Consider the following 55,743-nt stretch of genomic DNA (forward strand, 5'->3'; position numbering starts at 1 on the left):
AAAGCGTCATATGTGGGAAGTTTTTCTTTAATTCTTTAATTTATACAAAAAACTGCTGCTGAAGCACACCGAACGCTCACCGAATCTTATGGTGAATGTGATTCATCGATTTCAAAGTGCGAGAGATGGTACGGTTCAGAAGAGGTGTTTTTAAAACGGAAGACAATGAATTGGAGGCATTGCTCCATGAAGATTGTTGTCAAAATCAACAACAGCTTGCAATATCATTGGGAGCTACTCAATCAGCGATTTCAAAACGTTTTGCAAGCAGTGCCATACGAATTGAAACCGAGAGACCTTGAAAGACCATTTTGCATGTCTGAAATGCTGATTGAACGCTATAAAAGAAAATCATTTTGGATGAAAAATGGATGCATTACGATAAACCAGCCGTAAGACAAATATCCATGGCTCTAAGGTAATGCTCTGTATTTGGTGGGAGCAAACCTATTATGAGCTGCTGAAATTTGTGATACTCTTCACTTCAGAACAGAGTATCCGAAATTGGCTTAATTCGTTCTTGCCCTCAAAATATGGGCAGTTCTTTTGGCACGAAATCCATAAGATGGTCAAAAAAAAAAGGTCATAGCTAACTATGGCCAATACTTTGAATAAATTTATATTGTACAAATGCATTAAAATAAAATCCTTAAAATTTGAAAAAATATTGCATTTTTAAGTTATACGCCCAATATGTTATATAAATTTATGCTCCAGATTATCTATAAATATATTTTTCCCAATTAGATAAGCTAATCCTTTGACTATGTGTTAAGATTTCATGATATTTTCAAATCCTGTCTGGCTCCCAAATACCTCACTCTAAACACTCATAAAACTAAGATTTTTTCGACATGATTTTTCTATAATCGGTCCCACTGTACAAATTCTTACTTAATCCAATAAGAAATATAAATTTCCAACCAAATTCGCTCTACTTAACAAAACAAACAAAAAAACTTAAATAAATGAGAATAATTTTAAGTCAAGGATATTTACATGAAATGCATATTCAAATACACACTTACTTAGTTACAGAAACTTACATATATACATACATACATCCATGTAATCAGATTTCATTTACTCTCAAAAACAAAAAGCGTCTGTGCTCAACTAACAAGAAAATTAATATTTTATTGTTTTCACACACAAACAAGTAAAAAAACCAAAATTATAAAAAAATATATAAAAATATGTTAATAAAATCAAATAAAATAATTGCAAAACACAAACATGGCATGGCATACTAATAAAAAGGATACGGATACGAACACATACACCCTCTCTCCGCCTCATACCCACTCACTCATATCGTGAAACAAATGCCAGTCGCTGAAAAAAGGAACAAAATAAAGTTGTCAAATGCTGTGTATTAAAAAAATATTTTAAATGAAACTGAGAAAATGTGATAACGGAAATAATAGAAAACAATGAATGCATTACCAACTCATGGACTCCCTGAGTGGGGATAAAGACGACTCGATTTTTTTTATTTGTTTTTGTTTGTTTGCTTTTTTAAGGTTCATCATGCCACACAATTGTGTATAAGAATTATCACGTGCCACACACACACACAGACACACACTCTTGCATGGAACAGCCATAGTTGGAGATGGGCACCAACAACAAAAAAACCTGGGCAGGAGAAATAGACCAACCACCGCCAAGCAACCCTTATTCAATGGATATACGTGGCTGTGTGTATGCAGGAGATTCCACAACGACAAATGCGCAGCCTTCTAATGCAACACACGCATCAAATGGCAACAAATAAAACAGCAGAGAAAATAAAAAGAAATGAACAAAAAACACAGACACAGAAAATCTCAGCCAGGACAATCAATGCACAAGTTCAGTTCGATTTTTGAACGTAACGCGTGTACATGTAGCGCAAGGACGAAACAGGAATAAACGAAATATTACAGAAAACAATATATGAAAAACGAAACGGAAACGGAAATAAAAGTGTTGCAATTCATTAAGACAAATTTAAATTGAAAATTTTAACTGTGATTTTCTTTTCGCTTTGAGTAAAAATTTAATTCAATACAAAAATAAAAAAATCGATTTTAAACAACAAAAGTTCATGTGTCCATTATGTTATTGAGTCGTAATTCATCGGTTACTTCCCATGAAGATACTGCAAGTGCTTTTGCCCCTACAAATAATACCAATCTTAACAACGATCCCTCACACGATCACATCATGTCTTATGACCATCATCACCACCATCATCATCACCATCATCTGGCCTTACGTAGAGAAAACAATTTTAAATGTGATAAATGCAAAAAAATTAAAAAAAATCTTTCAAAAAAATTAAACAATGATCGGGTGAATCTAAATGTTAATAGTGATGATGAAGAGCATAGTGATGATATTGATCATAATGATGATCATGATGATGAGGATGATGGTGTTGCCCATGATCGTCCCAATGATAATGTTGTTCGTGCTCACGATGACATTGATGATGAGGAAGATGATGCCGATATTGGCATTGATGATGACATGGACGATGACATTGATAATGATGATGTGGATTTAGTGCGCGACGACGATGATGATGACATGGATATGGATAGTGCTTCTTCACGTCTGCCGAAAGTTGATAGTGTCACGGCTACTCCGACGACGACACTGTTAAAGGATAACAATACAAAACCCATATTAAAATTTAGTGTTTCTGCGATATTGGGTGACACCCGTGAGGGTGTAAGAGTTCGTAATGGTGAGATATTTTTAAATGTTTTTAATCATTCCGTCGGTGATGAAAGTTTTAAATCAATAAGTTTAAAAGGTTTAAGGATTATTAGTTTTAGATTTCTCAAGTTAGAATTTAAGTAAAAAATCAACATCTATACTCTAAAACTGTTGTCAAACCTCAGATTATAATCAATTTCTAAAAAAACAAAAACATTTTTACTTTTAATCAGGGACTGTAAATACCGGATATCCAGTAAATTTAAACTCAAAAACTCTCCATGTTAGAGTCAACGGAGACCAATAGATTCGTATTAAAGTGCTCTTTCAGAATATTAATATTAAATATCCTCAACTCCACAGTTAACACTTATTTTTCAACGAAAAAATTAAATTTCGATTGAAACTCTTAAAAATAGAGTTTTAATTAGCCGTCATAAAATAAAACTCATTTCTTTTATTTCCTTCTTTTTTCAGTACATTTCTTATTCAGTCTATCTGATATAATGTGTGTAGTAATTTATTTGGTTATGAAAAAAAAAACAACAACAATCAATAACAAATTAAAATCCCACTTGTTTTTATTTTAATGACGATTTATTCAATTCCAATCCAAGGTGCTTTACGAATTGTAATGATCTGACCAGCGGAAAGCTTTAGGTGTCAATTTGCATAAAATGAGTTTTATTTAATGACGGCAAATTAAAACCCTCTTTTTAAGAGTTTCAACAGAAATTTTAGTTTTTCGTTGAAAAATAACTATTTTATATGGATTTTTATTTTTAAAGTCACAAAACAACTGCTATAAAATATATTTTTTGATATCACTTATAACCGTTACCGTCCCTACTTTTAATTAAAAATATTAAAATAAATTTGCAATATCTCATAAACATAGGAAGTACGGATATCCGGCCTATAGCCCCGGAATTTTACTTCTTCGAACGGTCCTTCAATATTTTATTACAATAAAAAAGTATCATATGTAAACACATACAAGCATCTGTTTAGGATATAATTTTCTCATTTGCATATTTATGTTCTTAAAATTCATTACATCACATGTATTCCGGAATCACTGGCTGATCAAGTTCTCGTTGTTATTTGTAGTCGAATTTCAACAATCGACGACAAACCCATCTCCTAAAAAAATGTTTATTAAAATCCTCCAGAATATATAGTTACCTTTTTTTCTGTTCTCCATAAGGCTGCCCCTGTTTCTTTCATAATAAAAAGTTTTTATACAAAAAATTAGATCAATTCGAACATATTAAGGCGTCGCTATTATTTCTGACTTTTTCCAATTTTTATTCAGTGTATTATTTTAAAGATTTGTTCCATCTAAAATAGTTTTTCCTTCCTGTCGTAGTCATTTCACAGTCCAAAAAATAAAGATATGTTAAAAGTAAGAAAAGGATTCAACTTGAAACATTCAAATGGCTACATATGTATATTGCAAACCTATTGGAAGTATTAAGATGCGTTGGTTCAGGATAAATCGGGAAAAATTGCTTTGTTTAAGAAACATAAAATACTGTCCCAAGTTCCAATAAATAATTCTAGTTCTTAATTCTAGTTAATAATAGTTCTTATGAATATTAAAATGTTTAAATGTTCCGATTGCTCGTTCTGTTTTTAGATACTTAAGAAGTCGAAGAAATTTATAATAGTTAACAAAATAAATGATTTTATTGTTTCCGTCACTCATTTTCAGTCACTAACAAAAACTCTTTCCTAAAAACTAAAACCGGCAAAAGTTTCCTATAAATCTTGATCTTTGGTTAATCAAAAATCTAACTTTATAGATTCATTTTATTGGCTTATTGGGCAGTTTCATGATACTCGTGTTTCGTCCTTTGAAAAATATCAATGATTCGTTTGCGAAAAGCTGTCGACAGCCATTGTTAAATTACTGAAATATGTTATTCAACCCATCAGTTATAGACCAACGTTTGAAAAACCAATCCTTGCTGTGTTTCGAAATCTTATAGTTATCATTTGCACCTCATAGTTTTCCCATGATCGTTGGTTAATCAAAATAAAACTTTATAGATTACTTTTATTGGCTTTATTGGATTGCTTCATGATATTCAGTCCTTTGAACAATATAAACGATTTGTCTGCTGAAAGCTGACGAAAACCATTGTAATGTTACGGAAATGTGTCATTCAAACCATCGGTTATAGACCAACGTTTGATAAAGCAATCCTTGTTGCCTATAGTTGTCGTTCATATAAAGGTTGCTCAATTGCCCATTTATCGGCTATCAGAAATCAGAAATCCTCACTCGTGCTCCAGTAATCTTTCCAAATTGGTGATGTTAAAAAAGGACCATTAGGGTCATTAGGGTATTTCACAAGACAATTATTTTTTATCCATAGGGATTCCTCATGCTTAGCTTCATGAATTTAACTATTACCAATACGTTCATAATCTTCAATTCCTCTATATTCTGAAAGAAATAAAAGCCGAATCATTTTAGCCGATTTCGAAATAGTGCAGGGCATTGACAATGAAGAGAATGGAAAACTTCTCTTTCTCACCACATCAACTACAAATATCATCTTCACACAGTCGAATCTTCCTTTGTATATTTATAAGATCATTAGGTCCTGTAATAATACCTACATACATCCTGAATTCAGATTTATTCATGCATAATGTTCTCTTCAATGACATTTTGTCCAAAGATTCCCACAAGGATTTCGTTTGTATACATCGCTGAGAATTATATCACAGTATGTCTATATCAAGTCAGAAGTTTCATTACCTCCAACCTGGTACAAAGCAAAGTTTCACTACATCGTTGGCTAAACTAGATCTAATAATTCTATTACCAAGTGTCTTTATAGCAGCCCGACTATATATTAATATGGTGATATCGCTTGAATATATCGGTCTCTTGGCTATCAGTCTTGCTGATATGATTTTCGTTCTTTAATTCATTAAATACTTCAATAGCTTCAGTATTATGATTCAAAGACTCCCAATTATTTCTGGGCGGAAGGCTTGTAGCGTTTTCCTTATTTCAATGGACTTAAGCCATCATATAATCTGTTTTTGTGTTCTCTAAGCGTTATTTGCACATCAAAGTTAAGTGTCCGAAACTTCTAATATTGAGTTGATCATTGCGTCTTAGTCTAATCTGAGTCCTAAGAGTATATATATCATTTAATCTATAGAAGCAAAGTGTCAGTTTCCAGTATTTTATACATTTTAACGGTGGTTGTAGTCTTTGGACATTCCTGTAGTACTCAGAGCCTATTCACTCGTTTCCCAAACACCTTCCTCAACCATTTGTAGGGGAAAAATAAATTAAAATTTATTTTACATTTTTCCCTTTTCCTTTTTTATATAAAACTTTTCAGTTTTAGACGGGGAATTTTCCTTTTTTCACCAGCCTTGATCCGCGTCTGCTTTAAGAATACGAGTCCATTTAAGTTTTCAATCCAAAATCACACCTAGAAACTTCGCATCCTTTGAAAGCTTTAGGAATAATCCTAAAAGTTTAGGGACTTAGAAGTTCTGAATTCTTCTCCTTGTGAATAAAATCTCTATTTGCTGTAGATTAACATCAACATTTCTGAGTGCTCCTTCAATTGCTTCAGACTTTATGCGGTTAAAATCACCTTCTGTATCCAACATTAAACATGCCAGAGCATGATGTAAAGATGTATAGATCAGAAAGTGCTATCTTCAGCGATTTACCTTTAGGATTTTGGAGAGAATATCGTTTGGTTGCATTCTGTTTCTTAAATGGTCATCAAGTATTATCTCTATAGCCTTAAGAAAACGGAGAAAAGGCTAATCCGTTTATAGTCATTTGCTCCACTTGTTGAATTTTTCCAACCTACGGTGTAAAAACTAATCTGACCCTGTGACCCTGGTAGATAATAAAACCCAATTTAAGACATTATGTTTCCTTTATTACCCAGGATCACTCGTCAGAATCTCATTCATTTAAAAGTTTCATTCTCAATTTCGTTCTCACTCATTATTTGTTTATTCGTGAATAATAAAACATAATCAATAGCCGAAATTAGTGCCGTGAAACTCAAAATGGTTTATAATACTTTTTTTCGATGAAATTCAGAACTCCCAGTGAAAAATTAACGTACTTTTCAAACCAAAAATTGTTTTTTTTTTAAATGTATTCTAAAATCACTTCTTAGATGCTGCAGTGTAATCGAATACATAATCAATGATTTTCTTTAAACGTTCGCTTTGGGTTTCTTGTTTTATAATTGTTCGTTTATTTTATTAGGCTACTGAATCGAAGTAGCGTTTTTTTTCGAAGTGATCGATAAAAGCTTTTCGTGTTCAGTTCTTCATAGGTGTTTCTCAAAATGTTTAAAATTTGTTCTGGGCATTATTAAGCCATTCTTGGGACAGTAACGAAATCATTTCAACAAAATATGACAATTATTATTGTTAAATATTATAAATAACTAGTTGACCGCCCGGCTTCGCCCGCTAGCATTTACTAATGTTAGTTCTTCAAGTTTCTCCAACCCACATACACCTGCTTGTTCTTATTTATTTGCAATAAAATATCTTAATTTGTACTGCATACTTTAGGGAGCTTTTTTATTACATTTGACTTTACTCAAAAAAAATGTCCGAGTTTTGCACGCAATTTTTGAATTTTTTTCTTTACAAACCATCTCCTGAAAATTTCGAATCGAATAAAAAAAATCAGCCAAATCGCGTGATGCTATTACATACATGGACCATTTCATTTTCATATATATAGATATAAAAATCTAAAGAACCATTTAAAAAATACCTATTTATTTCACCATTCAAATAGCAACAATAACTGTAACTAAAACGTTTCAATAAATATTTAAATTTTATTAACCGTTAAATCAGGTCAAATTATTGCGCAACGGCTTAAACACCTAAAATAAATATTGAAATTATTTTCTTTATTAAAAATAAAATATGCCAATCAAAAGAGGATTTCGCCCATTTAGGGTTCATTAAAATTCCACGAACAATAGAAAAAGACAATGTTAAAAAAAATGAGAAAAATGATAATTGTAACAATAAATGCTACAGTCTTCAATATGATACAAATCTTCCTTTAATCGCACTTTAGTTTTGGTAGCAGGATCAGTCAATGATTTAGTTCATTCCCATTCAACTGATTTGTATTGTACTCTTACTGGCTCATTGTTGTTTTAATGTTTTTTTATTGAGGATTTAAGCCTTCGGGCTGGAAGGCTGTAAAAACACAACACATTTTTTATAGTTTCTAATCATGTTTAAATTATTGCATGTGCATCAAAAAAACAAAAATCGAAATCAAAACACAAAATGCGAAATGAAAAGAATAGAACAAAACGAAATAAAATAAAATTAACCAAAGTAAATGTGAATAACTAGTTTTTTTTGTAACGTGGCAATACTTCATAGAGGATTAATTTGCTGCCATATAAATAGAATAGAACCGAAAATATGATCACAACAATCGTGCGGAAATTGTAAGGACTTTTATAAGGATGACGAGGAAACGAGTGAGTGTGTGTCTTTTTATGATCTCACATTTTGTGTTACAAGTATACGAGGGCACGCACACACAAAAGAAGGCGTTACAAATTACTATCTATCAGTCATTGTATATGTATTTCGTCCTTAATATTGTTTTTACTGTTTGTTGCCGTTCCCGTTTTTTGTTCTTTTACAGGAAGTTTTTATTTTTTATTCAATTGTTTTCTGGTAGGTTGGTTTTCAGCTATTAGATTAATTGTTATTTTAGGGTATTTAATAATCCCATTTTTGGGTAATTTTATGCCTAATTTTTTATTAAATTTTTGCTTATTTTTTGTATTTTTGCAATGTAAGGCCACGTGCTATTTTTTAGTGTCTGGTTTTTTTTTATTGTTTGGATGTTTAAGGTGTAACCAAAATCATATAAATCATGGATCTGGTCATTGTTGGTAATAATCATTTTTTTATTTGCTGTGTAATCATTATTTAATAGAGCCCAACTGTGATTGGAAAAAGTTCTTATGAAGAAAAATATCGGCAAAATATAGTTTTGATAAAGTTTGAAAAAGTACATGATTCCATTTCATACCAGAATTCATTGAAATTATCCCACTTCTATGGATTCTAACCAAAATTACTAAAGCCCTTTTTTGGTACCATTTGAAGGAAAAAAAGTTAAATTAAGTCCCTTATCCTAGTCGAAAGTTTGTCACAAAGATATGACTTAAACGATGCCAATCTACATTCATTTGCTCAAGAAAAATTATTTTGTAAAATAGTACCAAACTCTTTTTCCGACTGATGGAACCAACCAATTTTAAAGTTTATCAAAATTGGCTAAATATGTGGAATGAAATTAATTTTCCTGTTTTCTGCCTTTTTCCTCTAAAGACACAACAATAGTATTACAATAAATATCTTTATCGTACTAGTGGAAGCTCATAATGAAATTTGTATATGTTTGAATAAGTTAGCAAGATATAGTAAAATGTCTGCTGTTTTAATTTGTTTATCTACATTAGAATAGAAGATGTAGGGTAAACAAATTTATTATTTATTCGAATTTCAAAATTTATTTGGTGGAAGGAAATCCTACAGTCCAAATTGGATGTATATATCTTGATTTGTTTGATTAAGTATAATAATACAAACGAGTTTTTCGAAATTAATAAAATGAAGATGTTTCTACTGTTCTTTAGAAAATATTTATATCGAACATATAGACAAAATTGGAATAACCAAAATCAAAAAAATAATTTTTTCTTAAACATTGCTTTCATAATCTCTTTACAAATTTAATGTTAATAAATAAAAAGGTCTACAATGATTTTGGTGACACTAAAACCGATTTTAAGTATATTTGATACCCCGCTCCTGAATGTAAATTTTTTCGAAATTCCTTCATGCACATCGGTTTTCTTAATCTACTCTATAAACCAAAAATTTTGGTATATAACACTTAAATATTAATGAACGGAATGTGGCCTCTCAAATAGTTTTTTCGTTGTTTTAGGAAAAAAATAAAAAATCTTGCTTTTGTAATTTTCCACTAACTCAAGCTGTTCTAACGGATTTTGACCTAATTACATGCATTAGAAAGCTAATTAAATTTCTTAAATGTTTCTTAAATCAACATTGCCATTTTGTTCGATGGTTTTCTATTTATAACATTACAAATTCAGATTTTCAAATACGAAATTATAATTTTTTTTTTAATTTTTGCTAACCTTTTCGTAACTTAATGTTGGTTTTTTTATTTTTTCAAATTTGCTAAAATCTGAATTTGTAATGCTATGAATAAAAACCCATCGAACCATCGTTGAGCTAAAAGATTTCTTCTTTGAGTCTAGATGCTAGCAGCACAGTGAAGACGTCATCCGAAAAACTTCCACCATCTCTGTGTCGGAAAAACCTTATAAATGTCGATTCATAGCAGATGCTACGTCGCGACGTAGTGATTTTTGGAAGCGGGGCTTATATGGGAGCAGTGACTAATTATGCACCGATCGCTATATATATTAAGGTTATTTTTGTTGAATTTTGTGTAGCTACCAACATTTTTAAGAGATTTATGTCCGTTAAAGTGATTTTTGGAAGCGGGCCTTATATGGGAGCTATGACTAATTATGGACCGATCGCCATGAAATTAGGTGATATGACTTCCGTATACATAGATCTTATTGGGAAAGGAATTTTGTGTAGATAAAGTTTAATTTCGGGAGGACATTTGTATGGAGACTAGCTGAAATAATGGACCGATTTCAGCCAGTTTAAATATGCTTCGTCCATTCGATTGGCAACAAATTCGGTTGCTATCACGAATCTATTTTCTCTGTGTATGTTTATTCATCAATATGGTGTATGAATTACACAAATTTTAATAATTTAAAAAAAAAACTCAATAATAACTTCCCTGAAGAAAACCTAGGGACAAGTGTCTCCAAGTCACCAGCTTTGTCGACTATTTTGGTGACTTTTTAGCCGCAATATCAACGAAGCGTCTACATTTTTATAGTTGTATTTGATGAGGCAATAAAAGAAAAACATGAATTTGATGACGACTGTTATGAATTCGTTCAGTTTCATTATCGACATCTGCTTCAGAAAAGTACCAAAAGTATAGACTAGAATTATTAGTGAGTCTCTGGTTCCAATGCCTACATATGGTCTCAAAAGAAGTAACTGGTCAATTGTACTATCGTCAGTAGTAACTTTCAATGACACGCACATGTTAAATGTCTATAGTAAGTATTGTATAGTATAAGTATAGTACTGATGACAGTGTCAATAGTAAGTCAGTACAATTTCACTATTGACATTTCCTGCAGGGTTCTAATAAATCAGTTTAATATTAAAATAATTCAGGTACAGCCGTAACCTCTTTTTTGCCATTCGATATGCATTTAAAATACTTAATTTTAATTATATCAAAATATTATATTGCAGTATTATAAAGTTGTTTGATCATTCGCACATAATATGGAACCGCTATTGTTACTGTAGAACAGTTATTGTTAGCATAGTGCGCAAACATTATAAAAATTTAGATTATAATTCAAACCGTTAGAATAAGTAAATATTCAGTGATTGTTAAAAAAAAGTTTACAATTCTTTCGTTTTTTCTCGTTGTTTTTTTTAGTTTTTGAACAAATGAAAACTTAATTCAATTACGAAATAATTAAAACGATTTGAAAATCTGATAAATATATGAATTGAAACTGTTTAGAAAATAGTTATTTCTGTGAAGTTGGTAACATCTAAAACTTTTGTTGGCTCCCTACAACTGGGGCCCTCCTATTGTTTGCCATACGAACTATAACATCATTATAACTAAAGAGGCGTTAATTTGTTAATTGTTTCTGTCTAATCGAATTAAAATCACAACTTAGAGGCAACAAAAAACACTTTGCAAAATGAACACAAAATTCTCAACACTCAAATGCATATGTATTCAACATAGGAAATTGTAGACAAACAAAAGAAAATTTTCAAATCAACTTAATCCACACACAGGAATCTACATCCTTATGTTGTACATTGTACTTGGATATGTGTAGAAAATTATACAAATTAATTCCATTCGTCTGCATATGAGTGTAAAATGTGGTTTTTGGGGAGCGTGTGTGTGTTTCTAAGGATATGGATGGAGTAGGGGTGGGTGTTAAGATGAAATAAAATGAAAAATTGTTGTGAAAACTTTTCTTTTTCGGTTGTTTTAATTAGAAAATCATGAAATGTTTGTTATTCAAGTTTAGTTTCCATACAATATGTTAACTTACCTTAAATTAAACACACACAATAATATGTATTTAAATCTGCTTAAAAATATCTATACACACATTCATATGTATAGTATAAATATATCCTTAGATGCATATCCTTATAGTGGATATGTTTGAATGTTTAATTAAAGTGTTTTAGTGTGTGTCAGTCAGTTAGTAAGTTTTTTTTTTTGTTGTTTTCTTTTTACAAAAGTTTTTGTTTTTGCTTAAATAAACAGAAGGTGCTTATATCCGCCGGAAGCTAAGCATCTAACATCAAAGCATTAAAATAATTAAAATTTGCTGCTAATACATATTTATTTATGTATGTCTGCCAGAGTATGTATGTGTGTGGGAGTATATTTTTATAAGGATGTGTGAATGTGTGTTTTTCAACTTTAAAATTTCCCATTTATGCTGTCAAGTGTTATTGTTTGTTTGTTGGTTTGAATTGTTTTAAAAATTTTCATAATTATGCATATGATTGTGAATCTTTGACACTTCAAAGTGTTGAATATTCCACTTTGTTTGTGTTCACTCATTAAAAGTAAAACAAAATGGTGAAAATGAACGAATGAATCAAAAATGTCTGCTTTTGAAGAAAGATGTTATTTTATGAGTATTAGGATGGCTCCTATAAAAATGAGCTCAAATGTATTTTTGGTTGGTTTTAGGATATGTTTTCTAGAAATTTTAGTTCTTGCGCTAGCTGTTATAAAACTGGTTCGAAAGACGAAATGGATCAAGATGTTTCTCATATTTGATTCAAAGGACTAATAAAATAGTTTCTCATCAAGATAAAAGATCTTTAAGTACGTGACTTTTTGAATTTCCCGCCTCTTAAATGAAAAGGCAACACTGCTCCTATCAGTTGACTTCTGTCAAAATTTGATCAAGCTGCGTTATTTAGATTGTGAGCAAAATACCGCGAGACTTAAGGAGAAAATGGAAAAATGTGAATTTTATTAGCATTATTTTCTGCGGAAAGATCCATAACTAGAACCAAGACAAAGCTTGATAAATTCTATGGGCACTAGGGTTGTTTTATCTCATAGGGTAAAAAAAAATGTCTTAATTTTTTTGTGGGCACCCCTCTAAAATGTTTCTTTTTGTCAGATTTTAGGATTGCCAAAGTTTGAACACAATTGAAAGATGTTAGCCCGTACCACTGGGTCCTCAAAGTTATGAAATCTCGATTTTTTTGGCAGTTTGGCGATTTCGGCGACCTATATCTCTGGAACGGCTAAAGCTATTTGACCGTGCCATACATCAAATTAAAGGCCATAGTGCATATAATATTTTATATTCTACACAATAGCGAAGAGTCATGCTCATCACAGATTACAACCAATTACTTACAAAGGACGAGCAACAAAAACAAGTGGCCAAACTGCCAAAAAATCGAGATTTTCAAAACTTTGAGGCCGCAGTGGCACTTAGAGCGCAAGTTTGAGCACGATTGAAAGATTTTAACTTTCAATCGTGCTCAAACTTTGGCAATCTTAAAATCTAACAAAATTAAACATTAATTTTTTAAAACCACCCTAATGGGCACTCTGCACCATCAATTTCAATGGTAAAAAGTGTTTTACTGAATTTCGCTGTGGACGTGCAAGCACGGAACGTTCTGTACGCCCAGTTGAGGTCTCTACAATCGAAACAATTGAAAGAATTCATGATATGGTGTTGGCCGATCGGATATTGAAAGTGCCAGAGTTTGTGAAAGCCATAGGCATCTCACATGACTCAGTGGTTTTAATTTTGAATGATCAATTGGGTATGAGAAAGCTTTCCACAAGATGGGTGCCACGTTTGCTCACACTCGATTGGGTTTGTGCAATCGTGTGACAATTTCACATATCTGGCACTCTTCCATTCTGTTTTCTGTGAGGCAAAACTTCTCAACCACTTCATTCCAAATACTGTTTATATGTAGGGTAAGTAAGGCAGAATGTTGTCATGATGGAATATTACAGTTTCCTGTCTGGCCTATGCTCACCATCCTGTGATGGTTTGGCCAGATTTCAGCATCTCATAATACATAGGACCCTTTAGATCACTCAAAATACAGAGCATTATCTTAGCGCCATGGATATTTGTTTTTTTTGTCGATTCGGCTGGCTTCACGTATGATATCTTCCGCTTCGGGTTATCGTTATGGATAAATTTGTCTTCGCAAGTAATGAGTCGCTGCGAAAATGATTTTCTTTTATAGCTTTCAAACATCATTTCGGACATGCAAAATCGCCTTTCAAGGTCTCTGGGCTTCAAATCGTGTGGTACTCCATTTCCCTGCTTTTGGATGAATCCTGCTGCTCGCAAACGTTTTGAAATTGCTGTTGTTGAGTTTGACAACAGATCGTGGAGTAATGTCTCCAATTCTTGGTCTTCAAATTGTTTTGGCTGTCCTGGGCGATCTTTTTCTTGGTCCAGAAGTATAAAAAATAAAGTAGAGTGTGGGTCTTCTTTATCTTTGAGCCATCAGTGAAAATCTCAAAAGGACATTCATACTGATCCATACGATGTTGTAAAGTATCAATTAACTCGGAAATGCTCCTGTTAGAAGAAAGTTCTAGGGGTACAGTAGTCGATATTAGCCGGTACTTCCCCCAGATTATCTACTAGCCGATTTGATGGATGTATAGCATTAAGTTTTTGGTGGAGTTATATTTGATATTGCACCATCTTGGCCTTTTGATTTTTGTTAGATTGCTCCGTTTTCCAGGTGGAAATTTACGACATCAGTCCCGAGAACAATTCGTGATTTTAATCTTGAGACGTCGGTCATTGATATTTATGTGCACAATTTAGCATCAATCAAGGCTCTTAACAACAACGTATTAAGCTCTTCTCAGTTCAATTTATAACTGGTCCAACATAGACAACACCTTATAGAGTTCTGAACATGAGGGCGGCGAAACTAAGTGGCTAACGAATACCACATGTATATTATTCCAAATGATATGGCCCTCTTTGCCACGGATAAGAAATATAACTCTCTTGGCTCTTGGTGGAAACTCGATTAAAATTTTTGTTGAAAGGATCGGTATAGAGAATATAACTATGTAAATTCCACGATCTACAAGATCACAAATAAAGATGTGGACTGTGTTAAAAATGTGTCCCTAACGGATCTAGGAAAATTTTCACAAAGTCGTCGGAATTAAGGAGAGCGATTTTCATTTCCCAAACATAAATTACTTGAATTATACTTGAATATTTTTAGAGTTTAGTGTAGCTCCTTTCTTGCATATTAACTATTTGAAGTCATCTGATAATGAAAAATACAATTAAGTAATCAATTTACAGTCAGGTGCTTAACAGATACTCCGCCGGTCTCTGTTCTTATCCCAGTTGTTCATTTGAGATGAGAACTCAATTAGTTAAGAGCTAAATTTTGAAACTTCTTTAAATGTTTGCATACTTAATGAATTCCTTAACGTAGTTCTTCACTTTTTATAATATTTACTAACGTATACGTTATATATAAGCCAGTTCTTGCTAAAAAACAATTTTGGCTTCCTCTGGCTACTCTAGGATTTCAAGCGAGAAAATTATTATAAGCGGAGCTTCAGAAAGCTCTGAAAAGTATCAAAAAAGCTTAGGAAAATATAGGTCTGTTTCACGATATCGAAAGAAAATGATTCGAACAAATTTTTATGAAAACTATTCGAAAAAATTTTAAATACTGAGTGTTTTTCATAAAAATTTGTTCTACTTATTTTTCTTTCGACATCGTGAAACAGGCCTATATTTTCCTAAGCTCTTTTGATACTTTTCAGAGCTTTCTGAAGCTTATAAGGGGAGCTTCATAATTTTTTCACTTGAAATCCTAAAGTAGCCAAAGGAAGCCGAGGTTATTTTTTAGCAAGATCAGGCCATATATATTTAGAATATAATTTTTAACATTTTTATTAAAAATTTGATAATTATTACTACCTACATATGAATTTATTATTGTTTGATTTTCTAGAATTTATGCAACCACAACATATCTGGCCTTATTTACAACAAAACTTCATACACCATCCACACTTTCCGCATCCAGCATTTCTAACGCAACATCACAATGGCAATAGTTGTCAACCGCAAACCACATCATCGTCGTCACCTGGCAGTACGATTAGTGATAGCGACAATCACTCTACCTGCACCACAAACAGCATCAGCACAAATACGAGTTGTAACAATAATGGCAACCATTCCAGCAGCAACAATAGCAACAGCAATTTACATGCAAATAACAACAATGACAAGGATAACAATGAAGAGGATAACAATCGAAGACATACAATGCCAACGGGTCAAGAAAAAGCAACAACGCCTTTGCAACATCCTGGCAGTGGAGGTGGTGGCGGCGGCATTGGAGGCGGAGGTGCTCATCTACACGCACAACAACCACAACATCCGCAAGCTGTTATTGCCAAACCCCTGCCCAGTCGACCCACACCATTCCTGCCTCACAGTCTCCAACATCCACATTTGCATTCACTGTTGGCACACTGTAGAAATCCCTACATGAGTGGTAAGTCTGTCTGTCTGTCAGTCTGGCACAACAGTATAACTTCTAACCATTAAATACGATTAGTAGTGATTTTCTACTAAATTTCACTTTAAAAGGAAATGCAGGCATGTATTAATTGTTGTCAACACCAATTAAAACATAAAACGTTGTGCATGTGCAGGATATTGCATTCAACAACATGCAGTTTTACATGTGTGGATGCAACAATTAAATGCAACTGTAATTATGGCTAAAATGCATTTCAAACACACTCTCGTATTTACTACGTTTCTCTACTATGTATTGCCTCTAAATTGAAATTTTCCCACGTTTTATTATTATTATTTTTTTGAACAGTTGGTGCACAAGTGTTTCCCCTGCCTCCCGGCCAAGGCTTCCCTTGGGCACATTCAACACGTGGTAAACCACGTAGGGGTATGATGCGTCGTGCTGTGTTTTCTGGTAAGTGCAAAAATACAATTTTCTTATTTAATTTATGTTGTGGTTTTACTTAGGTTTTAGTAGAGTCCTTATGATTATCGAAACGAATTTGGCAGGAGAAAAATTGATTTATTTATGGTTTTGTGTTTATAGACTCACAGCGCAAGGGTTTGGAGAAACGTTTTCAACAGCAAAAATATATTAGTAAACCGGATCGTAAGAAGTTGGCAGAACGTTTGGGTCTTAAAGATTCTCAGGTAAGATTTGAAAATGTAATTTTTGTATTTTTAAGCCAAAAATATTTATGAACAATTACAAAATAAGACAATGGCGTAAATTACCTTAATGTTAAGCGATTATGGTGGCAAATTTGTGAAAATAAATATAATTCAAATTAGAGCTATTGTCACGTTTGTCATCCTTGAGGATATGTCCTCAAAGTTGAGGATTTTGAAAGGCTTAGGGGAGAACAAATTTCGTTTGGGAACAAGGGATTTTATTGCTAATATTTTCAAATATTTTGGGGATTTTAAGTTGCAATTTTTGTATTTTATGTCTTGTTCTTAAGATGGAAAATATAGATTTCGAATAAAATTTAGTACTTTGCATTGCAGCTGTATGTCTATGACAAATATATTAAATCCAAATGTCGCAAATAAATTTCCTCATTGTCGAATTTTATGTGTAGATCGGAATAAAAACAATTTAATTTAATTTTCGGTGCATTTTCGGTGCAAAGTACACATATATTCATTTGTGTTCTCTTTTATATTTTACACTACACCATATGCATTTTAAACACTCTCTTTCTGGCCACCTCTGCTGTAGACCATACGACTGCACCAAGAAGCGATACTTCGACAAATCGATAGATTTCCGGTTCTGAGAGAAAAGTCCTCATCTTTGCTAGTGTATCCTCGAAATTGTCACCGCTAGTAGATCCCGTAGTTGAAACTATGTTCATCAGAGCAATTGACATAAACAGCAAGGACGGAAGAACTTGATGTGTGCTGTCGTAGAGTCTTGTTAGAATCATAAGTCTATACCGTGGAAGCAGTACTCCTTCAAATCCACAAATTTACGTTTCAGAGAGTTAAGCTTGCATCTTTGCTAATGTATCCACGAAATGATAACCTAGTACACATTGGTGATCAATTACATAGTGGAGTCCAAGTGAAAATTTTTCGCTATTAAGAGATGTCTGGCATTGAGGACCAATTCAAACGGATATCATATAGACTCCTTTAGAGTCGAATATCAACAATGTATATCCAATAAAACTTTAACAAATTTACGGCCTTCTTGATGTCAGAAATCTCAATTTCTAAAACAATCCACTGATGCGGAAGTCCTGTCCATGCAATATACAATGAACCCCCTACACTATCGTTTGTGCAATCAGTGAAGACCACAAAAGGACATTCATGGGTATATTGTTCCATCCTATGATGTCCAGTCTCAATCAATACGGGAAAGCCCTTGTAGAGAAAAGGGTCTGGGGTTGCATTAATTGATATCAGGCTATCTAGGATTTCAGCCTGTAAAACTCTACATATGTCTAAAAGACACATCAGTTCCTGTTCGTGCAATATAAAAGTACTGACCCACACTACCCTTTGTCTGTGAGCCATTAGTAAAGTTCTCAAAGCGATTTTCATGAGTATATTATTAAATCCTATTTCATGCAGTTGCAGTCAACACGATAAAGCCTCTGTAGGAGAAAGGTCTGAGGTTGCACCTGTAATCATAAGAACAGAAGTTTGAAATATTCTCTCAAACGATTCACAAATGGCGACTTTCGGAAGAGCACTTCACCAAACATGGTATCAATAAATTTCGAAGAAGCTTCTAGTGTTCTTGAGAGTAATTCTCCAAGTCTGCTGTATCACTTTAGACACTCCATATTGAGTGTTCATATTTTATAGTTTCGAAATCAGAACTACACTCGGATATTTTGCACTGTCGGACAGAGTAAGTTCCAATCCATTGAAGCAAGGCATTGGAAATATAGGCACCTTAAATCGTCTTGTAAATAGTATAAGGTCGGATTGGCTATAGTATACAATGAGTACATTCAACTTTCTCCACAAAAATTATGAAAAGCTGCAATTTACCATTGAGATGGATTTCTAAAAATGAATCATAAATCATATTCGATACCGCCTCTATAATTATATAAATGTCAATTTGGACCATAGTTTCACCCAGGAATTTAATTTCACTGGATTTCCTTATGTCATAGAAGACATACTTGACAAGTTTTTGTCTAAGATGGACCAATGAAAACTTATAAAGAAAATCCCGAAAATTCTCGACAAACATTTCCTGAAAATTTCCCAAAAAATATTCTCGGGAATGTATAGGGCAATCTGAGGAAAGCAAGAGGTCAAGTTCATCAGTAAATATTCCTGAGCCATTGCCCGTATGCGTCTTTGTACCGTCAGTGAGGTTTCCAAAAGGTTTTAAAAAGTACAATGCACAGTGGGGCAGAATTGAGATATTGACTTTTAATTTTTTTTGTAAGACCAAAAATTAACTTATCTAAACAAAAAAGTTCGGAATAAATGTGGATTAAAATTTTTATACAAATTTTAGTTTTAAAAACTAAATAAATATGTAATAACATCTGTATTTATTAACAAAACTCAATAAAATTTTTAACATCTTTTAAATTTGTTATTATAAATAACAATGTTTAAAAAAAACTTGTCAAAAGGTCAAAGAGAATCCCACAATTCCTAAAAATTGGAGCGAAAATCCTAAAAATGGTATTTTTCAAATTTTACCCATAGGGTCCACATTTCCTTCGGGGCTGGTAAAATACTTGGGAGATAAATAGAAAACACATCGAGTTTTCCAAATTTGCTTTCCGTATTCTGATTCCTGCTTTGGGTTTTTAAAACATGTGGCCCAAATTTGATAAAAAATAGGTCAAATTCCGAAGAGCATAGGTGCAACATATTCGAAAAATTTAACATTTTATTTATATTAAAATGTTCTCCGTAAAGATACCTTACAGAGAAATATAAAATTGTTATATATTCTTAAAGAAGGTTTATTTTTAATAAGAAAAGAGTTAATACAACTTTTCGCCCAAAAAACAGCAAAAATCAACAATTTTTTGAATATTTAAATTGAAAATCGTTTATTTTTGGATCCATAATTGATATTGTTCCGAAATCTTTTGTAAAAAAAAAATCGAGTCCAATCGGTCCAAAAGTACGATCAATATTTTTAAAAAAGCGGACCAATATACTACAAAATATTTAAATTTCAATTTTGAAATGACTATTACTCGGAAATTATAGGAGATAAATAGCACACGCAAGCATGTTCAAGACCTACCCAAGCGCTTTCCAAAAATATAAAAATCTTTGAAATCGGATGGGAACAAAAAAAATGCACGAGTTTAAAAATTTTACATGTCGAAGGTACCCTACTTTGAGCCCCCATAGCGCCACCACTGGATCATTTGTAGGGCCCATTTTAATAACTTAAACTCGAATACTCCTTGGCTACGCTCATTTTATCCCCATCATGCTAGCCGTTTATAAATGCAAGATTTATTTCCAAAAATTTTTGATTATGCCCACTATGCAATGGGCAAATGACTTCCACGGCTTTGATGATACGCCCTAGTTTATTGAAATTTTCCATAAACAGAAATATGGTTCAATGATGCTTCCAGTCCAAATCCACCCCAAATACGGTAACTTTACGATTAACAAAGCCATCAAGGGGAAAACGTGCTTCATCGCTTAGGACGATTTTGCTAAAAACTGTGACCTTCCACTATTTATTAAGAATTGTATTGCAAATTCAGATTTTCAGTTATTTAATTTCAGATTCTGGTTCAATCAAGGCTTGCTAAAGTTTATTATAAAATATTAAAAAATTGTTACACGAAGTTTTTTTTATGAATTGGAAACTGTGATGTAAAAAAAAACAGAATCCTCATAATTGAATTGTTTAGCTCCCATTTATTTCTAACCTTTTTGATGAACTTCCTAACATATTTACAAACTTTTAGAGATTCTGCAAATGACACAAAATATGATGATAAATAAATAATCTTGTTAAAAAATCTGCTATATTTGAACAAAAAAACAGAAAAAATTATTAAAAAATTTGTTCGTTTTATAAAGAAAAACAACAAAGTTCATTTAAACTCAACCTTTGTTAAGGATTTCTTTTTTGCCAGCAACAAAAGAAAACATACAAAAAACGTAAAAAATATAAAACAACTCCGCCCATTGTGCTAAAATAATAAAATGAATGCCACCAGCAGAAAATAACAATGACACACACAATACGAGCTGTTACTACACAACCACAATTCTACAATATAAATAATACAGAAAAAGGACTTAAAAAACTTAAAATACCGACGGTAACACCACTAAACCGATATTTATACTCAACTCAGACAAAAACAACTCTTATGAGTATAAAGATAAAGGAACACACTCATTGTTTAAGCCATATGAAATCATAAAAACAGCTTTTTTTTAAGAATAAACAACTTGAGATTATAAAGGAAATGGCACAAAAAAAATATGAGAGGAATATTTTGCTTAATAAAAAGGAAAATAAAAGGACTCTTAATGTTAACACCCCAGACATAAATGCGCAGTCTCGATACAACAAAACATTTACTTCTAGCAGTATTTGTACAATATATAAATACCAATACTAAGTAAATTTTATATAAATCATAGGGAGGCCTTTATTTTCCACTTTTTGGATTACAGAAGGCAACAAAATCGAAAATACTACACAATTTTGATGTATTGTGGTTCCAGTAGTACAAATATGGTACAAATTTTAAATTCTATGGAGAGTTTTTTTTAATTTTTAAGTAAAATTATAAATTTTTTTTGACGTTTCTCCACATAATTAATGATAACTCAAAAAGGGTTGGTCCAATATTATTAACATAAATTTAGAAATGTTCAGATTTACATAACCTTTAATCCTGTTATTAATTGCGTTTTAATCGGCTCAGTACTTTCGGAGTTATAATAACAAATTGAAGAAAACATATATAAAATATATGAAAATAGCAAATTTTTTTATTTTAAAAAAATCATGAAAAATCGAAAACGACAAATATTTTCAAGTTTATTACTTTATCGCAAAGCCACATGTAATAGGAACAAAATTAGATATTTGCAATAAGAATCGACTGATTCTTTTCGCATTTATTCACAATTAAATGAATATGCTCATTTTCACAAAATTTTAGTTTTTTTGTTTGATAAGCATAAAATTGAGTAGTTATGTTCTTTTATTGATTAATTGAATTATGAAAACATTTTCCTCATGCTATGTACAAATTTTCATATATATATTACGTTTCAATCGGCTTAGTAGTTTCGGAGTTATAATAACAAATTGAAGCAAAAAATATATTTTTTAAGTAAAAAAAAACAAATTTTTTTGTTTTAAAAAATCTTGAAAAAATCGAAAATGGCAGATTTTGTTCAGATTTATTGCTTTATCGCAAAGCCACATGTAATAGGATCAAAATGAGATATCAATCATAAAAATCGATGGATTCGTTTCACAATTAAGTGAATTTGATCATTTTTATAAAATTTTAGTTTTTTGTTTGATATACATAAAATTTTAAATTTTTAAATTTTTTTTAAACGAAATTTAAACAAAATTAGCAAATTTTTGTAGATCTTAATGAAAACTAAATACCGATTTAAAATGCAAACAGTTGTAGCTTTTATGGGACCATTTGAAGTTAGGGGATTTCGAGGAAATTTGGTTTTTGTACACAAATTTTTAATTATTTTTTAAAAGTGTAATATTTAAAATCAAATTCTTTCTTTGGGTCGCTTATTTACGAGTTTGTAATATTAGCTTTTTAAAACATTATTAATCCTTTAATATAAAGAGTCAAAATTGTCAAATTTTTAGCTTTCAATTGAAAGATTTGAACAATATATATTTATTTAAGGTATTGTCAATTGTTAGCTATGATCTTTTCCCATCTTTCTGGAAACATATGGATTCCCAGCTAAAGGAACTGCTCATATTTTGAGGCCAAGCCAATTTCGGATACTCTGTTCTGAAGTGTAACGTATTCCTGAAAGAGCGTTCAGCATCGACCAAACAAATAGTAATCGAAAATACAGGCCACCCTAATATATACAGTATGTAAATATTAATGTAGAATACATTGTTATTTGAGTTTGTATGTGAGTGTTTATTTTATGTGGTTTTATATAATTTTCTTTTTTAACTAAATAAACTCAAAATAACAACATACTTTGCATATTTTATTACATTATTTAGATTAGACATACATAAATTGTATTTGAAATTAAATATACAAATTATACATTACCTTAACCGCAGACATTGTATGTTTAATAGGATATGGGAGAATAAAAGGATATTTCCATATATTCTACTCTTACTTAAGTGGAAAAGTTGTAATGGATTCATGCTAATGTTAGAGAAATAAAAATTGAAATATAAAACAATTTTATATTTCGAATAAAAATTATTCGAATAATCGTGGAAAAAATATAATTTTTAATCGAATGAAGGAAATATTTGGATTTATAGATGGCATATCTTAATTATTGAACATTATAGTGTAAAAAACAAAGTTTTTTTTTGCTTCGAAAATGTCAAATTTTGTACCAACAAAGCGTCATATGCAGGAAGTTTTGCTTTACTTCTTTAATGCATATGGTGAATGTGTTCCATCGGTTTGAACGCAAGAAAGCTGGGTTGTTCGGTTTAGAAGTGGTGATTTTGATACGGAAGACAGAGATCGCCCAGGCCAGCCTAAAAGTTTGAAGACCAAGAATTGAAGGCACTACTCCGTGAAGATTGTTTTCAAACTCAACCAGAAAATCATTGGGAGCTACTCAATCAACAATTTCAAAACGTTTGCAAGCAGCAGAATTCATACAAAAACAGGGAAATTGGGTACCATACGAATTGAAGCTGAGAGACTTTGAAAGACGATTTTGAAATGATCGAAATGATTTGCTTGTCCGAAATGATCGACACTAAAGCCAAAATGTTGCTAAGGTAATGCATTGTATCTGCTGGGACCAAAAGGGTTCTATCTATTATGAGCTGCTGAAATCAAGCCATTACATCAAATGGAACCTGTACCGAATGCTATAATACAACATTATAGAGAGTAAAATTTAAGCTAATTTGTGGTTAGCTGAAACTTGTGAATAATTGAATAACTGAAGAGGTTTTAACAAGGAACAAATAGTAAACTTTCCAATCTCTTGTGACTGATCATGTGTTAGTTTTATGTTAACTCAAACCCCGATAGAGACGATTGATAGAACAAAATTTTTGATTACAACATCTAACATTTTGTTGTCACAATTAGAAAATTTTTTTATTACGAATAAATCATTCGATTGGCCTCAAATGCGGTTGACACAACGTTTCTGTTTTCTCTGCAATACTATACTTGACATGGCACTATCTCTTACAATACATGTCGGGTCAAACTTGAGAGAGCGAATAAATTGTACTATATTTTATTTTTTTTATTTTTATATGGTCAAAATATCAGCTGGCCTGCAATTTGTACTATATATTACGACATAATGAATGATCAATTTTGCTCCAACATCTAATGACGGTTCTTCAATATAAATTGAGGTTTCGTACATTTTCTGTTAAGATTTTGGTAACCATCAGAGTTTCTAATACCTGTACAATTCATTGTAAAACTCAGTTTCGTTATTGGTGATAAAAATTTTATTAAAATCTTATATAGAAACTAAAGTACTTTATAATGGTTATATCTACTATATTAGAGATCAAAAATCAATATTTTGTCTTGTTTTTTATCAATAAATGCTTTAATACTTTTTTTTAAATTTCATTGCCGCTTGAAATAATTTAATAACGACAGAATGCATTTATGACGACAGAATATCATTAGCCACAGACATTTATAATTGTTAATGAAATAAAATGCAAAAAATTAAATGATTTTAAAACAAAAATTTGTTCTATCGTACAATGGAAAAGCAAAAAAACAGACGACAATGAATTTGAAATTGCAAATTTCTGTAACGAATTAACAGAAGTCAAAATGTAATCGATCACAACTCAATTATTTAACAAACTACAAAGAACTAGAATAATAGAAAAATTACACACAAAACTATGATAATTTTAGCAACATCATTATCATATGAGAACACAGAAGGAGAAGGAATCACTCCTGAAAAAACAGTTGGCATCAACACACACAAACAAATTTAACAATTATCCTTAAACACAGGCAATGTGTGTGATAGTTAGTGGATGTGTATGAATGAATGATTAAATACAATTGTCCTTTTGTTGTCTGTCTTCCTGTATGATGTGATGTCACATGTTACGCCAAATTAGTGCATTTTTTTTTGTGTATTTTCCTTTAGCAGTTGAAATCTAAACCATAATTACGCTCTTTTTTTTGGATTTTTTTTTGTGTAACATTAAAGTGTTACTAATTAGTTTTTGACAGCAATCGATCAAATTTTTATTTCTCTTCTTATGCAGGGCTTGTTTTTTTATTCTACGTATGTAAGTAAATTTTTGACTAATGAAGTTATAATGTGGTGTAAAATTTTTATACAATACATGTAAGACATGCATTTTTATGAAAAAATATGGGTTTATATTGAAAACATTAAGATTTTAACACATGTGCTCCTCTTGAATGAATGTATTTAAATGTATTCTACATAAAAGTAGGATATTCTATATGTATTCAGAAAAATTAATTAAAGCATCACTTTTTCTTCACTTCAAAGTAGCAGCATATTAAGCTCTTCTTTGATAGTTATTTTGTAACCAAAAATGCTTGACAATTATTCGATTATTCGAACGAATGCTATTCGAATAATTTAATAAAATATATTCTAAACCTTAAAAAGATGTATAATTTGTTTTCTAACAATAAATAAAATAAATTTTTTCGACTTTTATTAATCGACAATTATTATTGATCGAATAATGCGGAAGTTTGTCAAATTTTTAGCATTTATTTTGAAACATTTGTACTACATAAATTTATTGAAAGTATTGGCCATTTGTTAGCTATGACATGGCAACATACGGGTTCTGAGCCAAAAAAACTACTCATCTTTTGAGGCCAAGAACGAAAAGTCAATATCGGATACTCTGTTCCAAAGTGAAGCGTATCCCAGAGATAGCGTTCTGCATCGATCGAAAGAAATAGTAGTCGGACGGGCAAGGTCTGGACTATAAAGCGGATTAGGCAAAACTTCCCAACCACTTCATTCTAAATAATTTTTAACAAGTATTTCAACATTTGGCCTAGCGTTGTCATGAAGGAATATTAGGTTTTCATGTCTGGCTGTATGTTCTAGTAGCTTTTCGGCCAATGCTCGCTTCAAACGAATCAATTACGTTGTTTACATGGAACCTTATGTGATGGCATGGCCAAATTTCAGCAGCTCATATTAGATAGGACCCTTTTGCTCTCATCAATTACAGAGCATTACCTTAGCGCCATTGATATTTCGCTTTGTTGTCGATTCGGCTGGTTGGTCGGGCTTCACATACGATCTCTTATGTTTCGGGTTATCGTAATGCATCCAGTTTTCATCGCAAGTCAAGCATCATTTCGGACATGGAAAATCGTCATTCAAGGTCTCTCGGCTTCCATTCATATGGTACCCAATTTTCGTGCTTTTGGATGAATCCTGCTGCTCTCTGCTGCGTTTTGAAATTGCTGCTTGAGTAGCTTCCAATGATTTTGCAGGCTCTTTTTAAATTGTACAGCAATCTTCATGGAGTAATACCTACAATTCTTAGTCTTCAAACTCTTTTAGCTGGCCTGGGCGATCTTTGTCTTCCGTTTCAAAATCACCACTTGTGAACCAAACAAACCATCGATCGCACGTTGAAACCGATGGGACACATTCACCATAAGCTTCAGTGAGCAATCGGTTCAATGGCACTTTTTTTTAAATTAAAGAAGTAAAGCAAAACCTCCCACTTATGACGCTTTGTTGGCACAAAATTTTACATTTTCGAAAAAAAAAACTTTCTGCTTTACACAGTCATGTTCAATAACCAAGTGAGAATAAATGACAGATATGTACCCTTCAAAATGACATCTAAGTTATTAAAAACAAAACCCGCTTTCAAAAGATACGCCATCTACTGTAAATCCCGCATTTTGAAGTCTTACACGCAATGGAATTTACAGTTTTTAATAGATCAAATGTAAATGAGTTCAGTTGTAAATGAGTTCGAAATAAGTCAATTTGATTGAGTAATTGAAGCAGGCTACACGAATTCAAATGCTGCTAGCGGCAGTTATAGTAATTTGGCAGCCACTGAATTATTTTAGCTAAAATTTAAGCAGCTGATTTATAATTGAGAGGTGCTAATTTATTATACCTTTTACCTTCGTGAGAAGGGTATATATAAGTTTGTCATTCCGTTTGTATTTTCCATAATATAATTTTCCGACCCTATAAAGTATATACATATATTCTGGATCCTTATAGATAGCGGAGTCGATTAAGCCATGTCCGTCTGTCTGTCTGTTGAAATCAATTTTCTGAAGACCCCAGATATATTCGGGATACAAATCTTCAGTAATTCTGTCAGAGGTTTCCTATTTAAAATCAACAAAATCGGTCCACAAATGGCTGAGATATGAGGAAAAAACCAGAACAACCTCGATTTTTTACCTATATCTGGATTACTAAGTCATTAATATAGACAATATGGATATCTAATGATAGTTATTTCAAAGACCTTTGCAACGACGTATATAAGACAATAGTAAGTAAGTTGGACCTACAATGGGTCAAAATCGGAAAAAATATTTTTTAACACGAATTTTTTTTTTTCACTAAAAAAAAATTTTAAAATCTAAAAAAAAAATTAAAAAATTTTAAAATAACAATTCGAAAAAAAATGTTTCCAAAAAAATGAAAAAAACAACTTTGGAAAAAAAATAAATTTTGTTTATCTAAAAATATTTAAAATTTGTAATTTGAAGTATAATTTGGTGAAGGTATATAAGATTCAGCACAGCCGAATATAGCTCTCTTACTTGTTTTTTTTCGATTTTACTTTAATAAAAAATAACAGTATAAAATTCCAAAATAATTAAGATTTACACAATTATTTTGAGAAAAAATGGTTATCTGAAATAAAGTAAATTAAAAATTATATGGTTACGTTTTAACCTTTTCAAAACGTTGGTTTATTTCCTTTAAATAAACCGGATACTTTTCATTGCAAATAAAAGCCATTTAGTAGTTTGAAAATTGTAACAACTCTTTATTTATTTAAAATGTACAACAACAGAATTAAATAGTCACTCAGTGTTTTTTTTTATACACGTTTATAAATTCGCAGAAATACTGACACACTTTATAATGTACACGAATTCACTTGAAAAATACAGCACACTTTAAGGCACTCAGTTGATGTTTATTCGAATAGCGTCCCTGATAAACTCACTAACGACTGCAACCTCTGCCACTATTTATAACACTGCCATCTGCACTCTAGATTGTTCTTTAACTGTCAAAGCTCGTATATTCGAATTCGAATATACGAGTCTCAGCAAACATTCAGCGTTGCCATACTTACGATCAATGATCAACTCAAAGCTTTTATTTAATGTTATTAATTAATGCCCACAGATATGTTACAGTTTGAGAGGCACTGCTTTAAAATAGCATTATACAACTTTAAATCAGCCATTTAAATCGTTATATTTGAATTCAAGTACAATTTCGTAACAATATTTTTCTAATTTGATTTAAATTTGTATTATAGCTAACAAAAATATAAATCATCCTAAGTCAATTACGGCCGCAAAAGTAGTCGTGTAGCTGTCGACAAAATTATTGTCCACATATAAACCTGTGTATTTTATTTTTGACAGATTGTAGTCAGTTGGTAGCTTACTGTCTTCAATGTGTTTAAAGCATGAAACAAAAAATTATAGAACGAATCTGTCTCCTATATGTGGACTACGACACACATATGAGTCCACACATGAAGATATTAATAGGTGATACATCTAGTTTTTTTTTATGAACTCCTCCAACTTGATGAAAGAGCATTTCAATTCTTAATTGTCATTGGTTTATTTAGTTAGTGGACTAAAATATTTTATGCAAACAACAATAGTTTATTTTTTCATTATTTTTTCTATTGAACTTTAAATATCGATTTATTGTGAGAAGTTTTTTATATAGTTTTTCCATAAAAATGTACCAACATACCACATAATCATAAAACTATAAAACAATTGATGATAAAAAAAACTATAAAATCAAGCTATTATTTATCATTTGTCAAAAGCATTTATTTGATTGACCATTCATTATTTTGTTGTTATATTTTTTTGTTTTTGGCCGATAGTTTTGTAGGAAATCAAAAAACTATAACACAAATTCAAATTCGAGAGAGAGATAGAAAAAAAGGACATATTAAAGTCCTAAAACATGAAACAAATAAAGAGTGGAAAATTCAATGTGTCATAAAATGTAGATTGTATGTGTAAAGTTGTATTATTCCTTTGGCCAAAATAAAGCTTAAAATGAAAACGACAAAAATAAAAATTGAAAAAAAAAAAAAATAAACTGTCAAAAAAATGCTAAAATCTGTGATGGCGTTTTTGGTCATATGTGACCACAGCAGGAGACAGTTTTTTGTTTAAGAATATTTTTGTGTACGGCTGGATGGCTGGCTGGATGGTTGGCTGGCTGGCCGCTTGGGAAGTGGTGGTGGATGCAGGGATACATGTCAAAGCCGGAAGGTATATTAACAACAAGGAGTGTAAAATTTAACACTTGTGTTGATGGTCATTGAAATTTTATTTTGAAAATGGGTGAAGAGGGAATGAGTCAGTAGAAGAAGCTGGGGTTATCAAAGGATGTTATGGCAAAAATGTCACATAAGGAATATTTTTGTATCCCCAGGGTTTGGTCATTTATGTGCACACATACAATTACAAAACGTTTAAAAAAAATCAGAGTATTACAAAAGAATGAACTGGCCATTGTAGAGTTGTTGTTAACTACCATATTGCATATGGTTCAGAGATACATATGCATTTTGTTTTTTAATAAAATCACACAGATTCAACATTTTTATTTGAGAAATATTACGTTAAAGATGCTGCCAAGCAGCATGCAACAAAAGCTCATAAATATTGTGTGTTGTGCATAGAAAATTTTCCCTATAAACCAAAAAACGACTGACTGGCATGTTCATGCATGCCTTGTAAAGAGTCGAATGCAACCCCCTGAGTTTATTTTTCACTGCATTGTGGTCATTTTATGATTGTTGGCCATAAATATGCATTTGTAGGTTTACAACGTTAAAATGGCATTCATTCATTCATCTCCCTCTCCTTCTCTCACTCTCTCACTTAGTATCTATGCAGGATCATAGGAATGTTGTAGTATCTGTGTATTGTTGGGCCGAGAAATGACAAACGGTGCAATTCAGGTGCAATTCATCATTTCAAGTATTATTGCAACCATTATTGTCGCGTTAAATGACATTTTTAACAAACGCACTTCACTCAAAATCAAAATGAAAAAATATAAACATAAAACTCAAACTGAACAACAATTCAAAAATCTTTTGATGAAATGAACTTGCATTTTTTTGTGAAAAAGTTTGATTAAATACTTTCCCTTTCTCCTTTATCTCTGTGTTCTAAATAACATTTATGCTTTTTAGTTGAATGTTGTTGGAAATTTATTGCAATTTTTCATTGATTTATTTATGACGCACTGACTTATTTACTGCTTTTTTATAATTATTAGTTATTTTGAAAATGTTATGGGTTATCACCTTAATGCTATTTAATTGTTAATATTGACGCTTTCGTTTAACAATATCACGTTTATTTGAAAAGTATGAAATATAATGGGATTGTTTAACAGTTGAGTTGACAGATGACAGTTGATTTATTTGCTCTCTCTTTTTCTTCGTCTAAGAAAACTTTCTGAAGTGTCCCAGTAGCTCAACTCAGATGAGAACTTAGATTGTGTAAATCTGAGTTCTCATCTTACTCATTACTAAGCATTTCTATATTTACTGATCGGATAGATTAAAATATATAGTGAGCTAAACTATAAATCTGAGGGTTGAAAGTTCAATTCCGCCATAGACTGAGAGTATATCAGCAGACAAGAAAAAAAAACTAGTTTTCTGCTTAAATTAATTTATTTTAATCGCTACTTAGTAGATTAACATAAATTGAAACTACATTGTTTTAAAGCTGCTTTTAAAAAATCTCTCACTGCAACTTAGAGTATTAGGTGTAATAATTAGACTGCATCATTAAGTTGTTGGTTTAACCCTTTTATTATTAAATATTAATGTCATTGTTAAAAGTAGCTCACATCACAATGTATTAATATATCAAATAAGTATAGGAGTAGAACATTTTAATCACCATTTAATTTCATTTTGATATGTATTTACGTTAACAATATTCCTATTAATTACTTAATAATTGTTGTTTATCAAGTAATATGAGAATGATTAAAATAGAACTGACATTTTTGGTTTAAAAAATGAAAAGTTCAAATACGTATAAAGTGGATAATATTTATGAAACTATAATGAATTCCTAAATATAAAATAAATTTATTCAAAGTATTGGCCATTGTTAGCTATGACCTTTTCCCAACTTTCTGGCAACATATGGCTTCCGAGCCAAAAGAACTGCTCATCTTTTGAGGCAAAGAACGAATCAATCAAATTTCGGATACTCTGTTCTGAAGTAAAGCGTATCCCAGAGAGAGCGCTCTGAATCGATCGAAACAAATATGTATTAGTCGCACCGGACACGGTCTGGACTATAAAGCGGGTGAGGCAAAACTTCCCAACCACTTCATTTTAAATAATATTTAACAGGTTTTGTAACATGTGGCTTAGCGTTTTCATGATGGAATCCATTTTTCACCGTAAGCAATGATTCGGTACAAACGCGATTTTCTTTTATAGCGTTTATGCATCATTTCAAAAATACAAAGTCGTCTTTTAACGTCTCTCGGCTTCAATTCGTATGTTACCCAAATTTACCTGTTTTTGGATGAATCCTGCTGCTTGCAAATATTTTTTTTTGTTTCCCATTCAATATTTTTGAAGGACAGAGTTTTAATGGCATATTTTTTAATCTAATTGAGATATGACTTAACATTTTTTTTTGGAAAACCGATAATTAACTTATCTAAATAAAAACAAAAGTTCGGAATAAATTTGGATCAAATTGTTCCTAATATTTGCAATCCAATTAAAATGTTGATATAAATTTTAGTATTAGAAACTCAATATGTATAAAATCTTTATTTATTAACGAAACTCAATGAAATTTTTAACGTTTTTTCTGTTTGTCATTCTAAATAACAAGGTTTAAAAAAACTTGTCAAAAGGTCAAAGGCAATTCCTAAAAATTGGAGCGAAAATCCCAAAAATTATATTTTTTACAATTTTGCCTATAGGGTCCACATTTCGTTTGGGGCTGGGAAAATACTATGGGAATAAATAGGGAACACATCAAGGTTTCCAAATCTGCTTTCCGTTTTCTGACCCCAGCTTTGATATTTTAGGATATGTGGCCCAAAGTTGAAATTTTGATAACAAATAGGTCATATTCCGAAGGGCGTAGGGGCGACATATTCGAAAAATAGGAGATGATTTTTATATCATAATATTCTCCGTAAAGATACCTTACAGAAAAACATAAAGCAGTTATATGTTCTTAAAGAAAGATTTTTTTTAATAAAAAAAGAGTTAAGTCACATTTTCGCCCAAAATAAAACAGAAAAAGTCGACTATTTTTTGTATTTTTAAATTTAAAATCTTTTTTTTTTTTGGATCCATAATTGATATTGCTCTGAAATCGTTTGTATATTATTTATAATTTAGTTGTCCAACTAACAAAAAAAATCGACCTATATTTTTAAAAAAGCGGACCAAGGTATGGCTTTATTTTAAAATTTCAATTTTGAAATGCCTAAAACTCAGTTATAAGAGATATTTTAGGACCTAGCCGAGCGCCTTCCAAAAATATAAAAATCTTTGAAATCGGAATGGAAACAAACATATTACACGTGTTTAAAAGTTTTACATGTCAAAGGTACCCTAATTTGCCCCTGGCGCATTTGTAGGTAACTTTTTAATAACTTAAAATCGAATACTCCTTGTCTACGCGCACGTCAAATTTTATCTCGATCGGATTAGCCGTTTAGAAATTCCAGATTTATTTCCAAAAAATTTTGAATCTGCCCCAACGTGCGCTGATATCATCGGATTGAATTTCTTCATAAATGAAGACGAAGCAATAGTTACGGTCAATGAAGGTCGTTACTGCACTATTATCAATGATTTTTTGTTTGAAAATATTGATGACTTTGATCCGGACGAGATGTAGTTTCAACCGGATGGCGCTACGTGCCACTTTGATCCGGACGAGATGTAGTTTCAACCGGATGGCGCTACGTGCCATCGATTTATTGAAATCCAAATTTTTCGATAACTAGATTTCGAGAAATGGACCTGTCGATTTGGAGGCCAACATTATTTGTGTTATTCGTGACATACGTCCAGTAATTCTCGAAAAAGTGGCCCAAAATTAGGCGTTCAGAATGGGCTTCGCCAAAAACAAATATTAATGTCTTTGTTTGATTAAAATTTACTTTTATGTGCTATTTATTACAATTTCTAGTTCTTAGAAAAACAACCTTTAGTAAATCAGACGACAGACGAAGAACATTCAATTGACTCCTCTATCTATATTATTTATATGGTGGCAAATTAATATTGTAGAAATTTTAAATGGAATGAGCGAAAAACCTAAGTCTGTTGTCAAAAATCTAATTCATGAGAATGTATTGCCATTTATATTGTTATTGTATCACACATAGTATGTGTGAGAAGAGAACAATTTTGTTTGATTTTTTTCATTGAAATTTCTGTCTTTTTCCTATGTATTTATGTATTTATTCTATGACAAAGGATATACAAATACGAAAAAGTTAAATTTGTTGCCAATTTGTTGTATTTATTTAAATTTATACATTTTGATATTTTACCAACTACCAACAATGAAATTCAAAGAATATCTATTTATAAATTTATTACTAATTTTATATTTAAATTAAATTATTTAATCACAACAAAATTCCCCCTAAATACATGTTTTACAATGTTTTCGTTCTTTTTTCAATTTCCCCAACAAAAAAGATTAGAAATCCTTTACAAAATTTACTCACAACTAAAAAGTCCTTGAAGATACGATTATAAATGATAAGGAATTAATTTAAGTACCTGACAAATGCATGAATATTTTCGCATTAAAACCACTTAAGGCAGCCACAATCATATCGAAACGGAAATCGATTTGAAAAAAAATAAAAAGCTGAAAGAGAAAAAAAGAACTCAAGGCAATAAACTTAATGGTTGGTTTATTTGAATATTTAAACGAAACTCAAATATTTATATTGAAACCAAATACACACAAAGATGCTACATACATACAATTGGCAAATGCTAAATTGAAACACGCGACACAAAACGTGTCATTTCCCGCTTACAACATTTTTACTCTCTTTCTGCCACAAGCTGCAGGAGTTTGTGCGACAACTGAAACGAACCATTTAAAATCTCCCTCATGTTTGGAATTCCAATATATTTTATAGATATGTTTTTTTTAATATTTATTTTATTTATTTGTTGTTGTTGTTGCTTTTTATTTACTTACTTATTTATGTGTGCGTGTGTGTTGCAAGTATTTTAATCCACCCACCAAAAGTGTTTATGTCAAAACCACACATTTATCTGTTTTTGATTTGCTTAAAGAATTAAATGAATAAAAATACGAACAACACACAAGAATCCCATATAATTTGGGGAAGTTGCACATTCAACTTCATTTCGAGGTTATAATAAAAAATAGAAAAAAGGCATAATATAAATAACATGGTTATTTGCTCGACTGAATCTTAATGGGATTTTGTTTGATTTTTTATCTGCTTTTCATTTATCACATTTTAAGTTGTTTAAATTGCAAGGACCTTTAAAGGATTCATATGAAAGTTTAGATTTCGTTGACAAATAAACAACAGATAATAAATATAAATTCATTACTAAGTGATTTACAAATATTTAATGTGAACAGAAAATAAGTATTTGGCTTGAGGATTTAAGAATTCAATGTAAACAAATTATAATTGTTTATTTACAACATTTAGTAAAAAACTACATTTAATTATTGCCAGTTATGGTCAACATTTTTATGAATTTTTAAAGAATTTCCAAAACTGAAACTTCAAATGTTTGAAAATGTTTTAGAAAACAGTTTTAAATATGTATGTTATTACAAATTATCTTTAAACAATTATTCTGCAAGAGATTAAAAAACAAGTAAAAGAGCTATATTCGGATGTGCCGAATCTTATATACCCTTCAGCAAATTATACTTCAAAATACAAATTTTAAATATTTTTAGGTAAACAAATTTTTTTTTCCAAAGTTGTTTTTTTGGAAAAAAAAAAATTTTCGAATTGATCTTTAAAATTTTTTTTTTTTAAATTTTAAAAAAATTTGTTTGTTTTTTAAATTTTTTTTTTTGATGAAAAAAAAATTCGGGTTAAATTTTTTTTTCCGATTTTGACCCATTGTAGGTCCAACGTCGTTGCAAAGGTCTTTGAAATATCTATCATTAGATATCCATATTGTCTATATTAATGACTAAGTAATCCAGATACATATATGTAGGTCAAAAATCGAGGTTGTCCTGGTTTTTTCTTCATATCTCAGCCATTTGTGGACCGATTTTAAATAGGAAACTTCTCGAAAGCATGTCTGACAGAATTATTGAAGATTTGGATCCCGAAGATATCTGGGGTCTTTAGAATATTGATTTCAACAGACAGACTGACAGACGGACATGGCTTAATCGACTCCGCTATCTATAACGATCCAGAATATATATACTTTATAGGGTCGGAAAATTATATTGTGGAAATTACAAACGGAATGACAAACAAAATATTTTAATCATTAAATTTTGGATTAGATTTGAATTAACAAAAATGTAATGATTCAAAGGTTGAATGAATTTTATTATCACCCCTTACTAAACTACTTCTAAGTAATGCAAATGTAAATTATTCAGTATTTGCAAGTTTTTGCTGGAAAGATTAATTGGGCCCTATAAAATATATATATTAGATCCTTATAAATATGTGATGTCCATTTATTATCGAAAATCAGAATTTTTCCATTATTTTTAGAAATAGAAAATTTAAAATTTTAATTAAATTTTATTGGATCCGCTATTAAAACATACAAACAAACAATTATTTTTCAAAATTATGGAAAATAAATCAATATTATTATAAATGTGCTCTATCAATTAGCTCTATCAAAATTTAACTGAAACGTGTTGCTGAAATATCGAGGCAAACAATTTCAATATTGTTGACAAATCTGATTAAAATTTGAGACAATTCTTTCTCATTAGATGTGAATTATATTACTTAACTGGTCTAAATGTAAATATTGACAAATTTATCGATTTAGTAAATTTTCCTCCCCTTAGATCAACTCCATTTAAGGTACTTTTCATAATTGGGAAACTGAACATACAACACAGGGTTAAGGGGATACAATATTGACTTAAGCATATCTCTTTTGGTGGACCGTAATATATAAGAATTATGTTGTAGATCAAATGCACTAAATTAAGAGATTAGCGTCCATGACAAGAGAAGGGTCCGTTTTAAATGTTTCACATGCAGTACATATCGAAATACCGCTATTCATTTGTCGAGACATCGATTTCTTAACGAACATATACCGAACGATATATCTAATGAATCGGGAATAAGACAGGATGAATAAATTCAATCGTTTATTTTAAAAACCAGTCCAGCAACAAATTCTTGATTTTGAGTAAATCAAAGAACACTTCCTAGCAAGCTAAAAATTACTTTTACAATATTGATATTTTTCCTTTGTCCATTTGTGTAACTGTTTGATAAACATACAACTTTTTTATATCTATATTAACATATATTTAAAAAATAATATAAAGTTAGCACTTGACTGGTTTCTGAATGAAACAACCATCACTATTGTAAATTTCATACAAAATGTACCAATTTTGTTATGAATTTCAAAAGTAAAATGACAAATGAATTTTTATTTTTTTTCACATTTATTAAGACGTACAATATTTATGGAAAAGAAAATAGATTAGGACTTAACTTCATTCTGCAATAAGCACGGATTTCTCGACTTTGCTTCAGCATAATAGGGTGGCAGTATTAAATTTGTTTGCATTAAACGATGTATTTACCTTTACAAAACAGTAATCGCCCTATAACTGAATTTCGGATTTTTTGTAGTTTGACAGGTTTTTGAAATAAACGATTCAATTACACAGTGATACCAGAACGAACTTTCCGAATCGGAATGGGATGAAACCAAAATCAAATGAAAGTTGACGTTTTCCATAACAAAACCCTCAAGTTTTTTTTAGTTTAGTGCTAGATTTTTTTTACACGCACAAGAAAAAATCATTAAAAAATTGATAAAATAATGCTTATTTATTTTTATTATGCTGGAAAACTGTGGTATCATACGGTTATTGAGGTCGAGGAATCCATTTTTTATAAAACTCATGGTAGATGACGCTACACAGTGGATCCGGCGTTATCAAAAACCAGGAGTAGCGTGGGTAAAAATGTTGAAAAATTTATTTTCAAATGCTAATATCTCCTAAGCTATTAGAAATAATGGATAGCTATATATATGGATAGCTTTGTTTATAGTGCTCGACTAGGAGATTCTATATGTGTAAATGTTTTGAAATCGGAACACAAACAAAGAAATAGAATCGGTTTTGACATAACCGAGGAGTCCTATTTTGAGGACCCTTGGCCGCGCCTCTGGTGGGCCAATTGGTCCAAATTCAAAACTTAAACTCGGCATGTGAATTTTCATTCAAACCGGACTAAACGTTTAGAAGTTACATACAGTGCCGGACTTAAATATTCACACAGCATACAGATTTATCTTTAATCTTCCATATTTTTTAAACGAAGGCCACAACTTTCGTACGGGTTTCAAAAAAATATTTATTTACGTATAACTTATTGAAATATATGGAAAAACTAAACATAAGTTGGCACATTTCAGAAAAAAAAATTAACTAATGTTTCGAAGTTCGATTTTAAGGGGACAAAAATATTCACACAGTTTCTAATTTTTAATAGGAAAATAGGTTTTTTTAATAGTTTAATATTTTGTGGAGTAGCCTATCTTTTTAATGACTTCTTTTAATCGTCTTGGCATTGAATCGACCAATTTTTGATGGCCATTTTTGTAACAGGACTTCTTTAAGTTTAGTCTTACTAATAATATGGTGCTTTCCTACACGTTCGGCCAATTTATCCCACAAATGTCCTATGGAATTCATGTCAGGTGATTGCGGAGGAGTCGAGAGAATGTGGGGAACATGATGCACTACCCATATTCAGACGTCATGGGCAGTGTGTTTGGGGTCATTGTACTGTTGATAACAGAAATATTCCCAAGATAAATATCCAGTCAGAACTACAAATTTTAAATTCTTTAAAATTATTTCAAAATCTTAAAAAATGTATCTAAAACAATATTGTTTAAGATTTGTTTGTATTAATTTATTTTATTTACCTTAACCTAAAGTGCTTTACAAACCAAAAAAAGACATTTAACAAATTTGTCAAATATTTACACACAATCCAGCTCAATTGATAGAACTATGAAACTTAATCCGAAACATATTGTTAAATACACCACTTAACAATGTGTGGAAGCCCAAAGAAAACAGAAAACCGACCACACATCTCCCTCATAAAAACGCAATTCTCTAGACACTATTTAATTTACTATTATGCATAATATCGAATAACATTAAACACATCTTTAAACCCACTATCCAGCCAGCCAGCCACACACCCCTACCAAAAACGACGATCTGAGTTATTTAGCCAGCCACCCTTAAAACGAAATGGAAACATATAAAAAAATATCAGTGTATTTAGAGACTCATTAGTGAAACATGTGTTGCAAAGCGTTGCAAATATTTAACTTGCTGTTTTTCTATTTTTTTCTAAATATTATTCATGCTTTGAAACCATCTCCAACACATTTCTACACACATACATTCATATATAAAGTCAAAAAGTTATATGATACACACACAAACAAACATACATCCATCCTAAAAGTCTACTATACTTTATTTGCTTAAACAATTTGTTAGTTTCTCTGTTTTGGTCCTTTTCAATTTTAAGGGTGAGCATTTCCCAAGAATTCTGTTTTGAGAGAGGGGAGAGATTGTTCGTCGTTTAAGCCAGTTAGGGTAATAATATGTCAGTTAAATATGTTGCCAGAGAAGTAACTTATAATAATTTAATTGTTTTTATTGTGAACGCTTTATTTAGACCTTTTTTTTTTTGTTTAACAGGCTTTAGGATATTGTTTCTATACTTCCTTCATATTTTTCTTTTATAAAAGGAGTTATACTCATTGGTAGCTGTAATATTTTTAGCGTTTAACTTCTGATTATTATTTCTTTCGGGTAACATTTGGTGTTTTTGGTAACATTCTGTTTATAATTTTGTTTTGTATTTTTATTAGTGTTATGATGTTGATTTATTTATAACATTTTAATAAAATGCGTATGTATTTAATCGAATCAACATGTGCGTTAGGAAAAATCACGTGATATTAAATATATTACAATTTTATGTCAGTTAAAGAAGTTATTCTGTCATTAAAATTTCAATCAAAATTAAAAAAAAGCAGAATTGATTTGATGAAAATAGATGTCTTTCTAATTTTGATTTATAGATTTACATATTTCTAACCGGGATTATCCAGGTTTCGTCCGTTCTTGGTCAACTGCTGTTTAATTAGAATTTTATTGTAATATCTTGCCATATTCTCTAATTACATATATCGCAAGTCTTTATACAGCGATATTCTGGTTTCAATTGTAGGTTTTTGTACAGTAACATTTTAGCCTAGATTGTAGGGCTTTATACAGTCATATTTCTGCCACAATTTAAGGTTTTTATAAAGTTTTAATTTAATTATTGGACTATATATAATAGTAACTCGTCATATTTAAGCTTCAGTCGTAAGTTCAATAAGTAAATATTTTTCATTTAAATTAAGGTTTTTCTACAGTCATATTTCAGTTTCTTTCAAAGTCATCCTGCCGTCATATTTTAACTTCAATCATATGTCTTTAAAAATTCATATTTTAGCTTTACGTTTTTATACAGTACAGCTTCAGTCAATCATAGTTATTTAAATAGACATATTTAAGTATCAATCATAATCCTTATACATTCTTATTTCAGTTGTAGTTCATATTTTAAGCATAAGTTGTGGGTTTTTGTACATTCACAATTTATTCATTCATTCATTAATTCATTCATAATCTTAAGCTTAACAGTCCTATTTTAGTCTAATTTATAAGACTTTATAGAGACATATTTTAACTTTGATTAAAGGTTTATATTGTTACGTTTTTACCTTTTAAAAACGGTGGTTTATTTCCTTTAAATAAACCGTATTCTTTGATTGCTAAAACTAAACTGACTGCAACCGCTGCAACTATCTTCCAGCAGCTTCATGAATTATCTGAATGGACAAAACTAGAATGTTCTATTGTAGAAAGTAGAAACTTCTACTGATGGAAATGTTTATAAAAACATAATGAATGTTGCAAGCAGTCGTTACAGACCGTTAAATTCGAAATTGATAGTGCAATTTCGTAATAATATTTTAGTTTCAATCGTTTATGTATATATATTAAGTTATTATCAGTTACAATCGTAATTCCTTATACAATATATTTTAACATAAATTGCATGTTTTAGCGTCAATAATTTTCAATCACATATCATTATACAGTCTTATTATACCCTTCACCTTCGTGAGAAGGGTATATATAAGTATATATTCCGTTTGTAATTTCCACAATATAATTTTCTGACCATATAAAGTATATATATTCTAAATCCTTATAGATAGCGGAGTCGATTAAGCCATGTCCGTCTGTCTGTCTGTCTGTCCGTCTGTTAGTTGAAATCAATTTTCTGAAGACCCCAGATATGTTCGGGATCCAAATCTTCAATAATTCTGTCAGACATGCTTTCGAGAATTTTGCTATTTAAAATCAGCAAAATCGGTCCACAAATGGCTGAGATATGAGGAAAAAACCAAGACGACCTCGATTTTTGACCTATATCTGGATTACTAAGACATTAATATAGACAATATGGATATCTAATGATAGACATTTGCAACGACGTATATAAGACCATAGTAAGTTGGACCAACAATGGGTCAAAATCGAAAAAAAAATTTTAACCCGAATTTTTTTTTCACAAAAAAAAAATTGAAAAAACAAAAAAAAAATTGAAAAATTTAAAAAAAAAATTTTAAAATTTAAAAAAGAAAGAAAAGATTTAAAAAAAAAATTGGAAATAACAATCGAAAAATTTTTTTTCCCAAAAAATGGAAAAAACAACTAAAAAAAATTAAATTTTGTTTACCTAAAAATATTTCAAATTTTGAAGTATAATTTGGTGAAGGGTATATAAGATTCGGCACAGCCGAATATAGCACTCTTACTTGTTTTAACTTAATTTTAGGACTTATACAGTCACATTTTAACTTTAATCGTAGGGGTTTATACAATCACTTCAAGCTTCAATCATAGAGCTTTACACAGCCATATGTTCCTTTTTGGTAGTTCTTTATAGAGCCAAACTTAAGCTTCAATCATTGGACTTTATAAAGCCATATTATAATTTTAATCTTAGTCAAACTTTGCCTTCAATTGGAGGTCTTTATGAAACAATATTTTAGCGTCAATCGTAATATTAAAACATGGCTGTATAACGACTGTATAAATAATATAGTATAAAGTCTGTATAAAGAAGCCAAAGCATGACTGTATAAATATCTCCGATTAAAACTAAAATTTGGTTGTATAAAGACTTTCTATTGAAGCTAACATTCGACTATATGAAATCTGTAAAAATGCATACAGTTGGAAAATATGTATTTATATAGTGATATTTTATCTTCAATCATAGACTTATATTTTAAACTGATAAATTCTTCATTCAAATATACCGGAAGTTTAATTAATTTTTGTGCCCAGTTTTAAAACAAAATATTCAATTTCCTGAACATCGTCACAGTCAAGCAACAAATTTTTTGATTTTGAGTAAATCAAAGAAAACTTCCTAGCAACCTACAAAATTGATATATTTTCCTATGAAAGTAACTCTGTAACTGTTTAATAAACATAAAACTTTTTCATCTGTATTAAAATAATATAAAGTTTGCACTTAACTGGTTTCTGAAACAAACAACCATTACTATTGTAAATTTGATAAGAAATATTCTAATTTTATTAGGATCTTTAAAAGTAAAATGACAAATGAACTTTTTAAAAGGTTTAACATCATATTCCTATATCGATGTCTTAATATAAAAAAGGCGTAACTAATTTTTTATTTTCAAAAATATCAATGAAAAAATAATTATCTTAAATCACTTACAATAAAAAAAATATAAATTTAAATAAAAAATAAAATGTGATGTCTCTTCTTATTTAAAATAGCATTAAAACTTTTGTTGTGTCTAAAATTTGATGGATTTTATTAAGTTTTTTCCTTCTCCTGTAAAGTAGCAAAAAATAGAGTAATGCCTTTTTTATATTAAGCCATCTATATTCATATTTGTTCTGAAATAACTATTCGTCATCATGCACTCGTTCTACTGTTCATTCTGTTTCCGTTGTAGGCCATTACAAAATATTTCCATAAAACTCTTCATATCCAAGCTTGTAAATATTTTATTTTTTCACATTTATTGAGAGCTGTCACTTGACTTCTTTCTGCACTAAACCCGGTTATCTCGCCTTTGCTTCACCATAATAGGGATTAGTATTTATTTTTTTTGCATTAAACGATGCATTTACCTTAACAAAAGAGTAATCGCCAAATAACTTAATTTTAAATTTTTTGTTGCTTGACTGGTTTTTGAAATAAACGATTCAATAAAATTATATTCCTTTTTCTGAGAAAGATCTTGCGATTTTACTGCGTGGTGTTATATTTAAATCTATATGGGGAATTGTGTCTGGCAAAAACTAAAATTTATCTTAATGTTTTGATACTTAATTTAGGGCCATTATTACAACTTGCCGTTATAGTTAAAGTTACCTTTAAGGGTACCTTTTTAGTATGAAAATATCTCGAATTATAATTTAACAAAATGTGGCGCTTTGTTGGAATCTTTTACAGAAAATATGATATTGAGTTTATAAAATAATTAGTTCCTTAAACAAATACTTATATACAAAGTTAATGACACCTAATTTCCCCTAGATGTTTTTAATTGTATTTTTCTTCATTTCCCAGCAACTCATTATCACAACTACCCACAAAAATTATTAAAACATAAAATGAGTTTATTAAAATAAACGTAATGTTGCTGCTGTCCGTAGCAACAGCAGCAGCATCAAAAACAACAAGTTAATAAATATTTGAAAGCAATAAACCATAAAATTGTATTAACTGGTAAATCTTGTAAATATTTCGCTGATTTACTATTGAATAAACACACGTGTCGTTATTTGCTCGAAGGCTTTTGTGCTTAATACTCTGGTTGTTGTTGATGTTGTTGCTTTTTGCTTTCTTATCCTTTTCCTGTTAATGGTTGTTGTTTCTTCCGGTCATTGAGAATTGTGTTTTTCCCAGAATCTGTTAAACCACAGGCGTTTAAACTCACTTCCATTTCAAGCACTTAAGTTGAGCCACCAATCCATTCATTCATTCACTCTTGCTACATGAAGCTTTTTGTGGCTGCTTGCTGTTGGGTGAAGTGGTTGGTGTTGCCACCCTTGCTATTAAATCTTAGACAAACTTTTCTCGTCTGTCGTTTTTTTGTTTTTTTTTTGTAATACGTTTTTGTACCGTTTGCTAACGACAATCTGTAAATTGAAATAATAAGCCAAGGCGGCGATAAGATTAATGATTATGGGTTTTACTTTTTCATTCATTCATTTGTTCATTCGTTCGTTCATTCGTTTGCCTCATGTCTTTCCCTGTTTTTCTAGCCCCTGCTTTTTGCTATTGCCAGCAAATGTTAGTTAAGAATTTAGTTGCTTGCGGAGTAAGAGGACGATGATGGTGCGGATGACGATGATGTCTGTTTTTGATGGAAATTAATTATAAAGCGTGCAATTTAGTGTAATTTTATTGTACATTATTAGACTTGTTTTATTTTAAGTTTGGTGTGTGTGTTGTTGTTGTCGTTGCTTTTTGTTTCTTTTGTTGTTGGTATTTTCTTGTAAGTATCCTGATTTAACTGGGATTTATTTAATGGGAATTCATGGGATTTTTTTTGTTTGCTTATTGTTTATTGGAGATTTGTGTAAGTTTATTTAATTGTTTAAAATCACTTGTTAATCAAATTAAAGTTGAAATCATTGAATTGAAATGTCAAGCTTATACATGTTCTCATGCCACTCATTTGAAGACTGTAGGACTGAAGAAAGAATTTCCCCTGAAATTTGATGTGGGTTTGTTTATTCTGTCATATTTTAGCTTTAATCATAGGTCTTCGTATAGTTTTGATACAGTGATATTTCAGCTTCAATGATATGTTCTAATTAGAGATGCCAATCGGGACTTTGATCGGGGGTTTGATAAAGACACCCGAAATCCCGACCCGGTGTTTCGAGATTTTCGGGAATTATAAATTCCGAAAATTTTAAGAAAGAAACGTATGTCATTTCAATTTACAATTTAGCAATTAATTTTTATTAATTGTAACAAATCTGCAAGTGTTTTCCTCTTGATCCTTCAGAAATAAAATGATATATTTCTTTTGCAAGTTGCAAATCTACATTATAATTTGGTTTCGTTATTGTTATTTGGGGGCTTTTACATTTATTAATAATATCTTTTAGCGTTTGAGCAATCGAAATATTTTCATTTTGTTAGAGCTCCTCATCTGAGATAAAATCTAATTCGTTTGAAGATGATTTTAATTATGTTTTGTAAGATAACTGACGAAAAATTATGATGAAAAATGGATTTTCCAAGGAAAACCAAAAATACTGTTTTTTTTATTTTCTATATTGTAGCAGGCGTTGAGCTTAACAACTTTGCTGAACATCACTTTGCGATATTCGGGCTTGTAGAATGTCAAAATGAATGAAAAAGGCAGAAAAACGGGATTTGTAAAATCCCGAAAATCCCGGGGTATGAAATTAAAAAATCCCGGAAATCTCGGGAGTTTCGGGAACGGGATTCCCCGTTTGGCATCTCTAGTTCTAATACAGTCTTTATACAGTCATATTTTAGCATCAATCACAGGTTCTTAAACTGATATATTTTCGTTCAGTCGTTATTGTTTATATAGTTATATTTTAGCTTTAATCGAATGTCACTGTACAAGCATATTTTAGCATTAATTGTAGGTCTTTATACAGTCATAGTTTAGCATTAATCAAAGGGGTCTGTACAGTCATATTTTAGCCTTAATTGTAGGCCTTTATAAAGTCATATTTTAACTTCAATCACAAGCCTTTATGTAGATATATTTAAGCTTCAATTCATGGTCTTTATAGAGTCATATTTTACATATTTTACCTTCAGCCGTATTTCTTTATACTATCTTTCTATAAACATATTTTTTTATAAAGTCATATTTAAGCTTTAATCGTAGGGATTTATAGAATATTTTTACATTCATATTTCAGCTTTAATAGAGGGTCTTTATTCAATCATATTTTAGTTTCAATCGTAAGTCTTTATACAGTCAAATTATAGCTTCAATTATAGGTCTTTAAATAGTCATATTTTTTTAATCGTAAGTCTGTATACCGTATTTTTATAGTCATATTATAGCTTCAACGGTAGGTGTTTATACTATTTTATATAGTCATATTTTAGCTTCAATCTTTGGTCATTGCACATGTCTTTATACAATCATATTTCAGCTTCAATCGTAACACTTTAAGTTGTTTTTAACTTCAACCGTAAGTCTTCATGTAATCATTTTTGGCTTCATTGGTATGTCCTTTGGTAAGGATTTATATAATATTTTTACATTCATATTTTAGCTTTAATCGAGGGTCGTTATTCAATCATATTTTAGTTTCAAACGTCTTTTTACAGTCATATTTAAGTTAGATAGTATGCCTTTATACCGTCACATTTAAACAATCATATTTAAGTTTAAAACAAATATCTTCAAATAGTCATATTTTAGTTCAATCGTAGGTTTATGCAGTCATAGTTTAGCTTCGAACGTAAGTCACTATGTGATAATTTACATTCAATGGTAGGTCCTTATACATGTTCTATTGATCTTTCAACAGATATATTATAGTTCAATCGTATGTTATCTGTACAGACATATTGTAGCTTCGATTACGGGTCTTTGGACAGTCATATTTTAGCTTCTGCTGTAGATCTTTATAAAGCAATAAAGTCATATTTTGGCTTCAATTGTAGGTAAAATTTCTGCTTTCATCATAGGTGTTTATGTAGTCATATTTTAACTTTAATCGTAGGTCTTTACAAAAGCAAATTTTAGCTTTATAAAATCATTCCAAAAATAATTAATAGTTTTAGAAAAAGAAAGTAGACAGCGTTCCCCAAGAAATATTTTGACCAAATGCTTAGGTTAGGTTAGGATCCAAGGGCAGCTCACTTCAAAACTGATCCTGAATGATGGAGTATATTCATCTTAGATTCATCCTTGATAGCTCATCGAAACCCGATAGGTATGTGATTCCGAGGATTCGTTCCCTCAAGTTTGTCAGATCCGTGTCTCCTCCATTTCTTCATTATGATGGCTTCTACATATGTCATTATATGAATAAATATGTCATTATATGAATATTTTTAAGTTTTTACCTTCTAAAAACGGTGTTTTATTTCTTTTAAATAAACCAGATTATTTTAAATTGCAAATAAAAACACGAATTATTTATTAAAATTTACTCAAAATTTTAAATTCACTCTCTTTTAATATACACACTTTAAAAACACAATGGTAATACGGTTGATGTTAAATTAAACAGTCCTTACGATATACTCAACTATTTACAAGTATACAAGTATTTATATACACCAGCGTCATCTTCTAGCAATTTCCAGAAGCACTCGAATGTTGTTTTTCCGCAATGATCACCTTGAGCTTTTCAAGCTGCTTAACAGTTAATGTTGTCATACTTATAAACATTGTTAACATGTTAACAGTCTACAGCCCATATATGGGCTGTGAACGGAAAGCGCCAAAAGTCCACAGCCCATATGTGGGCTGTTCGTCCAAACTATTTTCAAGCCCACATGTGTTGTCTGTGGACTCTGAAAGCGATTTATAGGAGATTTTGTCCACATTAAAAAAACACACCTTATTAGATATTTATATACATTTTAAAAGATACACCGATTTTGCCAAAAAAAAGTGGACGTGTGAGGCAAACTTCATTCGCTACCTTGGACTGTTAACGTGTTAATAACAGCATGTTATCAACATTGTTTATAAGTAGACGTGTCTACTGATGGAAATGTTTAAATTCAAATTGATAATGTAATGTCGTAACAATATGTATCACTGAAACTAGTTACAAGCAATAACATAAATAACTCATTAATAGACTTCACAGAACTAGTAGAACAGAATGTGCTAAAGCTAGATAATAACTACAAAATACGCTCTTATATAACAGATAATTATCAAGTCATTATATTACTACTTCTAAGTAATGCAGTAGTTATAGAAATCTATGTTATTAAGCAACTGCAAGTCATTACCAAGTTTTTTCTCGGATTTTTGGCTAATAACTTTCAGATACCTATGTATCTCAAATATAATCAAAATTTAAAATTTCTATACGAAATATTTGGCAAATATTTATTTTCTAATTCCTAATGAAACAAATTATCAACAGCAACAAATAGCTACAAAAAAATCCTTTAAATTACTTCTTTTCATCGATTTTAAGTGTTAAAATGCCTGCTGTTTTCCAATAAACAACTTCATTCTCAGCAATATACATACATATGTATATTCAAAAAGACAAAAAACACAAATTTAAGCCTGCAAAAAAAAATCCATTTTAGTTTTTGGGAGACAAAACCCCATCAAACTTTATATAAAAGTTTGTCCTTAAATATGTTGACCCCCCTACAGTCAGGCATAAAGTAACATTTTTCAATTGACATACACTTACACACACAGAGACACTCTCAATGCAAACTCGTACAATAATTCAAAAACAGTTTCTATTAAAAGTTACCGCCTTTTCTCGTATCTGTCAGTCACATATACTTCTCAAACTTTTGCCACCACCACAAGCAAAAAAACACAAACAAAGGAACGTAAATGCTGGGCGTCTAAATGTCCTCTGACTCATTGCTGGTCCTTCGTGCTACGGAAACACTAAATGTATTTGAAAATGTGGGGGTAAGTGTTTGAGAGAGAGTGTAGTAATGGTATCAAATAATAATTTGTATCTGTTTTGTAATCAATTTGTTTCAAATTATACTTAAGAGTTACTTCTGCTACAGATACATTTACAGGATCTAACAACCAAACACTGAGTTTTGGTTGTAGAAAGTACAAGTGAAATGTTATTGTTGTTTTAAGAAAAATTAGCATTTATTGAAGGATTTCTGGTTTCAACATTTTAAGCAGACAAGACAAACTTTTAGCTTAAAGGATACAAATGAATAAAAAAAGGACATAAACTGTCTGATGATATATTAAATGATTTAATGAATAAAAAAGAAATATAACTTTAAATAATTTTAATTTCCTTTGTTTGCAGGTCAAAATATGGTTTCAAAATCGTCGCATGAAATGGCGCAACTCTAAGGAACGTGAACTCTTAGCCAGTGGTGGCTCCAGAGATCAAACGTTGCCCAATAAAAATAATCCCAATCCGGATTTATCTGATGCCAAAGGCGATCGTCCTCTAACACCGCTATCACCCATGGCCATGTCACCACAACGTCGCAGTGTCTCGCCTCCCAATTCACCCAATTCCAAAGAAGACTTAAGCAATTCAGCTGCCAGCACCCCTAAGCCAATGATTTCACCCAAAACTCCCAACTCGCTGCAATCGCCACCCATTATGCATCATATACCGCAGCCAGTTACCAGTATTGGCTCCTCTTTCGGCAGCTCACAACAAATGCAAATTTCTTCACCTCCCCCTCTGCTAACGGTAGCCAAACTGCCAATACAACATGATCAATCATCCACATCATCGACGGCCTCATCACCGCCCAACAATTGTGCTGGTGGTGGTGGTGGCATGATGCCCATGACCAGTGCCGAGTTTCAAGCGAAAATCAATGCTGAAATGCATAAACATTTGGTGGCAGCTGATTTGAAATTCAAATTGGAAACCACCTTAAATGAAGCCAAACAAAGACGCATGACCATGTTGAATATCAGTGCTGGTGGTATGGTGGGCCCCGAATCCTTGCATCCAATGGCTTTGCATCCGGGACATCCGGCAAATAACATTTTCATTACAAATGCCATGCAACATCATCTGCAGCAACAACAGCAGCAGCACCAACAACAACAAGCGGCTATGGCTCATCAACAACACCAACAACAGCAGCAGCAACAACAACAGCAAGCACCCCAGCATACATTAAATGGACCCCCACAAAATCAACAATTTCAAAATCCCGATTTTATGAAAATGTACTACGATGACTATGATGAATCGAATTCAGACAGTGACGAGGAAATCAGTGTAACGTGACCGCCTTAAGAGGTCTTTGTTTTGTGCTAAACAACCCCCTAAAAACAAAAGAAAGAAATATGAATTGTACATAAATATTTTATTTATAGTTTTAAGTTAATTTTAATTACATAAGAAACTATTTATTTAGTAACTATTAACATTCAATCTCATACGAACTAATAATAATTATAAATATTAATAAATCTTTTTTCGAATTTAAATTCAAAATTAAAAATCCATTATTAACTGGAAAAATTATTAAAGAAAATAAAATTTGTTTTATTTATATTAGAAAGAAAATACCTATATAAAACAGTTGGCATCTCTATAAGTAACTGTGAAACTGGTTGTTGCTATAAACACTTCAGATGGTTGTTGTATTTGCTAAGCATCAAGCCGAGAACAAAACCATGGTGAATTTTTAATGGTGAGCCATAGTTGCCAGATAAATTAAGCAAAATCGTTAAATTTTTGGAGGAAAATAGTCAAGTAAATTAAGAATATAAAAAAACACCATGAATTCAGAATTCCAAAGATAACACACACTTTTGATAGTATTTTCACTAAATTATTTGTTAAATCATAAAGTATATTGAAACCTGACCCACTTAAAATCGTCACACAGTGTATTATAAACTTTTTATTTTGGAAATAATTTGGTAGCTCGTGAACGAGTGGATATATTCACTCATAGTCAGTGGTGCAGTTTCAAGAGCAGACAAGGTTTGTGAGTATCCTGGAGGGTAGATGTAAGGATTTTGTTGACAAAACAGCATCCAATCTTTATGCATAATAATATTTGCCTTTGTGATTTTTCATTAAGAAAAATTCTAAATTGGAATTAGTGTAAAATTCGAAAGGAAGATATTGTTACGAAATTGTACTTGAATTCAAATATAACGATTTTAAGGGCTGATTTAAAAGTAGCATAATGCTTTCAAATAACAGTGCTGTAATGGCAGACTGTAACATATCTGTGGGCATTCTTAAATAAAAGCTTTCAGTTGATAAGTTGGCAACGCTGTATTCGAATATTCAGTTAAAGAACATTGTAGAAAGTACACCACAGATGGCGTATGATCTAGAATATTCGAACTTTGACAGTTAAGGAGCTTTCTAGATGGTAATGCAGTGTTATAAATAGTGGCAGAGGTTGCAGTCGTGAGTGAGTTTATCAGAGACGCTTTTCGAATAAACATCATCTAAGTGCCTTAAAGTGTGTTGTGTTTTCAAATTAAATTCGTGTTCATTATAAATTGTGTCTGTAATTATGAGAATTTATAAACGTGTATAAAAAACATTGAGTGGCTATTTATTTATGTTGTTGTACATTTTAAAGAAATAAAGAGTTGTTACAATTTTTAAACTACTAAACGGCTTTTATTTGCAATCAAAAGTATCCGGTTTATTTAAAGGAAATAAACCAGCGTTTTGAAAAGGTTAAAACGTAACAATATCTTATTAAAATTTGGATTTTATGTAGATCGAAACGTCTTTCAACCAATGGGTTTATAGCTTTTGCTATTGTCATCGTATTGGTCTACAAAAGATATGACCTTTAGGATTAGAATACCGACAAGTGATGACTGGGCCGCTCCTTGGGGGAGGACGCGATCTCAATGTTTGCAATATTGAATTTTATAGAAAAATGTGCATTGAAAGAGACAGAACTCAGGTGGTCTAATATCACCACTTGTAGAATATTCAAAATACACTGGTCCTCTCTGGCAAATGATAGGACCAATAATCTCTTGATATAATGATTGGGCATATGTCAAAACGTATGGGTATACGCCAGTTAGTCGAAAAGATATTTGGGAATAGGGTCATATATGTATGCTACGTTGGGAGGGGTTAGGTTTGTAAAACTATCGAATCGTAAAACTGGGAAGAGTATAATCTCCTCTGATATGGAACTTGACTATGAATATCCTGCAAGTTGAGAAGGAATTAATATGTTGTACATTTGTAGATACTAGGGTATTCATTCGACTAATGATCGTTCGATTAATCGAATAATTTCTTACGAATAATTATTCAAACAATTTAAAAATGGCCATTTTCGAATAATTTTATGTAGAATAATCGAATAAAACGAATAAATGTTCATATATATTTAAATTTATTAAAAAGCTTAAAAATTTTCATAATTTCAAATTTTAACAAGTAATAATAACTCACAAAAATTGCATTGTTTCTGAAATTCGACAAATAACTAAAGACAAAGGGACTTTCGATTACTGTAGATGAGTGATCCGATAACTCCTTCTATAAATATAAAAAAATTACTGCAAAAGTTACAATTCTAAAAACAAATCTTTCACTTGAACCAAGGAAAATAAATCATGTCCAACTAGCTCAAATTTGTTAAAGCATTGCTCCAAAACGGAAACTAATGGGTTTGCTAGTCAATTTTTTTGTAGATTGTTCGGGAGGGAATCTGATCGGAATATTTCTGTTGAAAATTTAATGATAGACTTTGTTTTCGAATGTTTTTTAACATTATCACTACTTGAATTGTTAACTTTAACGTTATTTTTTGTTTTTCTTTAACAATAAAATTTTAAAAAACCGACATCAAAACTTCTTTACTTTTTTAAAAAATTTAAATTATTCGAATAATTCGATTAATTTTAAACGTGTGATCGAATTATTCGAACAAGTTAAAATCTCTTATTCGTTTTATTCGACCAAGAGAAAAATCGAATAATTCGAATACCCTAGTAGATACTATATCGTGTTGTATGAGTTCAGCACTGAGTACACTCAGTGAGGGGAATGTTTTGATTTAGTGTGAACCCTATGAAGACGGATTGACTCTAAACTCTGCGGTGAGGCTGAAGGCTAGTGGTCTTGCAAGGTCTTTGAACACTCCATGGTACTAGACTACTATAGAACATAGTAATATTGGCTACCACTACACCAAGACCATTCTTTAATATAAAATGTCCATAAATTCCGAACAGGGATATGTGCATTGTCATACCTTAGGTAAATTAAGTAGAGGGGCAGTTTATGACCCATTTTGGGTATACACATACGTCTACCCATCTCGGCATGTTGTGCACTCTTAAGGAAATTTTCTTCTGCGTTTATCGGAAGCCTATAAAATGTGGCCAGCTAGATTAAGACCTTAGTTTCCTCAATAAAATGCTTTCCAGTCAGCATTCTTAAGATGTTCTAATTTTTAAAAAGTTCGTCTTTCATTTGACTAACTAGGGCAGTGGCACAGGTAATATATCAATGTTTCGTTTTATTCCTCATACGTTCGGCAGATCGTGTTGTAGGATAGATCGATATGAGTATTGGCCTATTTAGTATATTGGACGTCATTTCTAGAATAAATAGCTGCCATTTTTTTTAATTCCGATTTAAGATTTAAGTGAATTCATTTCTAATTGAATTAATTAGAAGCTCTACTTGGGATGCATGTTATCTCAAGTTTTTCGCAATTATAGCATGAGTTATTTCATTCTTATATTTTAAACTTTTCGAGATTTAACAATTTCGTTCCTTAGGATTTTAATAACCGTTTAACTATCCGTAAAAATAAATCGCCATGGTCTCAGCCTGGAGAACAAGTTATCGCATTCGATATCGAGTAAAATTTATCGTAATTTTCTTATTTGAGATTACTGCATTCGATATCGAGCAAGAATTTTAGTACATTTTATTATAATTTCGATATCGAAATCATTTTTCGATACGATAGCTCATTCGATCACGAATGCGGTAATTCGGCCCCAGTATTTTGATCTGGTAGACTTTCTGTCTTATTGCAGCAAGATCTGCTTCATATTTTAATTGTATTTCGATCGGTAGTATTGATAAAATTTTCTCAAAAATTTCTCTATCTGTATTTATTGAAGAGGTTTTATATATCCTCCCTGTCACATCATTCTGTTCCGACCAAGGAGCAATGAATGAAAATGATGATGATGTGGTATTAATATATGGTAAATTTCTGGATGCAATATCTATCTGTATGGAATCGACATTAAGTACACTGAGTGGAGTGTTTCGACTGGAGTTATTTGAACCCCCAATATAGGGATGTTGTCTTCACTATGAGGTACAAGATCGATGATTTTAGACCAACTAGACTAAATGGAATCAGTCTTGAGATCCGGGCTAATCCAAAGCACCTTGGCATCATTCTAGATAAAAGATTATCGTGGAATCTGAACAATCAGAACAGGATTAACAAGGCCTATGTAGCCATCTACGTTTGTAAAAGTACAATTGGTACTAACTGAGTTATTACGCCGAAGGGTATCAACTGGATCTTCAAAGCAGTTGTAAAACCTATTTTGTTTTATGGAGGCCGTTGAACGAGTTTTAATGACTACTGATTACCTCCTCTAAAGCACTTTTTACTATTTTAAACTGGCTACCAGTTGATTTGATTGTGATACGAATGGCTCTCAATTCTGCTGTGAGACTGAATGCTGGCTGCTCGTGGTCTGGTAAGGACCTTGGGTACTCTAAGATACTGAATTACTATGGGCACATCCATAGCAATGTCGATTACTGCATCGCAAAATCATTTTTTGACATGACTTTCCATATTATAATCCCGATCGGGGATATATGGCTGCGCGGACTCTAGCCCCCTGACGATGTCATAATACTGACGGCTTTAAAAATGGTAGAGTAACTTCGGGTATTGTGGACTATGCGTCTAATGTGGACCAGTGTAATTTTTCAGAAACTATTGAAGGTATGATAAAACTGATTTGTCGTACATTTTACAATTTGTTTGAAACGACAATTGCACATTTGCTTTCATGAGTAATTGATATGTTGGCTATTTATTCTTGTATTGAAATTAATGCGCGTGCTCAACATTTTTTTCGGCTCAAGTAAGAAACAAAATTTGGTACAGTTACTTTGTAGAATTTAATGTTTGGTTGTTTTATATAGTTAAAGTGGACACGTAGTTTTGCATATATTTTGTAAGAATTTAAGCACATTTAGATTATTAGGTAAAAATATTTTTTTACCACTGTAACCCAAGTTCGTTTAATGTGGACCACTTAAATTACTTGATTATGTACTACTGGTCCATATTACCCGACAATAACTATGTACTTTGTAAGCAATATATCTAAGCCAAGAACGCGACTTTTTAGTTTGTATTAATAAAAATATATTGAAATTAAATTTTTTAATCATTCATGATTAGCTGGTTCATGAATTTTATGTATTAAATACTAGTCCACATTACCCTCATATAGTGGTCCATATTACCCTCCAATTTTTTTAATGCTGGTTTTTGGGTTCCTTACAATATTTTCACATAATTTTTTTATCCTTTGACGGAAAAAATTTTCAACTGCAAAAACAATTAGGGAATATATTAGCTAATATATTGCTTCACAACTTTTTTAATATCCATATATATTGTGGCCAAAATTTAGAAGAAACAAAACGGTAGTCCACATTACCCGAAGTTACTCTAATAAGTTCGGTGGAGGTTTCTTTATTGAGAATTTCAGGCTATCTAACATCTGTACTGCTCTTCAGGTGGAAATTACTGCTATTAAATGTGCATCCAATTGCCTGAGGTATCCAATTTCTGGAGATATATGTATGTATATTTACTGCCGTTAACGGAATAGCGGGTGTCTTCACGACATTTAGGTTAACCGATGAATGTCGTGTATCTCTAAATAAGATAGCGAGACATTCTAGGATAACGCTTATATGGGTCTCTGGACACGATAAAAATCAGGGTAATTGTATATCAGATGAATTGGCCAAAAAGGCTGCGATGATGGATGAGGATGCGATCGTTTCTGATATTTCCCTTGCAAAATGTAAGATGGTTGTACAGCAGAGACTAAGTATATGAGACAGCACAGAAGTGGTGGACTAATGAACCCACCTGAGATATCGCGAGGCAAACTTGTCCCGTACAGGAGGAATCTACTTATGGAATTCCGTCGTGAGCAAATAAGGCTAATTGTTTC

The 55,743-nt window shown here is 31.2% G+C and overlaps 1 protein-coding gene across 1 annotated transcript; it reads left to right on the plus strand.

Moving 5' to 3' along the window:
• The first annotated feature begins 2,100 nt into the window (after positions 1 to 2,100).
• Positions 2,101 to 49,823, plus strand: Dbx. The gene is made up of 5 exons (XM_065505853.1): positions 2,101 to 2,734; positions 15,934 to 16,485; positions 16,822 to 16,926; positions 17,059 to 17,162; positions 48,839 to 49,823. Exons 1-5 carry the CDS (start codon positions 2,101 to 2,103, stop codon positions 49,787 to 49,789), a joined length of 2,346 nt encoding a protein of 781 aa, XP_065361925.1. The 3' UTR covers positions 49,790 to 49,823.
• The last annotated feature ends 5,920 nt before the right edge of the window (positions 49,824 to 55,743 follow it).

Source organism: Calliphora vicina, chromosome 3 (assembly GCF_958450345.1).
Source record: "Calliphora vicina chromosome 3, idCalVici1.1, whole genome shotgun sequence".
Classification (NCBI taxonomy): Eukaryota; Metazoa; Arthropoda; class Insecta; order Diptera; family Calliphoridae; genus Calliphora; species Calliphora vicina.

Bases quoted from the DNA above. Each gene is read 5' to 3' on its own strand.
- Dbx (XM_065505853.1), top strand. From the start codon at position 2,101: ATGTTATTGAGTCGTAATTCATCGGTTACTTCCCATGAAGATACTGCA. The intron at 16,486-16,821 runs GTAAGTCTGTCT...TTTTTTGAACAG, and splicing joins TAGAAATCCCTACATGAGTG to TTGGTGCACAAGTGTTTCCC. The intron at 16,927-17,058 runs GTAAGTGCAAAA...TTGTGTTTATAG, and splicing joins GCGTCGTGCTGTGTTTTCTG to ACTCACAGCGCAAGGGTTTG.